Raw genomic sequence first — 55135 nt, 5'->3', positions numbered from 1 at the left:
AGTAACACAACTAGTAAGTGGTAGTATTGGGTTTGAATCCAAGCAGTGTTGACTTAGTCACTATACTACGCACTTTCCAAACATTACCAATGCAACCTGACAAAAGACCTCCCAACAAATCTATCACACCCCTAAAATTGTTCCTGGCCCTTGTTCCAACAAACCACCAGACACACCATCAAAGTTGTCTCCACAGAGAAATATCAGGATCAGTAAAGAGAAAACTTACCAGGTGTACTAGTTTTCTAGGGTTGCTACGGCAAAAAAGTGGCTTTGACAACGATAATGTACCATCTCACTGTTCTGGAGGCTAGAAGTCCGAGACCGAAGTGTGGGCAGAACTGGTTCCTTCTGAGAGCCGTGAGGGAGGAGTCTGCTCCATGCCTCTTTCCTAGCATCTGGGGCTTGGCTGACAATCTTTGGCATTCCTTGGCTCCTACTGCATCATACCAGTCTCTGCCTCCCTCTTCACATGGTGTTCTCCCCATGTACATGTCTATGTGCAAATATCCTCTTTTTATAAGGACACCGGTCACATTGGATTAGAGGCCCACCCTACTCCAGTATGACCTCAACTCATTACACCTGCAATGACTCTATTTCCAAATAAGGTCATATTTGGAAGTACTGGGGGTTAGGACTTCAACATATGAATTTGGGGGAGCCACAACTCAACCCATAAAACAAGGATTTATTATTTCTTTCCTGTTGCAATTTTTTTTAGTTGATGTAATTATTTAATGACACAGGAAAGTAATGTTATGTAACAAGCTGGTTACAAGTAGGGGGTAGAGGATGACTTCACTTCTGATAAAAAAATTTTAAAGTTTGTATACAAAACATTGGATGGCTATGTACGAAGATATCGACAGTACTTACTACTGTTCTGTGATTAAATATTCTTCCCTTTATTTTTGTGTATTTTCCTGCTGCAATCTTTAGTGACTATATCTCCTTTTTTTCAAAGTGGTAAAAAGTTTGATTCTAAGATGGACAAACCTCAGGTGCAGCTTTTCAGTTTTGGTTTAACACTCATATTTCATTGCTACTCTGATTCAGGAAGGATACCAACTACACTGTCCCTGAAAAAAGTCCTGATGAGGACACTGATCTCTCTCTCTTTTTTAGATTATTTATTTTAAAGAGAGAGAGAGAGTGTGTGTGTGTGTGTGTGCACACGCACGAGCACGGGCAGGAGGAGCAGAGGGAGAGAGAGAGAGAGAATCTCAAGCAGATTCCACACCAAGCATGGAGCCCAACAGCAGTCTCCATCCCACAACCCCTAGACCATGACCCAAGCCAAAACCAAGAGTTGGATGCCCAAGTGACTGCACCACCCAGACACCCCAAGGACACTGACCTCTTTTAAATGACTGCATAAATGTAGCTCACCAAGGGTCATAGAAGGAACAACAGAAGAGATATTAGATCCCTTCAGTACTAGTTCTGGCTCTGCCAGAGATTTGCTCTCAGCATATGGTTAGTTGGTTTTTGTTTTTGTTTTTGTTTTTCAGTATGTATTTTCCTGGTCATAAAACAGAGATTTTGCCTCTACTCTCAGGCTCCTCAAAAATCAGTCCTGACTGGTGATCTCCTAGTTCAAGGGAGAATTACCTGGGAACTTAAAACAAAACAAACTGATACTGATGCCTGAGTGCATCCCCCATGCCATCAAATCTCATTTGCCTGGGTATCCTACTTTTTAAAAGCTGCCCAGGTATATAGTCTTTTGATTGTGATGGATGCATACAGATGTCAAAATTATCAAAGTGGGACGCCTGGGTGGCTCAGTTGGTTAAGGATACCAACTACACTGCCTTCGGCTCAGGTCATGATCCCAGGGTCCTGGGACCGAGTCCCGAATCGGGCACTTTGCTCAGCGGGGAGCCTGTTTCTCCCTCTGCCTGCCACGCCCCCTGCTTGTGCTCTCTCTCTCTCTGACAAAATCTTTTTTAGATTTTTAAATATTTTTAATCTTTTTAAAGATTTTATTTATTCGTCAGAGAGAGAGAGCACAAGCAGGGGAGGGGCAGAGGGAGAGGGAGAAGCAGGCTTCCCGCTGAGCAGGGAGCCCGATGCGGGACTCGATCCCAGGACCCTGGGATCATGAACTGAGCCAAAGGCAGACGCTTAACTGACTGAGCCACCCAGGTGTCCCAAATAAATAAAATCTTAAAAAAAACACAAAAACTTACCAAACTGTACACTTTAATATGTATAGCTTATTGTATGTCAATTATATCTCAACAAAGCTGTTTAAAAAATTAAAAGCCATTCAGGTGATTCTAGTGGGCATCCTAAAATGAACACCATTGAGCTGGGACAACCTCCTCAGTTGAGCAGATAAAGAAATGGCCCTAGACGGGAAGAAGTCGGCTTGGGCATCATGTCATGGCTGGCAGCACTGCCAGCACTTAGAACCTATGACTCCTGACTACTGCAGCGGTGTTCTCGCCTGAAAACCGAAATGATAGGACATTTACAAATTTAAAAGGGGGCATCAAAATTTTTGAAGGGCTAGGATTGTTTCTCAGAGATGTAGGGCACACAAGAGCTAAAACAGAAAACCCACCACCAGTCTTTACCTGATAGAGTCGCCATTTGGAGGGGCAGTGGGTTGTCTTTTCAGTGTCTTCTCACTCTGCCCACGGGGTTGTGGGGCTCTGTGGGGCTAGCAGAACCAGTGAGGAAAGCAACGTGTCAGCAGCTCCCGCTCCCTGTTGGCTGCCTCTCTAACTCCAGACTTCGTAATTCCCATTGCTTTTTCAGTATTTCCATCTCAGATTCAGTGTGTTCAAAATGGAACTCATCACCTTCTCCTCCAATCTATTCCTCCTTTTCAATTCCTTATCTTAATAGAATGCCACAATTCTCCCAGATATCCACACCAAAAAGAGTGCCTCATCCTCTACACATAAATGGTGTCCATTTCTCTTCCTGAAGGTCTCTTAAATACATCCTTCCTTCACATCTTTACAGTCACTTTTAGGTCCTCGTCATTTCCTGCCTAGGCCTCCTGACTCATCTCCCATTTTTCTATCACTGCCTTTTGCAGCTAGAGTAATCGTCCAAGACCACAGATCATGCCATGACCCCATTTGAAAACCTTTGAAGGGCTCCCCCATGACAAATAGGATGAAACCCAAACTCCTTAGCATGGCAATTATATCTGGCCCCAGTCCTCCCGTTTCATATCCTCTCCCACCACTCTTCCGGTATGTACTGTCTCCATACGTACTGGATCCACTTGTGCCTCTGTCTCATGTACATGCTATCCCACGGGCCTGCAACAGTGGATCTACCCTCACTAACTCGTATTCGTCTTCTAAGACTCAGTTTAAATATCACTCCAGATTAAGTCAAATACTCCCTCTCTCCCATGCCTCACTGGTCCATGAAAACAATTATTCCGCTCTTTCATGGTAGTCTATTTCTACATGCTTTCTCACTTGATTGTGAACAACTTTATTTTTATTTTTCTGTAAAGGTATTTTTTTTTTTTGAGAGAGAGAGAGAGAGGGAGAGCATGAGCAGGGGGTTGGGGTAGAGGGGCAGAGGCAAAGGGAGAGAATCACAAGCAGATTCCCCACTGAGTGCAGAGCACGACATGGGGCCTGATCTCACGACCCTGAGATCATGACCTGAGCTGAAAGCAAGAGTCAGATGCCTAACCGACTGAGCTACCCAGGCGCCCCGATTGTGAACAACTTTAAAACAGCCCATGTTTAGGGTGGCTCGGTGGCTCAGTCAGTTAAGCAGCTGCGCTCGGCTCAGGTCATGCTTCTCCCTCTCTGCCCCTCCCCCTTCTTCATGCTCACTCTCTCTCTCTCAAAATAAATAAAATCTTAAAAAAACAAACACCAGCCCATATTTTTGTTTTTCTCATCTGTACATCCCTAGGACCCAGCAAGACCCTGGTACATACATATAGGTGCATAAAATTATTTCATGAATTTGGACTTTCTTTTCTGTTTTTGTTCTTTCTAAATACTGAGTAGGCGACCAGCACCCAGGTGGGCAGGAAATCTCCACAGTTTCAGAAGCCATGGGTCACCTGTGGCCACATAAAACCAGAGTTGGCCTAGGGAGTCACTATTGCTTCCCCGTGGCTCCATAGGCACTTAAATTCACTATTCCTGTAAAACTGTGCTTGGAAGGCTAGATGCATCTGGCGGCTCCCCAAAACTGTGTATCCGTCTCTGCTACTCACATGCCGTTCAGCAAGCAGCCATCTGTCCACACCCTTTACTGCTCTAGGCCATTTGGTCATTAACTGTTATCACTCTGGCCTGTTGAAGGAGGAGAGAAATCACTGACCACTCACATTCCAGCCTTAAAGCATCTTTTCCTTAAAGGTAAAAGTGACCAACAAAGGGGCACAAATGAAAGACCTTTTAAACACTGTTTGGAAAATGTGAACAGGTTAGCTACACTACAATAAACAAAGATATCTGGCCTATTTCCATTACAATATGCCTCTAATTAATCTAACTTTAGATATTAGCATTAATAAATTACTTCAAGGAGCCTTTCTCAAGGGAGATAGGACCTCAAAACCTATTCCCATTACTCAATCTTATCTCTAATTTGTTTATAAAGGAAAAAAGGCAGCAGAAATATAATTTTTTTGAAATACAATATAATTTACTAAATATCATACAATAGACAGACAGGACTCGATTTCCCTAAACTCTTTCTTATATGTTTTCTTGTCTAAAAAGCAACAGAAATTAAGGACTGTCAACAGGTAACCTAAGGAGAACTCCCTAAATGAGTCTTACTTCCTAAGTCACTCATCATGAAATCCTATATACACAAGCTAATTAACAACACTGTCCAATTCTGAAGGACTATTTCTTTTAAAGAACCATACACTGAAGAGGATAGAACATGCCCTAAATAATATTTTAATGACTACATTAAATAAAATGCAGATGGTTCTGAGGGGGGGAGGATCCAAAAAGGAAATTAGGACAACAGACAGTAAAGCTCTCCTTAAACAAAAAAGATACAGAAATTCTATACCTACTTTTCTTTTTAGGAAATTAAAACCCTTTGTAAAATTTGAACCTGTTAAAAAAGGTTGATGAGTCAAGCAACTTTTAGCAACATGATCAACCAATTCTCATTTAAGCTTTTGGATCACAGGAGCAATTTGTTCAGCCATGCTTGCCTCTTGTAACTCTTGGCAAACATTATCAAACCTACCTGGGGTGGAGGTGATAGGAGAACAGGATCCTAGTGAATTACTATTCCCTGTTCACCTTCCATTCTAAACATGGGAAATGTGGATTCCATTATTAAAAGACATGCAGTTTATACATAAATTCCATCACCAAATTGGCTACTAAGCTACCCCAGTTTTCCTTTCCGACCAATAGACATAAAAGTTGTTTTAAATGTAATCAATCACAGGTGGTTAATGTTTTAACTTTTTATTAAGAAACTAAAGCAAAACAACAGAATTTCAAAAAAATTAAAATACAGAATTCTAATTTTAATTCTAAACAAATAGGAAATCTACACCAAAAACTAAATCAGTTTATCAGTATTTAAGAATAAAGGGGAATGGCTAAAATGCATTCACAGTCATTATTTCTTCCTTATTAGCCTCAGATTTATATCCCTTTCCTTAGTGCTTCCCTTCAACAGGATACAGAATTTCTTTCTCATCTATCTTTTGTTATAGTCTGTAACCTCAGAGCAGCTTTAGTCTGCCTACATAATTCTCTGTTCCTTCAGCAGATATGTGAGCACCTGCCTATTGGGCTTAGGTGATGTGGGCATAAAGATGAATCCATCAGAGATCCTGTCCTAAGATGTTTAGAGGAGATAAGACACCAACAAATAATAAATATAAATTTATATAAGGTATAAAGTAATATAGCATGAGTTAAGTATAAATATAAAAATAGGGAAATTTCAAGGAAGAAAAGATTACATTCAGCTAGAGAAATTAGGAATGCTTTATGAGGGTACTATTTGGATTGGTTATGGACTGTTCCTTCCAGGAGGGTTTCAGAGGGGTCCTGATGATGATGGTGTTGATTTCCAGAAAGGAATCTTTAAAACTCTTTACATTTCTAGTTCTTCAAAACTGTTTATTTTTTTAAAAAGATCAAAAAATATTAGTATTATAGTCTATATAAACAGCAGTTTGGGGACTTAAATCAAAAGTTAATTGTAACACCTATTATATGGTTTAGGGCTGTTATTTTCGCAACTCTCTTTCCCAGGTCAAATCATATCTAAAAGGCAGAAGATGCCTAATCACTGAGCCATGACTTTTAAGTATTCAATTGGGCAAAACCTACTTGCTTCAGGTGCTTTATAAAATCTATAAACTTACATAAGAATGAAGATGAAATAAATGGCTTAATATTCAAGTAGATAATGAAAAAAATAATGGTAACTATGAAATAATGTATTAACCACAGAACTCCTTGTATGAAAAGTTTTAATGAATCATGAGCCATTGGCCATTACAGACTTTAAGCCTCAATATTTCTTTCCTATGTAGAACCAGGTAATTAAAACAGCCTATCTCAAGTATGACAGAAGACCATAGTATGAATAATAATATTGTTTGTTTACACATCTGCATGCTTCCCTAAAGTTAAGAACCAAAGAGAATGCTCCGTTTCCCAAGTCAACAAAATAAATTCAATTACACATTTTCCTTTCCTGATCATAGTTTTAGTTGAAATACAACCAATACTACTTTGTCTTTCAGTAACACATTTTATCCATCATACAAGTATTTCCTATTATTTTCTCCTTTCTCTTCAATATGCTTGTGAGGTAGTGAAGGGAGGGAGCAAGGATTTTTTTTTTTAATTTTGCAGATGAGAAAACTTAAGGTGAATTTAAAACTCAACCTTAGCAGCATACTGAAATCAGCCAGGAAGTTTAAAAAAATCCTTATGATCATGTCATATCCCAGACCAACATCAGAATTTTAGGGTATGGGACCCAAGCATCAATATTTTTCAAAATGCACATGACTCCAAAGCACAGCTAAGTTTGAGAACCACTTGTCTAGATGATTTATACTTAACCTTCAGGTGCAACTGTCTTCTACCTGAATGCTCTCTCAGCACCAATGAGAGAGATTCCTTTTCCTTAAACATTGTAACGGTTTAATATTCTCTGTACAACAACTAATGGTCTCCAGTAATAAAATATCAGGTTATAAATGAAGGCTCCTCATTCCCCTGATGCTCATTCTAAATATGAACCTCCATTTTATAAAATTTGCAAATAGCATATTAGAGAATTTAAGTCTTTGAGATAAGAATGGCTTGTTAAATATTTAAGCAATTATTTGATTCTAGGTTGAATGTGCAATAACCATGTGTTTCTGTTTTCCATTCAGCACCTTCAAAACTTTGTTACAAATGAATATTATACTAATAAGACAATATTATACTAATAAGACAAAACAGAAGTTATAAACAAAACTCTCAGCAAAAGCTCTTAGAATTGGCTATATCACTCCCTGAAAAAAAAACCAAGCACATAAGGGACTTTATTGTCTTATCATTTATCAACCTTCATCCTGAACCAGTTCTTTTCTTCAAATTTTAAACTTTGCCAAATTGAGTTGTTCTGCACCAAGAAAAATCAATTTCTATAGCAGCTACATTCTCTAACACATTTAACATATAATTTCACTCTGTACTATTATTAAATATGGTTTCCAGGTTTCTTCTTGACATGGATATTGAAAAGGATCTTTAACAGATTTCAACTGTAAGCAACATACCAAATACACAATAAATATTTGTAAACCTGTCAGGTGGCAAAAATAAATCTTTGTTCATGACTGAAATCCCCTGCTTCATAAGAGTATTGATAATCTTAACTCTCAAGGAGCAAGCCAAGAACTCCAGCCAGCTGCTTACTGTCTGTCCCTAATTTGATTAGATTTAAAACAAAATTACACACAGCAATAAGCTGAAAGGCAAAGAACCACCTGCCTTAGTCAATTCTTATCACAAAGATGCATCTGAAACCATACATTTATACTTTCATACAGAAAGATGATGTTTGTTTCTCTTATAACAAAAGAAAATCTCAGCTCGTGTATGTTATTATTAATTCAAGAGTATTAGTGAAATTAGATTTATTAGTCAAAAACTCAGATTAGGAATTAATGTCAAGCTCTTCTATAAGGAAACCTTCAAAATATTGCCAACCTGAAGTTTTCATTTTCAGCACAAGGTATTTTATTTCAAGTCCCATGGGGGCAATTATCTATAATGAGATTAAGAACATTCTTAACATGGGTTCAGGCTGGCACTGTTTCAGATGGGTGAGTAAACATTTTCTTGATAACCCCAATGAAGAGTTTGAGGCTTAGATTTGTTGCCATGATGTAAACAATATGAAATTAAAAAAAAAATTATAGTATCTACAGCATTATAAAGTTACAAAATAAAAGGACCATTAATTCTTTTCCAAAGGTCTGTGACTAACAGCTTTCATATTTGAGGCCTGTAAGAGCAAATGGCAATGTTCTATATTGTTATGAGACACTTTTTCAAAAGGCCAAAATATAAAACCAGATACTATAAGATGCACATTATTGTTATTACTACTGACCTATGTATGATTAGAAATAAAATTTGCCTTCCCTCAATCTTAAACCAGGACACTGAGGGGTCTTTACAATAATTTTGATCGTTAAAAGAAAAAATACCAGACTGTAATAGCTATGGAAACTGTAAACCAAATTAATGTAAAAATGAGCCAATACAACACATCTCCTCTTAAAATCCTCTTCTTTGTAGTTACCTAATTTTCCCTAAATGTTATTCTAATTTTGTACCATGTAGTGGTTTTTAAGAAATTGAACTAGAACAAAGCAACCCCTTTGTCCTGTTTTGTTTTTTTTTTTACAGTTTTTTTACACACTTATTATATATACAACTTTTAAAATAGCTGCACAATTTTACATCTCATTGTTAGAGAAGTGCAGTCCAGGCAGACCATGCTTCTCAATATATTAAAAATATTAAATAAAACCCAACCAGTTTCATACTTTTCTAATAGTCAAGCTGGCTGGAAAAAAGGGTCTGGAGAAAAAACAGGCAGTTGTAAAACAGTATCAGTCTTTCTTCACAAACACACTACTTAAAAATCTTGCTATTTCCTTATCTTATCCCTTTTATAGCATCTCTAAAATCTCACCTTAAAAGTTGGAAATGACACATTGCTAACTTAGAGACAAAATCTGTTGCAACATGCATATGTCAACTGCCCACTCAACCAACTGCAACCCTGAGGATTTTTCTGGCCCAGTACAAAGAGGAAACACTAAGATAATCTCTGCCATAGAGTTGCTTCTCCAGTTAACAATTTCGTGTGTTTTTCAGGATGTTTCTTGGGCATGCATGTATGACACTGTCACTTCATGATTCTACTTTCCACAAGCAGATATCTCCTCCATTCTGTCTTTCACCCCAAGAAAGCGACTGTCATCCATCCAAAGGTTTTCCAAGGTAAACCAAAGTCACTTCTGTGTTGCCATATACAGCAGAAACTGCTGGATATAAGCAGACCTTTGGAAGTCCTCTAAAGGCAACCCCCAGGAACTCATATCCACGTTCAAAAGCTAAAGTCTTATCTTCCATGTCCAAGATGACGCGAATTCTTTCTCCTATCTGCAAACACACAACAAAAGGAGGTTAGAAGGAAACTCACCAAGGGCATAGCTAGAAGAAATAAGATACAAATCAACAAGTTGAAAATATTAAGAATATAAAGAAATTATTAAGAAATTAAGAAAATATTAAGAATATAAAGTTATCTGGAAAAATGATCAGAGAAGTTTTCTGGTCAGGGAGAAACATCTAGAAGAAACAACATACATCAACTTCATAACAAGTGCTTGTTTTGATAACATTTTTTTTAAGATGGGATCTACATTTAATAACAAAAATTTAAATGTTCCCCCTGAACAGGTCCCAGATTTTATTTACTCTTCATTTAAAGGCTTTTCTTAAGAAGTTTACTGCTAAAATCTGTAACTTGGTACATTTTACCAAAAAAAAAGCTATCTAACCTTTTCAAATTATTACACTATATTACAACAGAGTATTAGTCATATAAAGAAATATAATTTTGATATATGCTACAACATGGATGATCCTTGAAAACAGTATGCTAAGTGAAATAAGCCAGACACAAAAATATAAATATTGTATAATTCCACTTATATAAAGCACCTGCAATATTCAAATCATAGAGTCAGAAAATGGAATAGAGGTTACCAGAGGCTGGAGAAAAGGAGAGATGGAAAGTTATTGTTTAAAGAGCACAGAGTTTGTGTTGGGGAAGATGAAAAAGTCTTGGGTATAGATAGTGGTGATGGATATACACATTGTATTAATGCCATTGCATTGTACACTTACAAATAGTTAAAACAATAATGTTATGCATATCTTATCACAATAAAAAGTTACTGTAATAAAAAAACACTTACATAACCTTTAAAGTTCACAAGCAGTTCTACATATACTGTGGAACTTATATAATCATGAAGAGCCAAATCTGACTATAGATTCTAAAGAAGCAGAATAAGCTTATTAGTCATTTTATGGGCCACTGCTCTGAAACACCTGTTTGTTATAAAAACAGCAGCACTGATTGTTAAACTAAAGCAGAAGCACAATATATCCAGCTTTTTTCCCACATGGAAAAGTAAGCAAATAAGGATGTTTTATTTTTATACTATGAACCTACAAAAGGTTGTTTCATCTATACACTTGGAAGCAGAAAGTCCTAACATTTGTTATCAAAAATCAGAATTTAATACTTCCCAATTATATTAATTCCTGCTGTTGTTGTTTCTTTCCTTCATTGTATTTCCTGTCACGGACAACTACAAACATCTGCTTCTTTCTTCCCTTTGCCCAACTCACAGATTAACTTGCACCCCATTTTATGGACCTAAAAACATCATAATCACCATCACCACTATTGCCACCAACAAAACAAACAACAAACAATAGAAATGAAAAGTTAATATTTTGCTGGGTATTCATTTTGTGGTTTATTTGTATTATCTCACTTAATCCTCCCATCTATCCTAATATTTATCCTTATTTTAAAGAAGATGGAAACTAAGGGGGCACCTGGGTGGCTCAGTCGTTAAGCGTCTGCCTTCGGCTCAGGTCATGATCCCAGGGTCCTGGGACCGAGCCCCGCATCGGGCTCCCTGCTCGGCGGGAGGCCTGCTTCTCCCTCTCCCACTCCCCCTGCTTGTGTTCCCTCTCTCTCTGTCAAATAAATAAATAAAATCTTTAAAAAAAAAAAAAAAAAAAAAAAGAAGATGGAAACTAAGATGACAGAACCACTCCTGGTGAGATTTGCAAGTTTGCTTCACCTTTGATTGAGTGTACAGCATGCATACAGCACAGGGAGCAGAAAGCAGAAGTCTTACTAGCTTTAGGTGTCAGAGGGCAAAACTTGGGAAATGGCAGAACAACTGGAAACTTAGAGGAGGAACTCCATAAGCAACAGAACCACAAAAAGGATGAGCCCCAAAATCCAAGAATAAACTACCCAAATCATTGTGTGATCACTGTCTTACACAGACACAGGGGAAATTCCCACAGAATCAGGCTGGAAAAGTAGCAGCTAGAAGCCAACCCCCTTCCCCCAAAAAACTGACAAAGACCTAGCTGCTGTACACCATGGGGGAGACAGAGTTTACAGTTTGAAGAATCCAGGCAACTTAACTGCCTACTAGAACATCTACACTTTTCAGAAAAACAAAGTGATTTCTAGAAACAAAACATTCCAGCATTACTACTACATATTATCTATAATTTCCAATTTTCAATTTAAAAATGCCTGGATATGAAAAGAAAAAGTACAACTCATACTCTGGGGAAAAAAAGCAGTCAATAGAAACTGATTCTAAGTATGCCTACATGTTGGATTTGGCAGACAAAGACTTCAAAGTAGTTATTACAAATATGTGCAAAGAATTAAAGCAAAATCTAAATTGATAAACGGACAGAGATTCTCAATAGAGAAATGGAAACTACAAAAAAGAACAAATGACAATTTTACAGCTGAAGAGTAAAATAACCAAAATTCACTAGCCTGGGTTAATAGAAGAATTGATAGGTAAGAAGAAAGAATCTGTGAACTTGAAGATGGAGCGATTATCTGATCCAAAAAACAAAGAGAAAAAAGTTTTTTTTTTTTAAGATTTTATTTATTTGACACAGAGAGAGAGAGAGGGAGAGAGAGCACAAGCAGGGGGAGCAGCAGACGGAGAGGGAGAAGCAGGCTTCCCGCTGAGCAGGGAGCCCGATGCGGGGCTTGATCCCAGGGTCCCGGGATCATGACCTGAGCCGAAGGCAGACGCTTAACGACTGAGCCACCCAGGAGCCCCAGAGAAAAAAGATTTTTTTAAACAAGAACATAGCTTCAGTGATAGAAAGACAATGACAACATCAAGCAGTCCAACAACTACAATAAATGTAAATGGGTTAAACACTCAAATCAAAAGGCAGAGATTATGAGACTGGGTTAGATAAAAAGACCCAATTATATGCCCTCTAGGAGACCCATTTTAAACACAAAGACAGATTGAAAGTAAAAGAAGAGAGAAAAAGAGATACCTTGCAATAGTAAGCATAAGAAAGTTGAAGTTGCTATATTAGCATCAGACAAGTACTGAAATCTCCAACTGTACTTGCTAATTTTCTATTCCTTCTTTCAGTTCTGTAAGTCTTTGCTTCATGTGTTTTGGAGCTCTGTTATTTAGGTGCATACATGTTTACACATATATCTCCCTACCTTGTTATGTCTCCCTACCTGATTAACTCTGTTATCATTATGAAATGACTCTAATAATATTCCTTGTCTTTAAGTCTATAATTCCTTAAAACTTCTAATTTCTTATCAGATTATTGTGTTTTAAACTCAGCTGACTCTATGGTAATCATATGACTTTTACAAATAGGAACTATAATTTTGACCACAGAATCAAGTGAGTATGGCATAAAGCTAAGATGAAAAGAATAAAAAAATGCAGTAGTTTGCCTGAATTTGCCTGTCTTAGAGAAATCGCTGACACCTCCAGAGGCCTTGAATCCACAGATTAATGAATAGCAGAGGGTATGTGTGTGCATGTGCACGGTGCATTTGTGGGAGTAAGAAGTCTAGAAAAAGTCGATTTGGATGTGCCATGATATAGGAAAGATAACAATCTAGAGCACAAGCTGGGAAACTATGGTCATTGGGCCAAATCTTGCCTGCAGGCCATAAATAAGGCTTTACTGGAACACAGTTATGCTCACTCATTTATATATCATCTATGGCTGTTTTTGTACTATAACAACAAAATTGAATAGCTGTGACAGAGACCACATGGACCGCAAGGCCTAAAGTATTTACTACCCACCCTGTACAGAAAAAAGTTTGCCAACTCCCAATTTAGAGCAAAGACAGATTGCTCAAGGTCAAATATGTATCAGGAAACAAATATGGAAGTACTAAAAGATTATTAGAGTAGCAAAGAAAGGCCAGTTACACTATTTATTTTAAATTACCAAAAAGACATATAAAGCTGCTATATAAAACTTTGTAAATTTAAAACAAATCAAGGCATGATTTAACAAAGGCCCACAACTGAGAAAATACCCAGTTTCTCACCTGATATTTTGGTGCATTGTTGCACTGTGGAAAACTGCCATTGACTTCTCCATTATGTAGTAGATTATTGTCCACCAGATTCCAGCCCCAGCTCTGGTCATCACTACCCAGTAATGCCACATAACCTTGGCATTGCATGGGGGCCCGTTTTGTGGCAATTCCAATCACTGCCACAGTGCCCAGAGGGCCTTCCCACCACACTTCCCATGCATGGCGGCCCTCACTGAAACCAATCTTGGTCCTTGCACCATCAGTACTCTGAGCAATGGGGTTTCGATGTAAAGTAAAGCCATTTTTCTTAATGTAGACATTCCTGGAGCAGTCATTAGTGCTGAAGGCATGTTGGAAAGCACGTACCTGAAAAGATGAAAAACAGACCAAAGAAATAGAAATTTGATTTTTCTTAAACATTAAAAAGTACCCAAATTTTAGGGGCACCTGGGTGGCTCAGTCAGTTAAGCATCCAACTCTTGATCTCAGGGTCGTGAGGTTGAGCCCTGGGTTGGGTTGGGCTCCATGCTGGGGGTGGAGACTATTTAGATTCTCTCTCTTCCCCTCCCTCTGCCCCTTCCCCACCCCACCCCTACTTGTGTGTGCTCTCTCCTAAAAAAAAAAGTACCAAATTGTAGGCCTTTATGCTCCATGTTTTTAAACAATAAAGTGATAACTATAAGTTTAAGTCACATTGTTTCATTACTGATCTTCATTGATCAAAATTCTGAACTGTAGTATTTCTCTAAATCCATTTCTTAAAATATCAAAAGATATACACAAGAATCCTTATATTTTAGAGATAGTACTGAAATGTTTACGGATGACATGACCTCAGAATTGCTTTGAAATATCCAGGGCTGGAGTAGGAAAGTGGGTGGGGTAAACGTGAAACTAGACTGTCCATGAAGTAATCACTGGTAAAGCTTGGTGACAGGTTTGGGAGGTTCCTTAAACTATTTTCTCTAGTCTTGTTTATATTTAGTATTTTTATATCAAAAAGTTAAGGGATGTATAGTTTTCATGTTGGCAATGCTGCCATAAAAAATATTTTAATAGAGAACTTAGTCATAGCAGCTCTAAAGTTTATGAAAAATTTTAATAACCACAAATTATGTTAGATCCTCAGCTTCCTTGCTAGTTATTACTCAGACATTGAGACAGCACCACTCTCATTTTACCAAATCAAATAACTCCGTAGATAGCATCTAATTTCAAACACTAGAGTTTATAAAGAGATAGTCATTAAGAGCAGCCGCCATTGATAGGACAGATGAGTTGACCTTCACTAACCAGTTTTTTAAGCTTCCAAAATACAGTACTAAAATCTCTACTCTGTACAAATAGTAAACACTTCTCATGCTTTAATAATTTAAAGTTTTTGATTTGGGGGAGGGAGAAAAAATAAAGTGCTTGATTTGTATATTTTCTGAAAATTCCTTCTTTATTCAAACTACCTCAAAGAAGCCAACGGCTGGGGGCCTATTGCTTTAGTTAACCTGAGCCACCAACTCCAGAATCATAGATTTCAGCATTAGGAAGGGCCTCAAAGGGACCTAGTGCAACACAGGGATGAGGACATGGACCTAAAAGTCAACATCTAGTTAGAGCAAGAACTCCAAAGAGAAGTCAGGTACCCCTTCATCCAGTGTTCAGTTATCATTAGCCAGTACCTCACTGCTTCACTGTTGCACTGCAGAGCACAGACAAAAACAAACAAACAAACCCCTGCTTGATTTAGAAGGCTGTAATACTGAAGTATTTCTAAATTTTTTCCTATCTGTTCCTACTTTTAAGCACATAAAAAAATCAGAACGTAAGATTAAATGGTGGAGTAAAATGTCCCCAAAATATTAAGTATTAAAATACTCAAGAGGGTTGGGCGCCTGGGTGGCTCAGTTGGTTAAGCGACTGCCTTCAGCTCAGGTCATGATCCTGGAGTCCCGGGATCGAGTCCCGCATCGGGCTCCCTGCTCAGCGGGGAGTCTGCTTCTCCCTCTGACCCTCCCCCCTCTCATGTGCTCTCTCTCATTCTCTCTCTCTCAAATAAATAAGTGAAATCTTTAAAAAAAAAAAAAAAAATAAAATAAAATAAAATACTCAAGAGGGTTTAACAACTAAAATATAAAATACTTTATAAAATCTTCATTAAAAAATATTTAACTAATACTTACCTATGTCTATTCCCCAATTCTTGTAAATACCAACTGTTTTTTCTCTATCCTTCTTCTCTTTGTCACAAAGATACTGTTGCCAGCCTCTTCTTCAAACTTCTATGACTTCTTCCTATTACTCTGGACTGATCTTTCTTCACCTTACTCTTTTCTGGTACCATCCTACTTCTGCCCCCTAAAACTCTCCAGAACTCAGTCCTCAACTCTCTACCTAAATCCTTTCCAGACCTATCTTTCTAAAAGAGCACCTCTATTACATTTCATCCCAGTTCAATAACCTTTGATGGTTCCATACTAACTACCATATCAACTGTGAATTATTCTTCCTGGCTTTCAAAGCCCTCCAGGTCTGGTTCTTCCTACTTCCCTTTCTAACTTCATGTCATTCTCCCTGTCTGTAATACACCTGCTTTCCTCCTCCAATATATCCTATATCCTCTAAGACCAGATCTAGTCTTGCCATCTCTATGAAGGTAGCCTTTTTTTTTTTTTTTAATATTGTATTTATTTATTTGACAGAGAGAGACACAGTGAAAGAGAGAGCACAAGCAGGGGGACTGGGAGAGGGAGAAGCAGGCTTCCCGCCTAGCAGGGAGCCTGATGCGGGGCTCGATCCCAGGACCCTGAGATCACGACCTGAGCCGAAGGCAGACACTTAACGACTGAGCCACCCAGGCGCCCCTCTATGAAGGTAGTCTAACCAGAACCACCCAATCCCCAATTTCTCTCTCCTAAATTCTTATCCATCATAGTTGGCACCAAACAACATTTAAGTCTGTATCCAACCCAGGATGCCTGGGTGGCTCAGTTGGTTAAGCGTCTGCCTTTGGCTCAGGTCATGATGATCCCAGGGTCCTGGGATAGAGTCCCACATCCGGCTCCTTCCTCAGCGGGGAGCCTGCCTCTCCCTCTGCCTGCCGCTCCCCCTGCTGGTTCGCGCTCTCTCTCTCTCTCTGACAAATAAATGAATAAAATCTTAAATAAAAAAAAAAGTCTGTATCCAGCCCAACCACTTGATGCTAGTAGAAAATATATTGAAAAACAACAAGAACAACAACAACAACAACACTAATCTTAACTAAACTGATCAAACTTCTCTCAGTCTAGAACAGAAGGGCATGTTAAGGAACACTATGGGAATGAAATCTGCAAAGTCCAGACTGAGGGAAACAAGGTAAACAACTTGGTTTCTTCAACAGGTTAAGTTGGCGGGAATGGGAGTTAGGGGAGATGGAGGCTGAATTTGTTGGCTAAAATAGCCTTAAGAGATATATCAACTGTTTGCCATGAGAACCTTATATAGACCTTGATTAAACTGAGAAATAAGACTATAACATTTGACATTTATGAAACAATTGGAAATTTGAACACTGTATCATTTACATTAAGGAATTATTGTTAATTTCTTTATACTTCATTGATATTGACATTGTGATTAAGTGTCCTTATCTTTTCAATAATTTTTTGATAATTTTTCTTTTATTTATATCCTTATCTTTAAGATAGTTTTTCATCTGAAAAATTCAGATGAAATGGAAAAATAGGGGTGCCTGGGTGCCTCAGTTGTTAGGCGTCTGCCTTCAGCTCGGGTCATGATCCCAGGGTCCTGGGATTGAGCCCCACATTGGGCTCCCTGCTCAGCGGCAAGCCTGGTTCTCCCTCTCCCACTTCCCCTGTTTGTGTTCCCTCTCTCGCTGTGTCTCTCACTGTGAAATAAATAAAAAATCTTAAAAAAAAAAAAAAGAAATGGAAAAATATGCAAATAAATAAATAAAAACAATCTATAGTTCCTGTCTCACAGTCTCATGCATAATCTAAATTTTACATTATATGGCAAAAATGGACAGGGAAAGAAACAACAAATGTTGGAGAGGTTGTGGAGAAAGGGGAACCCTCTTACACTGTTGGTGGGAATGCAAGTTGGTACAGCCACTTTGGAAAACAGTGTGGAGGTTCCTCAAAAAATTAAAAATAGAGCTACCCTATGACCCAGCAATTGCACTACTGGGTATTTACCCCAGAGACACAGATGTAGTGAAAAGAAGGGCCATATGCACCCCAATGTTCATAGCAGCAATGTCCGCAATAGCCAAACTGTGGAAAGAGCCGAGATGCCCTTCAACAGATGAATGGATAAAGAAGATGTGGTCCATATATACGATGGAATATTACTCAGCCATCAAAAAGGATGAATACCCAACTTTTACATCAACATGGATGGGACTGGAGGAGATTATGCTAAGTGAAATAAATCAAGCAGAGAAAGTCAATTATCATATGGTTTCACTTATTTGTGGAACATAAGGAATAGCACGGAGGACATTAGGAGAAGGAAGGGAAAAATGAGGGGGGGGGAATTGGAGGGACAGATGAACCATGAGAGACTATGGACTCTGAGAAACAAACAGGGTTTTAGAGGGGAGGGGGGAAGGGGAGGGGTTAGCCTGGTGATGGGTATTAAGGACGGGGCGTACTGCATGGAGCACTGGGTGTTATACGAAAACAATGGATCGTGGATCACCACATCAAAAACCAATGATGTATTGTATGGTGACTAACATAACATAATAAAATTTAAATAAATAAATAAATTTTACATTATAACAAACAACTTTAAGACCTACTTTAGGATCTAGATCTAAAAATTAGAGAATATGTTATAGTTAGACGCTAAGTATGACTGAAATAATTGATGTTCCTTGATGACATATAAAATATGAACTTTTAAAAGGAAGACAAATCCTAAATAGACTGGCAACAATACTTTCCAGTTTTATGCTATCCCATGCCTGTTCCCATCCTCCTCTTAGTTACACAGCCTCCTTGGAAATCCTATCTAGACTTTCTTCTTCATCTCATTCACTCCCAGTCAGCTGTCCACCTATGTGAATTTGTTCTCTGCTATAGCTCTCCCAGACATCCTCTTCTCTCCTCTACATATTTGTTCAGGTCTTAAGTACCTCTGGCATAGGTACTAAGGCCTGCTCTGTCCAATTCATGTTATGGCCTAGTTTTTCTAAAGCACAACTCTTATTTGTCACTCCTCTGTTCAAACGTCTATGATTTACGATGGTAGAACAAAGCCCAAACTATACAATGAAGCCTATAAGCCAAGAACATCCATGATATATCTGGTTTCAACTTACCTTTACAATCATATTCCCCACTTCTTCAATTCAATCTCACTAGACCCTTTTATATCTTTAGCCTTTCCTCTACGCTCCAAACTCTTAACAGCTGCCCATGTGAAATCTCTCGGATGTCTCAAAAACACTGTAAATTCTACTCTACCAAAATTTTATTCACGGCTATTCCTCCTAAATCCAGCCCAGGTGATTCCCATTATATAAGTGCGATATCTAGCAGTCATTCTTAGCACCTCCCTCTCCCTCACCGCTATTTCAAATCTATTTGAAATCTATTGCCAAGTCCTGTAGATTTTACTTCCTAAATCCTTCCTAAATTTCTTCCCCATCTCCTACACTACCCACTTCCTAACTGATCTACCCATATTTCTAAGGTCCTCCTCCAATCTGTTCTCTATACCGAAGTCAGAAATAACCTCTTAAAAATGCAAAAAAAAAAAATCACACCACCAATCCCCACACTCCTAACCCCCTCTTGCTTACAATTCAAAATGGCTTCCCTATAGTTTGGCGTCAGTACACCTCTTCCATCTTCTCTCAAACCTGTCTCACCTTTGCTCTCTATGATCCAGCCACACTGATGTGTTTTCTATCCGTCATACTCATCAAGTTCCCTCCTGGAAGGCTCTTTTCTCTCCCCTTGGCCTTACTGTTCAGGTTTTACTCCATGTACTATATCCTCGGAGAAAGCCTTCCTTGACCTCCCTACCTTGGTCAAATCCTCCATTACTGACATTCAGAGTACTGTGCACCTCTCCTTCATAGTACCTACCACAGATGCAATTTTATAACTGTGATTATTTGATTAATATCTATCCCCCGCCCCCCACTAAACTGTAAGCTCTATAAGCAAGGCATCCATTTGAATTTTGTGTCTGTTTTTATTTACCATTGCATTTGCAAAACTGAGCACAGTGCCTGGCACTCACATTTTTTAAAATAAAAATATATGCTGTACAAAGCCTTTGCTTTTCTCTTGTCTTGCATTTGCTCAGGGTATTTCTTCTTAGTAAAATGTTCAAATCCTCCCTATCTTTAAAATTCAGCTCAAATACAACCCTAACCTCAAACCTTCTCCAAGCCTCCACTCAACTTGTACATCTATCCTTTCACTGAAATTCTAGTGTGTGTGAATATATATACTTCCAGTATATACTATTTATAATACCTCTAACAGGAGCAATTTCTATCATGTGTTAGTTATTTCTATACATTTTTCTTCTCCTCTACTTGACTGAGGACTTTCTACTAGGCTATCTGACTTCTTTTGAATTAATCTTTTTATTCTCAAGACATTCAAGAAAAGTTCTGCAACATCTGAATGAACATATGAGTAGTACAAGTTTACAATACCTATCATGCGTGTGGTAGAAAGACATATAAAGTGTAAAAAACCTAAGAAACCTAAAATATCTCTGGAAGGATACAAAAGAAACAGGTAACACAGGTTGCCTCCAAGAAGGGAAACTAAACTGGGTGGCTGGCAGACAAGGGCAAAAGGAAGACATTTTGCTGATATTATTTTACTTCTTCTGCATGTTGACTCACATGAACACATTACCTAACACATATTGTTATATGAATCTTTACTCATGTAAATGTATCTATTACAGACCAATTACAAAAAGTTCTTAGATGAAAATAAGTAAAAACAATAAACTTTATAAAAAAAATTAAAACTAAATAAAATGTATGAAGACTACCTGTTTTTAGGCAAAGCAGGACAAAACTGCAATGTTCTGCGCTCTACTACATAAATTACAACTAGTATCCACTGAGCATCCACCATGTACAAATACTGTCCTAGTAAATTAACATGTTACTTCACTTAATAGAAAATTTAATAACTGACATAGATAATGGCAATATTCCTTACCATATTAAACTAAAACCTCCTTTGTTACAGAAGAATAAATTTTACATCTATTTCACATGGAAAAATAAATTTACTTCTTACTCTGACTCCCCTCCTTGGCAGTCCAGTTTGAAAAAGGGTATCTACCCTTTTTAGTTATTAATGTATTTTTTTATGTTTACCACATTCTAGGGCAGACTTCATCCTCTCTCATATATGCTCCCAGTGACTGCTATACTGAATAGTTGTTATCCATCCAACTGAATTCAAGCTTCAGGCCTTTGTTTACATTGCCTGAAGAATCTTCTCAACCCTACCATTACCTGCTACTTGACAGTTTTATCTGTATATGAAGAAGGCAGGAATATGCCCAAGAATCTAGGAGGCAAAAAGGCAGCAAAACTGGAATCAGCACGTTAGATGACAAATGGAACAGAAGAGGCACACCACCAAGGTGGAACTATGAAAAAGCTGGCAGGGAAGTAGCCAATAATAGTGGCACAAGGCAGCATTGGGACGGTTAAGTGGTGCCCATGGGGGAAGTGGGGAATGTTCTATTAAAGCCTGTATCTTGAAAGTTAGCAGAATGTCTAGGACCACACTCACTTATAAGCCTGAAACATAATGGAGGGAATTAGAGAACTTAGGAGAAAATAGGGGAAAAAAAAAAAAAAAAAAACAAGTTAAAAATCAGAGCCTGGAAAAGGTGAGGTGAATGTGGGATGAAAGCAAAGATCTTAGAAACTAAGCCGGTGTTAAGGCAGCTGAGATGATCTAATAAAAAATAGGGTAAGAGTATTGAAAGGTACAATAACGGGGAGTGGGGGGTCTATCTTTTTGGGAGAAGACTGTGGAAAGTGGAATGAGTGGTGGAAACCAGGAATTGCAAACTATCTGGTCCTTTAAAAAGTGCATCTCGGAAGTGGGGTGGGTTAAGGAGCAGAACTTCAAAGAGAAGAGGATCTTTACGGAGGGGGGAGGTGAGGTAAGGTACTGACTGCAGCCGTGCAAAGGCGGGATGGTGAGGTGAGACGTCTGACTCAGAGCTTAGATGAGAAGCACTGAGACTGAGAGCGGCGCAGAGAAGCGGGACTGGGGGCAGCGGCGTGGCCCGGGGCTCCCTCACCTTAGCCTTGTAGCTGGGCAGGTTGCAGAGGATGTCCGTGCGCAGAGCCTCTTCGGCCAGGCTGCGGGCGCAAAGGCTCCGCCACACCTCGCTGTTCTCATCACCGTGCAGGCAGCGGTACCAGTGCTTGCACACCAGGGCGCAGTTCCTCAGCTCGGACAGCTCCAGGTAGGAGAACACCAATTCCAGCACCCGGCTGGGCAGCCGGCCCCCTGCCCCCGCGGATCCGGACCCGGAGCCCGAGCCGCCGACCGCGCCGCCGCCGCCGCTACAGCCAGCGCCGCCGGAGGCTGCCCCAGGCCCCGGGGCTGGCGCCGCCATCGCCTCACCAGCCGGCCCAAGGGCCGCCGCTGCCGCCGCCGCTTCCCCCCGTCTCTGCTGGGGAGGCCAAGCCTCGCCTTGAGACCGGAGCACCTCGCTCACCGCCCCTTTCACAGCCAACCACCGGCCCTCCACCACTCCCGCCCCTGCCCGGGGGCGTCCGCCGCGCGCCCCGCCTCACTGAGGGCAGACGCACGGGCCGCACGGGCGTCCCCCGCCCCTCCTCCCCGGCTCAGCGCGGGCGTCGGAACCGCCGGACTCGCACGGCCTCCCCGCGGCGCGCCCGTGGCTCCGCCATACTGGTTGAGGGCACGAAGCAAGGGCGCACGCCCAGCTCGCTCGCGGTTCCTCTCGGCCCCGGATGTGACTGTTTGGCTGAGGCGCCCCGCGCCCAACCCTACATGGGATTGGGCGCCCACGGGTGAGGTCATCACGAAGCGCCGAGGAGGGAAGCGGGAAGCGCAGGTATGAGGCTGGCCCCTGTGGCTTTGTGGCTGTCCTCTGGTGCCTTTTCCTCTTTTTGATCTAGTGCTCTCGCGTCGGCCTTCTCGGGCCCCTTTCCCTGTGAGGTTTCCCTGTGTCATGTCTCTGCTTCAGACTCCAACCTAACGCATGAAACTTCCCTCTCCTTGCTAGCCAGTTCCTAGCTCCGCCACCTTCGGCTTGAATTGGATCTTCTTCCTTTACTTTCGGCAGCTGAGGTCGTCTTCTCCTGCTCAGACCCTTTTGTTCTTTATTGGTAGTGGTACTTAATCAGAACATGTGTCCTAGCGTGTATTCGGCAAGTAAGGTCGTCATTTGAATCACCCCCACCCCCCGCGCAAATGTTTGGATAGCCTGAAAGTGCCGTGTAATTGCTGATTAAGTACTCCATTTTTTGGACAAAATGTAGCCTTTCCCAGTCTTTCCTACTAACCCGATTAGTGGGCGGATCAAGGCAGCGTGTTTTTATATAATTAGGGAGAATGATGTGAAGGCTGTAATTATAGATGATTTCTTGGAAGAGAAAGAATTTAAGCATTATTTGGTCATACTGCATTTTCCTAGGTGGCCAAAAGTTTTCTGACAGCCTTTAAAGAATGCTTAGTGAGAGAAAATACTAACCATCATGTGAACAAGGCACTGGTAGGGTCCTTTACTCGGGTTTTATATAATTTTCAAAACAACTCTGAGATAATTATAGCGTTCACAGATTTCCGTAGTAGTTAACTCCACTGTCTTGCCTTTATGTAGTAAGAAATCTTCCCAGTAGTTCCCCTGCCGTGTATAATACATTTCTAGTTCTCCATTAAAAACAACAGCAACTATCTTCTCTACTCTCTGGTAAATGGTGTTTGGTTATTATTTGCTAGTTCCTTCTTCCCAGATGTTTTTTTCTCCCAGCTTAGTAACCCAGATTCTTTCCTTACTAGTGCTGATGCCACAGGCCTTCAATCATTTTGGTTGCTATCCAGCTTCTCCACATCAAGACCAACTTTGGAAAACCCAAACATGTGAAGAAAAGTTGACTTATACTTACTATAGTGATAATGATTACCTTATATTATTTGAATGGTAGTGTAATCTCAGGCTAGGGAGTTTTATTATTCATTTTTCAACTTTCAACTATAGGACATCCAAGGAAGGAGGTCTAGGTTTGTCTGGGAAGGCACTTAAATTTCTTTTAAATCTTTTTTTTTTTTTTTAAGTAGGCTCCATGCTCGGTGTGGAGCCCAATGCAAGGCTTGAACTCACCACGCTGAGATGAAGACATGAGCTGAGATCAAGAGTCGGATGCGTAACCGACTGAGCCACTCAGGTGCCCTGGAAAAGATTTTCTTTGTGACTAGGTCCTTTTCTTTCTACAGATCACCCTCCTGACCTTGCCCCTCCCCCTTGCACTTTGACTATTCAGAACTTCCATCTTTGCCCTCCACCCTTTCTAAAACTGCTCTCAAGATACCCCACCCTTCGCTGCCCACTCCATGATCTCATTAGGTGTTGAAGGAATCTATTATCTAATTAGAGTAATTCACAATAGGACATGATTAATTGCTGTGCTTTAGACATTACCCTTTAGACGTTACCTATGAGAAGAGAAGTTTGTTGACCTGATACCTGAATATGGAGATAATGGCACTTACCTATTTCTGGTAGGCTTTCCAGTCCCAGTAGGAGAAAAACAAGAAACAGTGGCTTGACAACTCATTTCTGAAAGATTGTTTTCATTTAACCCAGATTTAATTACATTTTTTTCCCACTGCCTTCTACCACAGTAGTCTGTTGTTTAATAGTTTTTGATGGTGGTCTTTGATGTTTTAAGTAATAACAATTTTAATTTTGTAGACTAAACATGTGATTTGGGGGGCTCTGGTTGACTCAATGATTAATAGTCTGCATGAGATAATAGGTCTCCATTTTTATTTTTCTGACTAGGTTGGTGATCAGTAAATATTATCCATGTGATGTAGAGATTAGAAGTTTAATTTGTTTAAGAGGTGAAGGTAGAGCTGACCTTGTTCTTGTGAGATTAATAGATACTACTGGTTCCATTATGGAAAATTTTATGGGAACAGTGTTGTTATTTATAATAGTTCCTTTAAGTACAAAATCCATTTATTGCCTAATTTCTCACACTTTGGGGTGAGCTTAACCAAATGTGTCTTTAAAATTGAATTAATCTTTTCCATTAAAAAAAATTATATTCAGAAGAAAATGCTAAAACTTTGTCTGCCAGTCAGCATTTACTTAGGTCCCCTGTGGGTAGATAATGTGATGGAGAAACAGAAGTACAAGAAACCCTATTTCATTCGTGTCTTAGATAAAACCTAAAATCCCAGTAGGGATCCAAAACCTGTATGCACACAAAATCCTAAAGCTGTAGAGGGCAGACTTCAGGACTTTAAAGTTGATTTCACTGTAGAAAAACTAAAACTAATGTAGGAAATAAGTGATCAGATCTCTAAAGAAAGGAGTTAAAATTATTTGTAACTTAAGTGGCTTTTTCAATGGTTACTACAAACTTCGTATTTTAAGGTAGTATATTATCTATATTATATGACAAGTCAGTAGTCACCACAGATGGCAGTCCCTAGGCCTAAATATTGTTAATACCTTTCATTTTAAATTGTGCTAAGTGTCCTTTTTTCTTGGTTTATCTTGAACATTTGGCAAAAGTCTTTTTTATGGTAGAAAATTAACTACTATTTCATTACTTGTCAGCAAAAATCCAACCACCAGAGTTCCCTGTCTTTACCTCTCTCTGAGTCATTTCCTCTCCAGACCTCTCCTTTAAAACTTACTTGCTTCGGTCTCTAATTAGTTTCCTCTGTATTCTAATTCAGTGCTTCTGCTGAAATAAAGTTATCTTTTTGTCTTTCCCATTTTGTTGTCTTTATGAAAATTGCTGTATATGATTTTGTGACCATGTTTCTGTTACTCCCCCACCCCTCTGTTACTTTGATTACCGAAAGATTAGAGGTTTTTTAGCAGTCTAGTTAGTTATTTTGTGTATGTGTAAGTGCCTAAAAATGGGAGGAAATAAGCTTTGTGTCGGGAATAGAAACTCTAGGCAGGTTGCCAGTATTTTAAATTATTTTTCAAAACAATATTAGGAAATTTATCTGTGCAATTGGATTGAATTCAGGTATCATATCTGAAAATATGAAAGCAACTATGGCAGTTTCTCACTAGAGAAATTCTCCCTTGGCTTGTGAAATGAAACATTAAATTTGTTCAGGTAGATTTGCTTGCTTCCTTTTGTCTGAACAGTTAGAGTTACATAAATTGCCCTTATTTCGTTTTTTTGCTTTACCCAACAGACAGTTGAGGCAGGGTAGAATTATGTGGCAATTTCATTGTATAAGTCTGGGATGCCTAGTATATCAGGAAATCTAAATTTTGTACATAAGTACAAAGTATGTAAGTACGTAAGTACAATAAGTACTGTTAAGTGTAAGTGGGTAATAAGGTAATTAAAAATGTGTGAGTAGGGGCGCCTGGGTGGCTCAGTCGTTAAGCGTCTGCCTTTGGCTTGGGTCACGATCCCAGGGTCCTGGGATTGCGCCCCGCGTCGGGCTCCCTGCTCGACAGGAAGCCTGCTTCTCCCTCTTCCGGGAAGCCTGCCTCTCCCTCTTCCACTCCCTCTGCTTGTGTTCCCTCTCTCACTGTCTCTCTGTCAAATAATAAATAAAATCTTTAAAAAAAAAAAATGTGAGTGTGGGGTGCCTGGCTGACTTAGTCAGTAAAGCACGTGACTCTTGATCTCAGGGTTGTGAATTTGAGCCCCATGTCGGGTCTAGAGATAAATAAATAAACTTTAAAAAATAATAAAAATACCTGAGTACATTTAAAAGCTGTAATGAATTATTCGTGGCTTTTGGTTATTTTCTGCACTTTCAGAGAATACTAACAAGTTAAAAACTATTGTCAAGTGGAATTGTTAGAAAATTGTCTTCGTTATTTAAAAGTTTGGGATCCCTTTACATTGGATCCCATGTACAGATCCTAAGGGCCAGATGACTTTGATCAAATTATTTAACATTTCTGAAACTCAAGTTTTATCTTTAAAATGGAATAATACTAAACAGAAGGGTTGTGTTGAGAATAAAGTTAAATAATGTACTGAATTAGTCTCTGGTGGTAAAACCCAAGGATCTACATTTTTAACCAAATCCCTGGATGATTATTGGTGTAGTATTCTCAAATTTTAGTGTACATCAGCATCACCCAGAGGACTTCTTAAAACACATGGCTGGGCCCCAACCCCAGCATTTCTGATTCAGTTGGTCCAGGGTGGTATTGGGCAATTTATATTCATAAGTTCCTAGGTGATGCTGCTGGTCTGGAGGCCAAACTTGGAGCATCACTGGTGTAGATCTATGATGCCGCTTTGACCAGCCTAATAAAAATAGGAAAAGTGAGGGGCATCTGACTGGCTCAGTCAATGGAGCGTGCGACTTTTGATCTTAGGGTTGTGGGCTCTACACTTTGGGTGTAGAGATTACTTTAAAAAATAAATCTAAAAAAAAAATAGAGGGTGCCTGGGTGGCTCAGTCGTTAAGCGTCTGCCTTCGGCTCAGGTCATGAACCCAGTGCCCTGGGATCGAGTCCCGCATCAGGCTCCTTGCTCAGCAGGGAGCCTGCTTCTCCCTCTCCCTCTGTTGCTCCCCCTGCTCACTCTCTCTTGCCCACTCTCTCTCTCTCTAACAAATAAATAAATAAAATATTTTTTAAAAAAATAAAATAAAAAAATAAAAAATAAAAAAAATAGAGAAAGTGATAGTGGTAATATTTGTTGAACACTCATTATGTACCAAGCACTATTATATGTGCTTTACATATATTATTTAATTTTCTATGATCCTATAAAATGATGCTATTATTAATACCCCCCCCCATTTTATAGAGAAGGAAAATGAATCACAGAGAAGTTCAGTAACTTGCCCAAAGTCACCCAGCTAATAATAGGTAGTAAAGCTATTCAAACCCAGAGAATCTAGCTCCAGAGCTCTTTCTCTAAAACGTTCAGATAAAAGATATAACCTGATGATTGAGCAGCTCTTTTAAAAAGTATTATTCCTAATTTAAATATATAATGTTTATTCCCTTTTTTTAAGATTTTATTTATTTACTTCAGGGGGAGGTAGAGAATGGGGGGCAGAGGGCAGAGGGAGAAGCAGGCTCCGCTGGGCAGGGAGCCTGACATGGGGCTCGATCCCAGGACCCCAGGATCATGACCTGAGCCTAAGACAGACAACCAGCTGAGCCACCCAGGCGCCCCTATGTTTATTCTTATGTGGGCTTAACATCAAATGCTGGAAGACCAGGTTTGCCTGGGTCTGTGATTACAAAGAAAGCCTATTTATGGGGCTCCTGGGTGGCTTAGCCGTTAAGTGTCTGTCTTCAGCTCGGGTCATGATCCCAGGGTCCTGGGATCCAGCCCCGCATTGGGCTCCCTGCTCAGCGGGAAGCCTGCTTCTCCCTCTCCCACTCCCCCTGCTTCTCCCTCTCCCACTCCTACTGCTTGTGTTCCTTCTCTTGCTGTGTCTCTCTCTGTCAGATAAATGAATAAAATCTTAAAAAAAAAACCTATTTATGCATGTGCCAGCCAGGTACCCCACAATCCTGTGTCCAACTAAGCTTTTGTAGACTTGATCTTCAAATGTCTTTTTTAAAATTAAGTTTTTTTAGATATCTTTTAAAAATATTTAAATGAAATACTGCGTATTGCATTAGTCTGCTACCATCAGGTTCATAAATAAGAGATTATAGTTTTTCCCCCCTCCTCTCCACAGAGTCTCCTGGGCCATAATGGCAGTCAAGTGGACTGGTGGACATTCTTCTCCTATTCTCTGCCTGAATGCAAGTCAAGAAGGATTAGTGGCTTCTGGAGCAGAGAGCGGTGATCTCATGGCCTGGGGTGAAGATGGGACTCCTTTAGGACATACACGCTTCCAAGGGGCTGATGATGTTACCAGTGTCTTATTCTCTCCCTCCTGCCCCACCAAGCTCTATGCATCACATGGAGAAACCATTAGCTTACTGGATGTCAGATCCCTCAAAGGTTCCTTGGACCATTTTCATGTGAACGAAGAAGAAATCAATTGTCTCTCATTGAATGAAACTGAAAACCTGCTGGCTTCTGCTGATGACTCCGGCGCAATTAAAATCCTAGACTTGGAAAATAAGAAAGTTAGCAGATCACTGAAGAGACATTCCAATATCTGTTCCTCTGTAGCTTTTCGGCCTCAAAGGCCTCAGAGCCTGGTATCCTGTGGACTGGATATGCAGGTAATGCTTTGCAGAGAGTACTTGGGTAATTTCTAAATGAGTTTGGTAACGATCGGATTACTGATCAGGCTAAATATATCTTTGCATTTTCTGTTCTCTACTGACATGTCTTTTCTATGTATGAATCATAAGCCTTACTTCTACTGCATGTTTAATGCTAACTTGACAAAGCCTAGTAGGTTTCACTCACAAAGTAATCATTTATCCTTTAGCCTTCCTTTCTCTATGCTTAAAAGTGATAAACTCTGGAATTTGAATATTTCATTTTAATATCTTTTTAAACAAAAGAGCATGCTGAAGGCAGACGTTATCACCCACTCTCTACAAACTCTGTTTTGTTTTTGTGGGTTTTTGTTTGTTTGTTTGTTTGTTTTAATGAGGGACTGGGATTTTTTCTTACTTTAAAATTCTGTGGTACGTCAATTGAAGTATTGTGTATTGGTGATCAAGGTCAGAGCACTGCATTCAATGAGTTTTAAAAGGAACATCACAAATAGACCAAATTCAGAGGAAAGCCATCAGGAGAGTAGATATATCTAGAAACTCCATTTTGTGGGGGAAATGGAAGTGTTTAATTCTTGGTTTTCATGAGAGGAAAAAGTGGAATGTGCTAGTCTAAACAGAAGTCCTAGGGAAGCAGATTTTGGTTTTTTGTTTAAGATTTTATTTATTTGAGAGAGAGCGAGAGAGCACGAGCAATGGGGAGAGGGAGAAGCAGGCTCTCTGCCGAGCAGGGAGCCCAACATGGGACTCGATTCCAGGACCCTGGAATCATGACCCGAGCCAAAGGCAGACGCTTAACTGACTGAGCCACCCAGGCACCCCCAGACTTTGGCTTAATAAAGGAGAGCTTTCAGATAGCTTGAACTTTCCCATAGCAGATGTACTTGCTCTTAAAAGTAAATCTTGTGTCACTGGAGTGAGAATGATCATGGCTTCTCTTTGGTGAGCACTTTGCCCGTGCTTTACATATATTAGTTTTCACTCTAGTCTCACCCTGATAGTTACTCTTTCTTTTTTAGAAATGAGACTGGGGTTTAAAATAAGTGTCCACATAGCTGCCTGAATTGAGATTCCGAACTTCAGTCTCTCTGGCTCCAAAGCCTGTATGTTTTTTCTCTGATGCCAGCAGTATCAAGCAGGAGATCATGAGGAATGTAGTAGAAAAGTTCTTGGTTTGGGAACAGGTGACTCCTAGAAAAAGAACCATTGTCTACTCATGACCTGTGTGCCCTGCACTGTTCTAGGCATTTAATCTACATTCTTAACTGTGTAAGTATCTTTCAAGAGTATGATTCCATTAATAGCATCAAAGATTTGTCTTTCTGCCCTTTTGGCCAGCAGTATTTACTACTCCCTTCTCTACCCTCTTCACCCCCTCATAAGTTAGAAATAAACGAGGCTGGTTGTTGTTGTTTTCATAATGACTGCTGTTACCCTCCCCCAGACTACTGGTATTTAGTAGGCAGAACCAGGGGCTGTCTTACAGCGCTGGGACAGTCCCGAAACAATAAAAAATTGTCTTACCAAAAATGTGTGTAGTTCCTCTACTGAGAATCATTCTACACTTGAGGTGCACAATGATCCTATGACTTGGAAACTCCTTTTCCACTCGTAGGTCTTGACCAAGCCCTTACAAACCTGCATTTTCTACCCTCGTGGTGATAACCTGCCTACTTGCTTGTGCAGAAAGACCTAACACATCCAGATGGATATCTGTTTTAAGTAGACAGATTGTACAGTGTCTCTTTGACTAGTCATTCTTTTATCCTTAACCTATACCAGTCGTCAGTCACTGGTTCATTAACTTAGGCATGGTAGTAAACTTTATACTTCTCAGATTAGTAAGAAATGGGCATCCAGAATTTATCATTTTGCCTCCAGTTCTAGGAAAGATGATAGAGTGGCAGACAGCTGCTAGAGAACAGTATAGGATATAAATATTTTGTGAGAAGGAGATTTAGATTACTTAATTGATTTGACTCCCAAGACTTGCTAAAAATTCACTGTAGATTAATTTCTTTATTGGGTTGTGCTATAACAACAGTGGTAAGACAGCACAACTATGCCTTTAGGAAATTACTTTCCTTAACTGAAGTTGAAACTGTAATATCTTCCACAATTTACTTCTTAAAACCTGGTTATCCAGTATGATTCTAAACTTTAAGGGGACGCCTGGGTGGCTTAGTCGGTTAAGCGTCTGCCTTTGGCTCAGGTCATGATCCCAGGTCAGGTCCTGGAATCTAGTCCCACATCGGGCTCCCTGCTCGGCAGGGAGCCTGCTTCTCCCCCTGCTTGTGCTCTCTCTTTCTCTCTGACAAATAAATAAAATAAAATATTTTAAAAATAAAAAAATGAACTTTAAGAACAGCCAGCCTGTGGAAGGGTCCAAGAATGTAGGTATAGTAGTAGAAGGGAATCCTTATAAGGTTGATTTGGGGAGCGCTTTCTCTCTGAACAAATATTTTATCTCAAAGCAGGAATTGAATTATTGCCACACACAGTGTACCTATCTTTGTTATTACAGAAATTATACAAATTATATTCTTCAATCTAGATAGGTTTAAATAATTAAGCAAAGCACACTTGGAGGGGCAGGGACCTTAAAGTGATTTATTAAGACATTTGAGACTGCTTAATTTTTTTTTTAAGATTTTATTTATTTGAGAGAGAGAGAGTGCAAGCATGAATTGGGGGAGGGGCAGAGGGAGAAGGAGACTCCCCGCTGAGCAGGGAGGCCAATGCGGGGCCTGATCCCAGGACCCTGGGATCATGACCTGAGCCGAAGGCAGACGCATAACTGACTGAGACGCTTAACCAGGCGCCCGAGACTGCTTAATTTTTGTTAAGTAGCTCTAAGATATGTGTGTAAAGTATAAGAATAAAATTAAATAAATACATCAGTGGCCATCACTCAAATATAGTTTTCTCTTGTAAAGACCTTTGGAAATTTAAGACCATCATATATTTCTGTGGCATACACATTGATTTTTTTTGCCCTTCCTTTCCACATCTGAAAATAAATGGTTCAAAGGTTAGTTATTCTTTCCGGAGTTTGAAAGATCACTAGTACCAACACTTAAGGATCAGGATGGTAGAAGAGGCTTTTTTTTCCTTGAAAATGATTCTTCTGTGTGGAAAGAAATGTTTTTGTAGTGAGAAAAATTCCTAAGCAGGGTCACTTGGATGTGATTGCATTCACTTCTGAACATTTGCCAGTTTTCCACTTTCTCCCCCTCTGACATATTTTAGGACCATATACCCCAAACTTTTGTATTCTTTTCTCAGTATCTCTTGCTTTCTTGCTTAGGGTGACACCGCTTGAACCAGTGGTTGAGAAATTGTAAAACACTGTAGAATCTTTGGCAGTTAGGAAGAGTAAAGTGGTATAGAGAATGTCCAGGCAGGAACAGTCTGGGAATCTTCAGTACTTGGAAATGATTCTTGGATTGGTAGAATCTGGGATGACTGTTAACACATTTAGATGATTTCAGTAAATACAAAAAAATGTTTAATCTGCTGAAAACACTTTGGGTATAGACATTAGCAAAGATGAATTGAATCTCAGGGCTCCTGGCTGGCTTAGCAGTGGAGTGTGCGACTCTTGATCTTGGGGTCATGAGTTCAAGCCCCACATTGGGCATGGAATCTACTTAAAATTTTTAAAAAAGAAGAATTAAATCTCAAACTGACAAGCTAGTAGTATATGTTAGTTAATAGCGTAGAAATTAAATATGGGAAAGAGAAGCAGGCTGGAATAGTTAGGAAAGCCTTCTTAGAGGGATAGAGACTTGAGGTAAGCCCCTAAAATGGGTAATTTAGGTAGTGTGAAAGGAAAGACAAAGCATTCCAGATTTCATTTATTTAATTGACAGGCTTTTTGACTTGAAACCGGCATAGACTAAAATTAATAAATTTCATAATCTTCAGGGCTCTTGAATGGCTTAGTTGGTTAAGCGTCTGCCTTCAGCTCAAGTCATGATCCCAAGGTCCTGGGATCAAGCCCCACATTGGACTCCCTGCTTTGCGGGGAGCCTGCTTCTTCCTCTCCCTCTGCTGCTCCCCCTGCTTGTGCTCTCTGTCAAATAAATAAATGAAATATTTAAAAATAAGATAAATTTCATAGTCTTCTATTTTACTTGCAGAGATGAGGGTACAATGACTTAAAGAAACTTAAGAATGTGGATTACACTTTAATGGGGTTGTTAATCAGAAGTTATTTAGGATCTTGTTTTCTAAATTCTACCTTACTGCCCATTGGCATCCTAGTTTTGGCACCAGGGTAGCATTCCACTGGCATATTGTGGTGCCATAGGAACTTTTAAAAATTTAATATTGTTGGGGCGCCTGGGTGGCTCAGTTGTTAAGCGTCTACTTTCGGCTCAGGTCATGATCCCAGGGTCCTGGGATTGAGCCCTGCATCGGGCTCCCTGCTCGGTGGGAAGCCTGTTTCTCCCTCTCCCACTCCCCTTGCTTGTGTTCCCTTTCTCGCTGTGTCTCTCTCTGTCAAATAAATAAATAAATAAAATCTTTAAAAAAAAGAAAATAAAAATTCAATATTGCTGGAACTGTGTCATAGTAATTATTGTCAGACTACTTTGATGACTTTATTAGAAGTGGAGTAAGCATAATAGTTGAGCAAAATGGCTAAACCTCTGTTTGACTACGTAACTTTCTCTTATTTAAAGGTAATGCTGTGGAACCTTCAGAAAGCACGGCCACTCTGGATTACAAATTTGCAGGAAGATGAAACAGAAGAGATGGAAAGCCCACAATCACCTGGTCAGCTTTTAAACCCTGCTTTAGCCCACTCTGTGTCTGTGGCATCATGTGGCAATATTTTTAGCTGTGGTGCAGAAGATGGTAAGGTTCGAATCTTTAGGGTGATGGGAGTTAAGTGTGAACAAGAACTGGGATTTAAGGGCCATTCTTTGGGAGTATCCCAGGTCTACTTTTTGCCAGAATCCTATTTGCTGCTTACTGGAGGGAATGATGGGAAGATAATGTTGTGGGATGTAAGCAGTGAAGTTGAAAAAAAACAGAAGAGTCCTACGAAACCTACTCACAGGAAGAAAACTAAAAGAGCAGCTTATACCAAGCAGGGTGGAAGCACTCATGCTCCAGTAGCAGATGAAGAAGAACATGGCAAAATTTTACCAAAGCTAAGTATTGAACATGGAGAAAAGGTGAACTGGCTCTTGAGTACAAGAATAAAGGGATACCAAAATATATTAGTAGCTGATCAAACTAGTTGTATATCTGTGTATCCCTTAAAAGAATTTTAAATCCAATAAAATTATTTGAAAAACTGTAGCAACTTTTTATAGGTTAAAAAAAATCCTGATTCTTCATTCTTGTCATTCTTAATGTTTGTCATATGTGGAATAGTACTGTTCCATCGTATAAATTATAAGGCATTTGGGTAATACTTTATATAGTAAATGACATATTAAAATTTGAGGGAAGAGAACTAATATTCACTGAGTAATGGCCATATACCAGCCATTTTACATGTTTCATTTCTTCTTCCAAATCCGTGATGTGGGTGATTTCCCTCATTTTATTGCCATAGTAATCGAGACTCAAAGATATTAAGTAACAAAGAATGAGGAAGATTGCAGGCATGATTACTTACCTGGAAAGGATTGTGGTTGTCTTGTCAAGCCTCCTACTTCAGGGAAGCCCACATGTGATCTATTCCAAATGTAGTCACCACATTAGTTATAACTGGTTATTTCCGATCCTAGGATGTCATAAGGAGCCTTACCAAGTTGGAAGAGGAAACCTGTTCTTGCTTGTTCTGTGTTAAGCCCAGAAGGCTTTGCTGACAATTACTTTTTGTTGTTTCTAAGAAAAGGGCTTCAGGGTCAAATCAGCTTTAGGATATTATGCAGTAGTCCAAGCTGTGGTGCTGATAGAACCAAGAATAGCCTGAAGTTATGAATAAGAAGTTCTGACTAAGAAGATAAAAAGTAGAGAAGAGATAGAAGAGGTAAAGAACATGGGGCGCCTGGGTGGCTCAGTTAGTTGAGCATCCGACTCTTGGTTTTGGCTCAGGTCATGATCTCGGTCGTGGGATCTAGCCCAGCATCGGACTCGGCTTAGCGCAGAGTCAGCTTGGGATTCTCCCTCTCCCTCTGTCCCTCCCCCTGCATGTGTACTCGTGCTCTCTCTCTCTCTCTTTCTCCCTTTCTCCCTCCCTCTCAAGTAAATAAATAAAATCTTTTTTAAAAAAAAAAGAATAGAAACCAAGATAGTATGTCAAGAGTAACTTCCTTTTCATCATGGCCTGGTTTGCTCTCTTCTCTACATGTTCTTTCTGCTTCTACTTATACTGCCTACTATTGTTTTTGGTTTTTGTTTTTTTTTAGAGCGAGAGCTTGAGGGCAAGCAGGGGGTGTGGGGGAGAGGGAGATTCTTAAGCAGACTCCATACCCAGTGTTGAGCCCAATGGAGGCTGGATCTCACAACCCTAAGATCATGACCTGAGCCGAAATCAACAGTCAGGCACTTAACCAACTGAGCCACGCAGGTGCCCCTATACTAACTACTCTTACATTCCAAGTTTTGAAGAGAATCTGGTTATCATTATCCTTGTTTGTGGAGAATTCTTTAATAAGTGTGATTTTAGTCTGAACACTTGTTCAGTGACAGAAACCAAATTCAAATTGGCTTAAGGGGGTAAAAAGTAGTTTTTTTGCTCACATACCTGAGAAGTCCAAGGATAATCCAGCATGTACTGCTGGGATAGATAAGCTGATAAGATGTGAGTCTACAGGTTCCCAACCTGTGGAAAGTCTTTCCTAGAGGTGGAGAGAGAGAATACTCAGTGATTTTGAGCCTTGAAACAACCTTACCTGAAAGAAATGTATTCCTAGAGCCTTTTTTTTTTAACTTGCAACTAAGAGTCCTGATCAATTAAGTGGGCCATCAATAAATATTGTTGAGTGATCTCACTAGGAATTTAAGGAAAGGACAATACCATCTTGGCCCTAAAAAATTCATTGGTAGGGGTACCTAGCTGGCTTAGTTGGTGAAGCATGCAACTCTTGATCTGGGGGTTGTGAGTTTGATCCACACATTGGGCACATAGATTACTTTAAAAAAAAAATTATTATTGGCAAAGGACCTTGGCCTGAGTAATGACAGAAACAAGGTTCTAATTCCAGCACTGGGCAAGGCTCTCGTCCAATTTGGGCTTTAGTTTCCTTGAAAGTGAAGGGCTTGAATTAGAAATCCTCTAAGGTACCTTTCATGCCACTGTTAAATGAAATGAAAATACCATCATCATAATATTATGCTTATCCAATGATTCTAATATTAAAATATCAGGAAGGACTAATGCTCATGGCTAATCTCTGGCGGTTTTAGGGGGATCTTTTGAAAAATTACCCAAGTACAGCATCATTTGAGCTATTGAGTCTGAATAAATTTATGGGAATAAGGTAAGAAGTATTTAAACCAGAGTTGAAACATCAGCCCTAAACTTCTTTTGCTTGCTGATAACATACCCACTCAGACCGCTTAAGCAAAAGGGAAGTTTACTATTAGGGCATGGGGAGCAGAATTCTCTAGTTTACTAGAGCAGAAATGTAGCTTGGCTTCACTTGAGTCTTTAATGAGGTAAGCCATAAACAACCAAAGCAGCTGGGGCACCTGGGTGCCTCAGTCAGTCAGTCAAGCACCTGCCTTCAGCTCAGGTCATGATCTCAGGGTCCTGGGATCGAGCCCTGCATCAGGTTCCTGCCCAGCACGGAGTCTGCTTGTCCCTCTCCCTCTGCCCCTCACCCCTGCTCATGCTCTCTCTCTCTCTCTCTCTCTCTCACTCACTCTGCGCTTTCTCTCTCAAATAAAATTAAAAAAAAAAAAAGGGCAAGCTATGGACTGTAAATATTTGTCAAAGCTCAAAAAATCATACTTTTATGATTATAGAATTTTATTGTCACATCGGGGATTAGGGCTTCAGCATATGAATTTGGGGGGACACAAATAATGAGTGTAGATGAGGAGAGCATGAAGGGCTAATTGTGAAGAACCTAATGGGAAAAGGGGGGTAATGTTTACAGAAGAGCATATAAAATATAAACATCTAAAGGTTTTACATTATTTTTTCTTACTTGGTCTTCAAAACCTTTTATGTATTTTGTACTTACACTACATATAGATTTGGACTAGTCACATTTCAACTACTCAGTAGCTGCCTTTGCTAGTGGCTACTGTATTGGACCATGCAAGTTCCAGAAGACCTAAAATAATTATGATGGCTGGGGCACCTGGTGGCTCAGTCGGTTAAGTGTCTGCCTTTGGCTCAGGTCGTGATCCCGGAGTCCCGGGATCAAGTCCCACATCGGGCTCCCTGCTCAGTGGGGAGTCTGCTTCTCCCTCTGACCCTCACCCCACTTGTGCTCTCTCTCTTAAATAAATAAAAAAATTTTTTTTAAGATTTTATTTATTTGACAGAGAGACACAGGGGGAGAGGGAACACAAGCAGGGGGAGTGGGAGAGGGAGAAGCCGGCTTCCCGCAGAGCAGGGAGCCCAATGTGGGGCTCGATCCCAGGACCCCGGGATCATGACCTGAGCCGAAGGCAGCTGCTTAACGACTGAGCCACCCAGGCACCCCTTAAATAAATAAAATCTTAAAAAAAAAAAATACATGATGGAAGCTGGATACAAAATACTGTATGATTCTATTTATAAGACTTTTTTTTTAAGAGTTTATTTATTTGAGAGAGAACACATGAGAGGGGGGAGGGTCAGAGGAAGAAGTAGAATCCCTGCTTAGCAGGGAGCCAGACACGGGGCTCAACCCCAGAACTCCAGGATCATGACCTGAGCCAAAGGCAGTTGCCTAACCAACTGAGCCACCCAGGCACCTCTATTTATAAGACATTTTAGAAAAGGCAAAGAAGAAAGTAGACAAAGGTTATCAGAGGTCAGAGGTATGGTATAGGATTGATTGCAAAAAAGTGCAAGAGAACTTTTGAGGGTGATAGGGGTCATGTTCTGTGATCTTTATCATGATTGTGGTGGTGGTCACATGACTAAATATTTGTCAAAGCTCAAAAAATCATACTTTTATAATTATTGAATTTTATTGTATGCAAATTATATTCAAAATGTATTTTTTTAAAAAGGCTGCAGGCTATAAAGGTGCATTTTCTTTTTTTTTTTTAAGATTTTATTCATTTCTTTGAGAGCGCACAAGCAGGGGGAGCGGCAGGCAGAGGGAGAGAGAAAGCAGACTCCCAGCTGAGCAGGGAGCCTGACACGGGGCTCAATCCCAGGACCCTGGGATTGTAACCCGAGCCAAAGGCAGACGCTCAACTGACTGAGCTACCCAGGTGCCCCAAAAAGTGCATTTTCAAGACAAGTTTCTTAGGGCTCTTTCCAAACCTGTAACCACCAAAGCCCTTGTAAATAGAAAGTTTAGAGCTCTCCCACCATTAAAGTGTGTCTTGCTCTATCACTACTAATTTTTCACTTAAAATTAGGATTTTTTTCCCTTAGGTTTCACAATTCAAGTTAATGTTTTTTCTTCTTTTTTTTTGTTAAGATTTTATTTATTTATTTGACAGAGAGAGACCCAGCAAGAGAGGGAACACAAGCAGGGGGAATGGGAGGGGGAGAAGCCGGCTTCCTGTGGAGCAGGGAGCCCGATGCAGGACTCGATCCCAGGACCCTGAGATCATGACCTGAGCTGAAGGCAGACGCTTAACGACTGAGCCACCCAGGCGCCCCAAGTTAATGTTTTTTCTATCCTTTTTCTAATTTGAAAGTTATGATGTTAGAAATATTAATACAAGAGTTTAAACTGGGACTGTGTTCAACAGAAACACTTTGGTTGGTTATTCAGCAGACACCAGTCCCCCAGAGCCAATAGTCACTAAGTACAAGCATCAATAAACCCCCTCTCCAATGTTCTGTTATCAGTTCTCCAGTAACAGCAGTAGCAGAAGTTAACAGGAAGAATTTATCATGTCATAGAGTATCTTTGGCTGAAAAAAACTAATAAAATCTAAAAATGTTTTAGGGGTGCCTGGCTGGCTCAGTTGGAAGAGCATGTGACTGTTCTTGGGGCTATGAGTTCAAGCCCCATGTGGGATGTAGAGATTACAAAAGAGAGAGAAAGAAAAGAAAGAAGAAAAAGAAAAAGGAAGAGAGAAAAGAAGGAAGGAATGAAATAAAAGAAATGCTTTAAAATAAATACCAGGTATAAATAGTTTTTTTTTTTACAAAATTCTGTAAATCTAAAATTTATAAAGTGAGAATGCACGAACCAAGGGATGCACGTAATTCAGTTAGAGAAATGTCTTATAACTGAGTCATTACTCTGCCCAAGGTAGTATCAACTTGCCAATGCAAAAGAACCTCCTCTAAAGCAGTTAGTGCCAAATTCATGTGAGAGGTAATTTAGCTTCAGCAAAACAGCACCAGCTATCACAATAAATTAATGTTGACAATTTAATTTTATTAGTTGTAATTTAGTTTGTATTTAATATGTATGCTTCTTTTCATTTTATAGTCACATAAGAGTTAAAAGAAGTTGATACCTAATGTTGCATTTGGACATATTTAAGCAACATTACACTAAAAGTAATTTCAATATAATAAGTAATTACTAATCCTAGAAGCCTAATATTTTTTTTCTTCTAAAAACGTACAGTACTCGGGGTGCCTGGGTGGCTCAGTTGTTAAGTGTCTGCCTTCAGCTCAGGTCATGACCCCAGGGTCCTGGGATCGAGCCCAGTGGGCACTCAGCGGGGGAGCCTGCTTCTCCCTCTCTTCTCCCTTTCCCTCTGCCTGCTGCTCCCCCTGCCTGTGCTCTCTCTCTCTCTCTTGCTATCTCTCTGTGTCTCTCTCTGTCAAATAAATAAAAAAATAAAATTAAAAAAAAAAACATACAGTACTCAAGCTTGAATGCATGAACATGTAAATAGAGTCCTGAAAATCTTCTTGACTGGCCTTTAGCATCTCCATGTGAGACTAGCACTAAGTGATGTTGCCGGAGAATGTGGGGAAATAGCAAGGGTGGAACCAGTAGTTTGCTGTGGAAGAGGATATTTTGGAGAAACATGGATTGCTCAAAATAAATTCTAAAATGGCCAGATAGGAAAACTAGTCACATAATCAGTAGGAGGTATTAGAGTCAAGAATGAAGCCCAAGTTTTTGGTTTCAGTGACTGGGTGGGTCCTAGGGCCATAAATCCACGCAGGGAGCACAAGAAGCTGGGCAGGTTTGACTACTTAGACCCACCTTATCTGCCCAGACTGGTCCTTGCCATTCTGGTGTCATTACCATCAGCTCTCCAAAATGGCACAGAACTGTTATTAGTCAGGAGTCTGGCTGCACTGGAGAGGCAGGGGTGATTTGGAGTATTACTGGACTCCTTAAGCCAGAGTGGGGACTAGGCAGACACTTCTCTTTCTCTTTGTTTCCCTTAAATCGCTTACTCCTAGCATTGCTTCTTTCTTAATAATACGCTCTAATTTTCTAATCGATGCTATTCATGAAGCATTACCTTTTTTGGTTCTTAGAATTTTCAATATTTTCCTTTCCTGCATTGCTCTGTAGAGATTCAGCGCCCCCTAGAGACATAGTTCATAACTTTCCTGGTGTTCACAGATTTTGGTAGCCTCAAATTAGTCAAATAACTGGATTAGTCCCTACCTGAACTTTTTTCTATTTTTTTCTTTTCTAAGTGAGTTGGACAATTATACATCTTTTTATCAACTAACTTTCTTTTTTCTTTCTTGTTAGTAAGGAATTCTTCATGGCTCTGAGTAACCATTTAGATACCAAAATTTAAAATTAAGTAGACCTCCATTTTGGAGATGGGGAAAGGAAAAAAATTAAAAGAAATAAAATTAATTTTTTGAATTTTTCAAAGTTTAAAAAACTATTTTCCAAAAATATTATTTTCCAGGGTTATAGAATCCTTGTTTGTATTTCTGAAATGTCATTCAGCTCTACTATCCTACCACATATTTTCATTGTCTATGACATTCCCATCAATGGATATGGCTGTTTCTTCAAAGGATGACTTTTCCTTCAAAGCTCTTGTCCTCTGAGACCAAGATGTCTTCATAATCTTAGCTGCAAATCAGATTCACCAATAAAGATTTGAAAAATATCTAGGTGCCCAAGTCCTATCCCTCAAAAACCCAATTCAGTACCATGAGAGATTCATTATGTTGCAGATCAACTCACCCTTCAAAAATACTAAATAATGTGGGGGGTGCCTGGCTGGCTCAGTGGGTGGAGCATGTGACTCTTGATTTCAGGGTTGTGAATTGAAGCCCCACACTGGGTGTAGAGATTAATTAAAAGTAAAATAATTAAAAAATACTAAATAATCTGAATGAAATATTTTTAAATTGATTTGTATACCTGTCAGAATGGCTAAAATAAAAAATAGTGACAACACCAAATGCTGGTAAGAAAGTGGGAGAAGCGTCATTTCCGGGCGGCACTGGACGGAGTGGCTAATGGCCTGCAGAGCAACACACCTAAGTTTTATTGTGACTACTGTGACACGTACCTCACCCATGACTCTCCTTCTGTGAGAAAGACACACTGCAGTGGTAGGAAACACAAAGAGAATGTGAAAGACTACTATCAGAAATGGATGGAAGAGCAGGCTCGGGCCTGATTGACAAAACAACCGCCGCACTTCAACAAGGGAAGATACCTCCTACTCCATTCTCTGCTCCTCCTCCTCCTCCCCCACCTCCCCCCAGTCTCCCGGCTACTCCTCGCCCTGGTATGATGCCAGCGCCCCATATGGAGGGCCCTCCCATGATGCCAATGATGGGCCCTCCTCCTCCTGGGATGATGCCAGTGGGACCTGCTCCTGCAATGAGGCCACCTATGGGAGGCCACATGCCAATGATGCCTGGGCCCCCAATGATGAGACCTCCTGCCCGTCCCATGATGGTGCCCACTTTGCCAGGAATGACCAGACAGATAAGGAGAGACAGGACCTCTTTCTATTCATTTTGTATTACTTGTTCTACTTCACCAGGAGATCATGGTGCTGTGACTCTGGGTGTTTTCTCACAGCAGGACAAGACTTGCTCCCCCTTCCTATCAAAGAGAGAATAGTTTTTGCCGGGGAGTAGTGGGACAAAAAAAAAAAAAGACAATTTTCATTTGTATTGTGAAATGTAAAAATAAAATTGTCAACTGTTTCAGTTTAAAAAAAAAGAAAGTGGGAGAAATTAGATCTCTCATTTGTCACTGGTGGGAATGTAAAATGGTATAGCTACTCTGGAAAACAGTTGGGCATTTTCCTACCAAACAATATGCCAAAACCATATGACCCAGCAATTGCTCTCCTGGGCATTTAAACATATGTTCAGGGGTGCCTGGGTGGCTCAGTCATTAAGCGTCTGCCTTCAGCTCAGGTCATGGTCCCAGGGTCCTGGGATTGAGCCCTGCATCAGGCTCCCTGCTCTGCGGGAAGCCTGCTTCTCCCTCTCCCACTCCCCCTGCTTGTGTTCCTCTCTCGCTGTCTCTCTCTCTGTCAAATAAATAAATAAATAAATAATCTTAAAAAAAAAAAAAATATGGTCACATAAAAACCTGTACATGAATGTTTATAGCAGCTTTATTCATGGATAGCCCCGAACTGGAATTAGCCCAGATTCCTTAAATAGGTAAATGGTTAAACAATCTGATATATCCATACTGTGGAATACTACTCAGAATAAAAAGGAACAAACTATTGATAAATACAGCAAACTGGATTTCATGTATTTTCAAATTAGTGTCATGAATTTGTAATATCCTCTTTTATTAGTCTTGTCATGAGGGGTTTTTTTTTGCTTTTTTGTTTTTTTTAAGTAGGCTCCATGCCCAGCATGGAACCTACAGGGCTTGAACTCATGACCCTGAGATCAAGACCTGAGTGAGATCAAGAGTCAGATGCTCAACCAACTGAGACACCCAGGTGCCCCTTGTCAGGAGTTTTTATTAATATTAATAGCCTTTTCAAAGAACCAATATTTGCCTTGGATAATACTATTATTTGTTTTCTGTTTAATTCCTGCTCCAATTATTATTTCCTTCATTCTGCAATCTTCAGGTTTAGTTTGCTCTTTTCCTAACACTTTGAGATGGACACTTAGCTCATTGATTTTTTAGCGCCCTCCCCAACCTTTAGCATATATGCATTTAAGGCTATACAATTTCTTCTAAGTATGGCTTTAGCTATATCCTGCTAGTTTTATGTGCCACACTTTCATTAGTGTTCTGATATAACATTTTATTTTTATTTTTTTGATATAAAATTTAAATTTTCATTGTGATTTATTCTTTGATACATGAATTATTTAGGAACAGGGCAAATATTGACACATTTCCCTCTGATATTGGAAACAAGAGATGAGAAAGATATCTCCACCATTATTTGTATTTGACATTCTACTGGAGGTCCTAGATAGTACAATATGGCAAGAAAAAAAAATAAAAGCCGTAAGAATTAAAAAGAAGTAAAACAGTTATTTACAGACATGATTGTGTATTCAGAAAATCAAAGGAATCTAGAGACGAATTGCTAAAATTAAAAATGGGTTTAGTAAGTTTGCTGAATAAAAAGATAAATATACAAAAAAATGGTAGTGTTCTTATATAACAGCAACAATAAAGGAAAAATTAAAAATACCATTTATGATAACATCAAGAAACATCAAATACTTACTAATAAATATAATGAAAAACATACAAAAACCCTACAGATAAAAACTGTAAAACATGATTGAGAAAAATTAAAGAAAATCTAAAAGAGGGTTTTATCATGTTCATGAATTAGAAGATTAAATAATATAAAGATGTCAGTGTAATTCTAATCAATCCCAGCTAGTACTGTTATAAAAATTAGGAAGATTGTTGTAAATATTATACGAAAACGCAAATGGTCTAGGGACGCCTTGATGGCTCAGTTAGTCAAGCGGCCAGCCCTTGATTTTGATTCAGGTCATGATCTCAGGGTCCTGGTATCGAGCCCCCTGTCAGGCTCCCCACTGAGTGAGGAGCCTGCTTGAGGATTCTCTCTCCCTCTCTCTCTCTATTTATTTATAAATAAATAAATCTTTAAAAAAATGCAAATGGTCTAGAATATAGAATAGCCCAGTTAAACTTGAAGAATGGAGGTGGAGGACTCACATTATATGATATGCTTATTATAAAGCTACAATAACTAAGAGTGTGGTATGGGCACAAGAATAGATAAATAGACCAATGGGGCAGAATAGAGAACAGAAATAGATATTTATGAACATGCAAACTTGATTAATGACAAACATGCACTGCAGAGCAGTGAGAAAAGGACAGTCTTTGCAATAAATGGGATTTGGTCAATTGTATGTCCATATGGAGAAGAAATGAATATTGATTCTTTACACTAATCCAAAGATTATTTCTAGGTGTGCTTCAGATCTAAATATGATAGGTAAAGTAATAAACCTTCTAAATTAAAAGAAAAAGAATATTTTCATGACCTTGAAGTAGGAAAGATTTCAAATAGAAGACATCAAAATGAAAACTTTGATAAATTGGGCTACATTAAAATTAAGAACCTCTGTTCATCAAAACACATTGTTAAGAAGATAAAAAGGCAAGCCACAGAGTGGAATAAGATATGTGGGACACATATAACTGACAAAGGACTGAAATCTAGAATGAAAAAATAACTCAACTGATTAACTGATCAATTAATAAAAGAAAAAAGTCAGACAACCCAATAGAAAAATAGGCAAAAGATATCAATAAGCCAATAGACATACAAAAGGGCAATAAACATATGAAAAGGTGATCAACTGCATTGGAAACCAGAAAGTACAAGCTAAAACACACCCACCAGAATGGCTAACATTTAAAATGTTGACGGTATCAAGTGTTGAAACATGGAGTCACTGGAACTCACATACAACCGCACATGAGCATGAAAACAGGTACAACTATTTCGTAAAACTAATTGGCAGTATGTGTAACACTGACTATATGCATAGCCTATCCAGCAATTCCATTTCTAGATACATACCCAAAGGAATTCATATACCAAAAGACAGGTACAAGAATGTTTATAGCAGTATTATTTAAAATAGTTCCAAAATGGGGGCGCCTGGGTGGCTCAGTCGTTAAGCGTCTGCCTTCGGCTCAGGTCATGATCCCGGGGTCCTGGGATCGAGCCCCACATCCGGCTCCCTGCTCTGTGGGAGGCCTGCTTCTCCCTCTCCCACTCCCCCTGCTTGTGTTCCCTCTCTCGCTGTGTCTCTCTCTGTCAAATAAATAAATAAAATCTTTAAAAAAAAAAAGCTCCAAAATGAAAACTACTCTAATGTCCAACAATAGAATGTACAAGTAAATTGTGATATATTCAGTTATGGAATAACATACAGAAATAAAAAGTGAGCTAAATATTTCACTCAACATGCATGAGGGGTACCTGGCTAACTTAGTCAGTAGAACATGTGACTCTTGGTCTCAGGGTTGTGAGTTCGAGCCCCACGTTGGAGGTAGAGATTACTTAAAAATAAATAAATAAAAAAAATATTTTTTTAAATCTTAAAAAACAAAAAACAAGCATGAATCTTACAAACATAATATTGGGCAAAAAGGAACCAGTCAAAAAATAATACATCTAGCCATGACAGAGTAACTGGTATCAGACTAAACCTCTTGTCGTACACAACTAGATAACTACAACAATGTGAAATAGTTATTTTTGTCGTCGTACCACAGGCAGCACAGGACAGTGATTACTGAGAGAAGGGGGAACAAATGAAGTGAGCCTTACAATTTCCCTAGCTTTCTTCCTGGTAGCATTTACCAAATATCAGCATAGGGAGGAGGATTCCAGGGTTCCTGGGTGGCTCAGTCGGTTAAGCATTGGACTCTTGGTTTCCACTCAGTTCATGATCTCCGGGTCATAGGATCAAGCCCCATATCAGGCTCCATGCTCTGCATAGAGTCTGCTCGAGATTCTCTCCTTTTCCCTCTGTCTCTCTCCTCCCCTGCTTGCGTGCACTCTCCCTCTCTCTCAAATAAATAGATAAATCTTAAAAAAATTTTTAAAAAAAGGAGAGGTGCCTGGGGGGCTCAGTCGTTAAGCAACTGGCAGTGATTGCCTAGGGCTGGGGGCATGAAAGGAATGGAAAGTGACTGCTAGTGGTATGGGATTTCCTTTTGGGTGAATGAAAATGTTCTAAAATTAGATTTGGTGATGGTTGTACAAACTTTGTGAATATACTAAAATCCACTGAATTGTCACTTCACATGGGTGAACTTTTTTAAAAAAAATCCTATAGACGTTGAAAAATCAAGAAAATGTGACCTATACTCAGGAGAAAAATTAGTCAGGAGAAACAGAACTTTATATGACATATATGATAGAAGTAAATGGCATTTAAAGTCTGTTTTTAAAAAAGGTATTTTAATGTTGTCAGGATTTAAGGAAAACATAAATAAGGACAGAAATGAAAACTATAAAAAAACCGTTATGGACTAAATTGTTCCCCTAACATTCACAAATTCATATGGTGAAGCCTTAACTCCCAATATGACTATATATGGAAGTAGGGACTTTAAAGAGGTAATAAAGGTTGAATGAAGTCATAAGGGTGGGGCCCTAATCTATTATAACTCCTGTTCTTCCAAGAAGAGACACCAGGGAGGTGCATGAACAAGAGAAAAGGCTATGTGAGGAAGGCAGATAGAAATCTGCAAGCCATGGAGAGAGATTTCAGGAGAAATCAAACCTGTGACACCTTGATCTTGGACTTCCAGCCACCAAAACTACGAGAAAATGAAATCCCATCCAGCCCATATGTATTCTATCATGGTAGCTGATGTGGAAAACAGGCAGAAGGAACTGTAGATAAAATTAAATGTCCTTATAACCTGCACCCCATTGACAAATACTTGAGATAGGCAGAGTGTAACATTCTTCCACGAAACTCCCAACTGTCTTAATGTTAATGCTTTGCTGGAGGGAAAAACAACCTTAGTTTGACAATACCAAGGTCTCCAGGAACCTGTGAGTCTTCTTTAGCATATGAAAGTCCTTTTGGAACTTCCCTTATCTTTACTTTTCCCCAACCCCAAAGTATATAATCAATAACTCCTCACAATCCCGAGTCGGCAGCAGCTCTTTCTGCCCATGAGTCCTGTCCCCATGATTTAATAAAACCACCTTTTTGGACCAAAGATGTCTCAAGAATTCTTTCTTGGCTGTTGGCTCCAGACCCCCACACTACTCCAAAAATCATATCGATAGCCACAAAAGACTAACACATATGGCTAAACCACAATTTATTTACCTACTCATCAATTGATGGACAACATTTGGGTTGTTTCCACTTTTTGGTTATTATGAATAATGCTGCTATGAACATTCATTACAAGTTTTTACAGTATGTATTTTTGATCAACCATGTTGGGTATAATTTACATAATTAAAAATTTAAGTATATAGCTGAATTTTAACAAATGTTTACAACCATTTGTCGGCATAACTATCATAGAACCACTATCTCTCATGATAGATAAGTTTTGCCTATTTTCAAACTTCAAGAAAATAGAATCATACATCATAGCGTCTTTTCTTGTCCTAAGCATAATGTTTTGGAAATTTGTATATTTTGTTGTATTTATCCATGGTAAATTAAATTTTAATGCTGAGTAATATTCTATTGTATGAATATACCACATTTTGTCAATCGATCCACCTATTGATGGAAACTTAGCATGTTTCTAGTTCAAGCTATTATAAATACAGCTGCTATAAATATTCATAATATAAATATATTGTGGATATACATTTCATTTCTCTAGGGACACATGCATATTAGTTTCTTAGGACTGCCATACCAAGGTACCATAAACTGGGTGGCTTAAGACATAAAAGAATATGTCTTAAGAATTTTCTGGAGACTAGAAGTCTGCAAACAAATTATCATCAGGGTCTGAAGCCTGTAGGAGAGAATCCTTCCTTACATCTTCCTAGTTTAACAACCCTTGGCACTCCATGGTTTACAGCCTCTAGGAGTACAATCTACCTTTGTCATCACATGACAGTCTGCCCTTATGTGTGTCTCTCTGGGTCTCTTCTCTTCTTATAAAGACACTTATGGTCTGAACATGTCCCCCTAAAATTTATATGTTGAAACCTAACCCCAAAGGTATCAAGAGGTGGGGCCTTTGTAATGTGCTGAGGTCATGAGGGTGGAGGCCTTGTGAATGGGATTAGTGCCTTACAAAAGAGACTCCAGAGAGATCCCTAGCCTCTTCCATCATGTGAAGATACAACAAGAAGGCACCAGCTACGAAACAGGAAGAGGGCCCTCACCAGAAGGCAACCATGCTGGTGCCTTGATCTTGGACTTCCCAGCCTCCAGAACTATGAAAAATAAATTCCTGTGTTTATAAGCTACCGGGTCTGTGATATTTTTTTATAGCAGCCTGAAAGAACTAAGACAATACTAAGTCATATTGGATTAAGGGCCCACCCTACTCCAATCTTATCTTTCTTATTTATGAATGTCTTTTTATTTCACCTTTAATTTTGAAGGATATTTTTGCTGGATAGAGAATTGTAGGTTGGTAGTTTTTTTCCCTTTGTTTTTGTTTTAATTGTTTTCAAAGACAATCCAATTTCCCCTGCTTGTATTTTTTCTGATGAGAAATCAGCAGTGATGTTTATTTTTATTTCTCTGTATTTAATGCATCTTTTTTTTTTTCCTTTGGTGCTTTTAAGATGTTCTCTTCATCACTATCTTTCAACCATTTGATTTTGATGTGCTTTGGTATGGTTTTCTTTTTTTTCCAGCTTTATTGACAAATAAAATTATAAGATATTTAAAGTGCACAGTGTGATGATTTGATATATGCACACATTGTAAAAGGATTCCACCCATGTAGTTAATTATCACATACATCACCTTACATATTTATCTTTTTCCAGTGAAAACATTTAATTTCTAGTCTCTTAGCAAATTTCAATTATGCAACACAGTGTTATCAAATACTGTCACCTTTGGTATGTTTTTATATATATATACACATACATACATACATTGCTTGGGCTTCTTTTAACTTCATGGAATTATATGTGTCATATGTCATATTTGGAAACATTTCTTTCATCAAATATTTTTTTCTACCTCCCTCCCTCTCTTTCCAGAACTCTAATATATACATATGTAAGAATTCTTGATATTGTCTCATAGTTTACTGAGGCTCTGTTAATTATTTTTCAGCCTTACTTCTCTGTGCTTCAGTTTAAAGAGTTTTTATTGCCCTGTCTTCAGATTCATTGATCTTTTTGTTACAGGATTTCTTTTCCTTTAGTGCCCACTGTTCTTGGTCACACTGCTTTGAAAAATGAAAAGGTAGACCAGACAAAGTGGTGGGCAGCAAAGCAAGGTTTATTGAGTGATAGTAAAGCAAAGTTTGTTGAGTGATAATACAAAGCTCCTGAGGAGGATGGGGACCCGAGAGGGTTGCCACCATCGTTTCTAAGTCTAGGGGTTTTTATGGGCTTGTCGGTGGGCTGTTTCAATCTGATTAACCCTTCATGAGCCTGTCATCCAATCAGATTTTTGTCATTCACCTATCATGTGGGAAAGGGTAGAGGGCTCTTTCCAGGGTGGTGTAAAATCTTTTTTTTTTTTTTTAAAGATTTTATTTATTTATTTGAGAGAGAGAATGAGAGAGAGAGAGAGAGAGAGCATGAGAGGGGGAGGGTCAGAGGGAGAAGCAGACTCCCTGCCGAGCAGAGAGCCCGATGCGGGACTCAATCCCGGGACTCTGAGCCGAAGGCAGTCGCTTAACCAACTGAGCCACCCAGGCGCCCTGGTGTAAAATCTTTTTAAGGGTGGTTTCCTCTTAGGGCATGTGCCCCTTGTCCCTGCCTGCCTTTCTTCCAACTATCCTTCATCATTTTCTTTCTCGTCTCTAGCTCATTAATTCATCCAGTGCATTTTTAATTTCAGATGTTGCATATTTCAGTGCTAGAATTTCCATTTGTTCTTGTATTAGCCTACAAGGGCTGCCATAACAGAATACCAGAGACTGGATGGCTTAAAAACCACAAATAGTATTTGTCATATTTCTGGAGGCTGCAAGTCCAATATCAAAGTGTACATAGGTTTGGTTTCTCCCAAGAACTCAGTCCTTGGCTTGCAGATGGCTGCCTTCTCACTGTGTCTTCATCTGGCCTTTTCTCTTATGCATTCACATCCCTGGTATCTCCTTTTCTAATAAGGACGCTAGTCATATTGGATTAGGCCTCTACCCTTATGACCTCACATAACCTTAATTACCTTTTTAAAGTCCCTATTTCCGGGGCACCTGGGTGGCTCAGTCAGTTAAGCATCTGCCTTTAGCTTGGGTCGTGATCCCAGAGTCCTGGGATCAAGCCCCATGTCGGGCTCCCTGCTCAGTGGGGAGTCTGCTTCTTTCTCTCCCTCTGCCTCTCCTCCTTGCTCTTGCTCTCTCTATCTCTCTCAAATAAATAAGTAAATTTTTTTTAAATAAAAAAATAAAAAATAAATAAAGTCCTTATTTCCAAATGCAGTCACACTGGGTCTCAACATATGAATTTTGGGGGATACAATTCAGTCCATTGCACCACATAATGAGATATTATTCAGCAATAAAAAGGAATGAAATATAGATACATGCTATAATATGGATGAATCTTGGAAATATTATGCTAAGTAAAAGAAGCAGTCACAAAAAACTGTATATTGTGTGATTCCACTTATATGAAATGTCCAGAACAAGAAAATCTATAGAGACAAAAAGTAGATAAATGGTTGCTAGTCCTTGGGCAGGGGGTGGAGGGATTAGGAGGGAATGGGGAGTGACAGCTGATGGGTACAAGGTTTCTTTTGGTAGTGATGTCAATGTTCAACATTGATTGTGGTGATGATTGCACAACTCTGGGAATATGCTTAAAACTCTTGAGCTGCACATTTAACATGGGTCATTTATATGATATACAAATTATATCTCAATAAAGCTGTTAAAATACATACTGTATGATTCCATTTACAAAAAGGTAAAAAAATAGGCAAGACTAACATATAATGAGACAGAGTAGTTGATGAGGCAGCAGAAGGCCAGCTGAGGACAAAGCATAAGCTGACACCCTGCAAACTGCCCCCCACCCCCCACTCCTGGGTGGGAAATGTATGACATTCCTCCAGGAAGCTCCCAACAATCTGAATGTTTTTTTGCTTTTTTTTTTAAAGATTTTATTTATTTATTTGACAGAGAGAGAAAACACAAGTAGGCAGAGTGGCAGGCAGAGAGAGAGGGAGAAGCAGGCTCCACGCTGATCAGGGAGCCCGATGTGGGGCTTGATCCCAGGACCCTGGGATCATGACCTGAACTGAAGGCAGACGCTTAACCCACTGAGCCACCCAGGCGCCCCTCCCAACTATCTTAATGTTAATGCCTTACAAGAGGGGAAAACCTTAACTTGACCATGGCAAGGCCTCCAGTCTCTTGTAGGTCCTCTTTAGCATATGAAAGTTCTTTTGAAAATCTCCCTTTTCCCTTACCCCCCCCAACTCCAAGTCACCCCCACAACCCCGGTGCAGCAGCTCTTTCCTGTCCTTTAATAAAACCACCATTTTGCACCAAAGACATCTCGAGAATTCTTTTTTGGCTGTCGGCTCCGGACCTCAGCCCACCAAACCTCACCGACATTACAAAACTACGGAAGTAGTTACCTTTTGGGAAGAGAGGGAGAGCAATCATTGGGAGGGCCCCTGAGGTCCGGGCCAATTCTGGCATGTTGGCAATATTTTATTTCTTGATATGGGCTAAAGTTACATGAGGGTGTTCACTTTGTGATAAGTCTGAAAGGAAAAGCACCATTTCCTCTCTATACTCAATACTTCTGACACCAAATGTATGGGATTTTCCACACCAAGAAATTCTCCAGTTCTTGGAAGACACTGGCGAGGTGTCCTACAACTTAATGCAATTCTAAAACTAACTCCCAAGATTTAGCGCAGACCCTGCAAGTTAGTCCCACAAGACTGTCCCCACTTCAGAAACCAATCAGAAGTCCCAAGTTGTCACAAGCACTTCTGACTGACTATAAATCAGAAGTTCCCATTATCCTCTCCTCAAACTTGATAATTTGTTAGAATGGCTCACAGAACCCAGGGAAACAGTTTAGTCATTATTACTGATTTATTACAAAAGATATATTAGGGGCACCTGGGTGGCTCAGTCGTTGGGCATCTGCCTTCGGCTCAGGTCGTGATCCCAGGGTCCTGGGATCGAGCCCCGCATCGGGCTCCCTGCTCAGCGGGAAGCCTGTTTCTCCCTCTCCCACTACCCCTGCTTGTGTTCCCTCTCTCTTTGTCAAATAAATAAATAAAGTCTTTAAAAAAAATAAAAATAAATAAAAAATCAAATTCAGTAGTTAAAAAATAGTTTGGGGGCACCTGGGTGGCTCAGATGGTTAAGCATCTGCCTTCGGCTCAGGTCATGGTCCCGGGGTCCTGGGATCGAGCCCCACATCGGGCTCCCTGCTCGGCAGGAAGCCTGCTTCTCCCTCTCCCTCTCCCCCTGCTTGTGTTCCCTCTCTCGCTGTGTATCTCTCTGTCAAATAAGTAAATAAAATCTTTAAAAAAAAAAAAAAGTTTGGAAAGCAATATGACAGGGGACCGGGAGGGTCTGGAAGATGAGCCTAGCAGATGAGATCAGGAAATAACAAAAGTTTGGACAGATAAAAGGCAATCAGGCAATCAAGGATGGAGTGATCAGCAGGTATTGCTTAGGTCTACACAGACAAAAGGCAGTCAGTGGGGGGTACCTGGCTGGCTCAGTCAGTTAAGCGTCTGCCTTCAGCTCAGGTCATGACCTGAGACCCCAGAGCAGAACTTTTTACTCTTTGCCCTGCTTTAAACATTCTTCTGGGGACAGGGTTCCACAATGCCTTATTCTGAGTGAGCAGAAGACAGAGATACCAGGTTAAATCAGAGTCTCCACCATTCTCTCCTTCCTTCTCTGTTTTATTTCCTTGTCAAGGTTCTGGCCACTGACCTACCTATAAGAAAACGAATGAAGGGCTTCAGAAGAAACCTCAGCAAAGAGGAACTTGATATATAAAGTATCCTTCACTGAACTGTTAATGCCTTAAGAACAGAAGCCCAAGGGGTGCCTGAGTGGTTCAGTCAGTTAAGCATCCACCTTTGGCTCAGGTCAAGATCCCAGGGTCATGGGATCGAATCCCACATCGGGCTCCCTGCTCAGTGGGGAGTCCGCTTCTCCCTCTGCCTGCAGCTCCCCTTGCTTGTGTTCTTTCTCTCTCTCTGTCAAATAAATAAATTTTTAAAAAACAAAAGTACAGAAGCCCAAATAAAAAAGGCGTAATCAATAAGACAAAGTTACTCCTTACAATAAGCACACTAGCAATGGAATTATTCTAGGGGAGGTTAATTTGGGACAGGTTTCTGGTTTTGGGGTTTTTTTTTCTTACCCTTTTAGCAGCCTCTCCCTATTTCCCCCACTCCCCACTGATGAGGGAGTAAAAGGCTAGCTGAAGACAAAGTATAAGCTGACACCCGGCAGCCTACCCCCACCCCCCACTCCTGGGTGGGACATGTGTGACATTCTTCCAGGAATCTCCCAACTATCTTAATGTTAATACCTTGCTAGAGGGGAAAACAATCTTAACCCGACAATGGCAAGGCCTCTGGTATCTTGTAGGTCGGTCCTCTTTGGCATATGAAAGTTGTTTTGAAAACCTCCCTTTTCCTTACCTCCCCCAACCCCATAGTATATTATCAGTCACTCCTCACAACCCCGGTGCTGCAGCTCTTTCTGCCCATGGGTCCTGTCCCCGTGCTTTAATAAAACCACCATTTTGCACCAAAGACGTCTCAAAATTCTTTCTTGCTCATCAGCTCTGGACCTCACCCCACTGAACCTCACCTATATTTCAAAACCACATCACCCACCCCTGGCAACCACTTTTCTACTTTCTGTTTCTGAGTTTGACTTTTTATTTAGATTCCACATATGTGATACTCTGCAGTATTTGTTTTTCTCTGTTGGGCTTATTTCATTTAGCATAATGCCCTCAAGGTCCATCCATGTTGAAACAACAGCAGGATTTCCTTCTTTCTGGACAGTTAGGTTATTTCCATATCTTGGCTATTGTGAGTAATGCTGCAAGGAACATCAGAGTGCAGATACCTCTTCAACATCCTCTTTTCAATTTTTTTTTTTTAATATATCCCCTGAAATGGGATTGCTGGATCATATGATTTCCAGTTCTAATTTTTTGAGGAACTTTCATACTACTTTCCATTGTGAAAGGTTCTTTTCATCTGTCTGCTCTGCTGTCCTGGCTTGCTCTCTGTGGCTGGTTCCCCTCACGGTCATAAAAGGGTGATTGCTGCAGTACCAGGCATTACATGAAGATTCAACAATAGGAGGGATGAAGAGAGACCATTTCTACTATGTGTGTGTTTTTTTGTCACCAGAAAAGCTTTCTTCCCAGTCACAAAAGGACAAATAGTATACAATTCCACTTATATGAGGACCTAGAGGAGTTAAATTCATAGGGACAAAAAGTAGAATGGTAGTTTCCAGGACTGAGAGGGGAGAATGTGGAGTTGGTATTTAATGGGTATAGAATTTCAACTGGGGAAGATGAAAATGTTCTGGAGAAGGATGGTGGTGATGGTTGGGCAACAGGGTAAATGTTCTTAATGCCACAGAACCGTACACTTAAAAATGGTAAAACGTGGCTGAGTTTTGTTTTGTTTTTTGTTTTAAGATTTTATTTATACAGGGGCACCTGAATGGCTCAGATGGTTAAGCATGTGCTTTCAGCTCAGGTCATGACCCCAGGGTCCTGGGATCGAGCCCCATGGTGGGCTCTCTGCTTCTCCCTCTCCCTCTGTTGCTCCCCCTGCTTGTGCTCTCTCTCTCTCTGTCAAACAAACAAATAAATAAATAAATATTAAGATCCTATTAAATGTTTTTTAATAAATAAAATTGTATTAAGATCTTATTAAATGTTGTTTTTTTCCTCACATGAATTTTTT

The 55135-nt window shown here is 39.7% G+C and overlaps 2 protein-coding genes and 1 pseudogene across 4 annotated transcripts; 2 read left to right on the top strand and 1 right to left on the bottom strand.

The window, feature by feature from the left end:
- Window positions 1-6440: 6440 nt before the first annotated feature.
- On the bottom strand, window positions 6441-22439 carry FBXO45 (F-box protein 45). The gene is made up of 3 exons (XM_036071704.2): window positions 21967-22439; window positions 13675-14031; window positions 6441-9665 (listed from the first exon to the last, which is right to left on the bottom strand). The coding sequence occupies exons 1-3, from the start codon at window positions 22285-22287 to the stop codon at window positions 9480-9482; spliced, it is 864 nt and encodes a 287-aa protein (XP_035927597.1). The 5' UTR covers window positions 22288-22439; the 3' UTR covers window positions 6441-9479.
- A 166-nt stretch (window positions 22440-22605) lies between these two features.
- Window positions 22606-34371, top strand: WDR53 (WD repeat domain 53). 3 transcript variants are annotated; one of them, XM_078067431.1, is made up of 4 exons: window positions 22706-22752; window positions 23976-24085; window positions 28563-29058; window positions 33747-34371. In XM_078067431.1, exons 3-4 carry the CDS (start codon window positions 28579-28581, stop codon window positions 34341-34343), a joined length of 1077 nt encoding a protein of 358 aa, XP_077923557.1. In that variant the 5' UTR covers window positions 22706-22752; window positions 23976-24085; window positions 28563-28578; the 3' UTR covers window positions 34344-34371. The 3 variants fall into 3 exon arrangements, with proteins under 3 accessions (XP_035927595.2, XP_077923557.1, XP_077923565.1); XM_078067439.1 differs by having other exon boundaries at window positions 22721-22752; window positions 23979-24085; XM_036071702.2 differs by lacking the exon at window positions 23976-24085 and having other exon boundaries at window positions 22606-22752.
- Window positions 34372-38768: 4397 nt separating this feature from the next.
- On the top strand, window positions 38769-42530 carry LOC144379851 (U1 small nuclear ribonucleoprotein C pseudogene; annotated as a pseudogene).
- The last annotated feature ends 12605 nt before the right edge of the window (window positions 42531-55135 follow it).

Source organism: Halichoerus grypus, chromosome 1 (genome assembly GCF_964656455.1).
Source record: "Halichoerus grypus chromosome 1, mHalGry1.hap1.1, whole genome shotgun sequence".
NCBI lineage: Eukaryota > Metazoa > Chordata > Mammalia > Carnivora > Phocidae > Halichoerus > Halichoerus grypus.
The sequence above is the reverse complement of the archived record's forward strand: the minus strand, read 5'-3'. Positions and strand labels throughout refer to the sequence as shown.

Excerpts from the sequence above, each read along its gene's own strand:
- WDR53 (XM_036071702.2), top strand. The coding sequence starts at position 28,579 with ATGGCAGTCAAGTGGACTGGTGGACATTCTTCTCCTATTCTCTGCCTG. Across the intron at positions 29,059-33,746 it reads CCTGTGGACTGGATATGCAG|GTAATGCTGTGGAACCTTCA; the intron begins GTAATGCTTTGC and ends TCTTATTTAAAG.
- FBXO45 (XM_036071704.2), bottom strand. The coding sequence starts at position 22,287 with ATGGCGGCGCCAGCCCCGGGGCCTGGGGCAGCCTCCGGCGGCGCTGGC. Across the intron at positions 14,032-21,966 it reads TGCCCAGCTACAAGGCTAAG|GTACGTGCTTTCCAACATGC; the intron begins GTGAGGGAGCCC and ends TCATCTTTTCAG. Across the intron at positions 9,666-13,674 it reads ACAATGCACCAAAATATCAG|ATAGGAGAAAGAATTCGCGT; the intron begins GTGAGAAACTGG and ends GTGTGTTTGCAG.